A 72,089-nucleotide genomic window follows, 5' to 3' on the forward strand; every position below is an offset into this window, starting at 1 on the left:
GTGAGAGAAATCTCTGGCAGGAATAGCAGAGAGAAGAAAACATAACTGGTAAATGGAAGAAAGTGCACGACAGTTAAAGAGAGATTTCCTCTGTTTGACAGTGAGAGATATGAAGGGATATTTATAGATAACAGTATTATAGTTGCTTCACTGGTTACAGATAGGCTGGAGGAGAGGAGTGGACATGAGAGGAGGAGGTGAAGAAGAGGACGACGAGGAGGAGGAAATCAGCCATGAAGACATGAGGAATAGAGAAGAAGGTAAGATTAAAGAAGAAGATAAAAGAGATGGAGATGAGCGGAGGAGGGAGAGAGGGTTAAAGAGGAGGAGAGGAAAGGAGAGAAAGGTGATGAGGAGGAGGATAGTAAGGAAAGATATACAAGGAGAGGAAGAATGAAAAAGAGGTTGGCAAAAGGAAAGAGAAAAGGAAACAAAGTTGAGGAGAGCGGGTGAAGGGGAAGAAAACAAAGACACAAAACCAGACTGCAGGAAGGAGAGAGAATCAGTTTGCAGTCCTGAGTGACTGTTTGATATCTGTAGAGATGATATCATGATGTTGGCATTTGAAAATATCATGATAGGTCAGTTTACTTCTAACTGAGGGGAAAATGTAATGTTGATGTTGCATATGTCACTGCAGACCCTGATCTACAATCATTCATCATTGTTTTCTTTGTCCGTAAAATGTCGAAAAACATTACTCAAATCTTCAAGAGCTCTCGGTCCAATTAACATACAAAAAACATAATATTTCATATAAAATGGCATTCACAGAAAACAGCTTTTGCACATCTTAAGATCAGAAGGGGGTGCGGGGGAGAAGACCGAAGACTTCCACACACCGTCCACTTCACATGCAATAAAGTTTAATGACAACGTTTCAGTATTTAGACCTGACCCTAGATAACCTGATGATGGTCTCAGTACTGAAACGCTGTTGTCATTAAACTTAACTGCATATGAAGTGGACAGCGTGCAGGAATCTTTTTCCTGATTTAAAATGGTATAAAATGAAGTCAGAGAAGCAGAAACCTGTGTGTGTTGTGTTGGTCGAGGCAGGGTCGTCTCAGTCATGAAGTGAAATCACACACTCATGTGTTCATCTCCCAGCAGACACACGCAACAGAAACAGTATGTAATGATGTAATGCACACACACACACACACACACACACACACACTCAGTATCTCTCTGTGGATGCAAGGCCACAGGGTGTGAATACAATACTTCAACACTGAAATATTCAGACACACACACACACGCACACACACACACACAGTTGGTTGGTCACAAACTTCTTCTATATACTCGACCTACTTTCACTCTGTAATTTGTAATTCATTTATCTCACTCACACACACACACACACACACACTTGTTTGCTGCTTGTGTGTGTTTGAAGGTGTGTGCACGTGTCACTGGGACAGATTAAAAGTAAAGAAATGTGTGAGTGTGTGTGGGTGTTGCAGGAAGGTGTGGCTCGTCCCAATGAGTGGGTGGTTCCTCAACCATATGGTCACTGGGCTACACACACACACACACACACACACACACACACACACACACACGCACACACGCACACATGATGTCAGCTCTCAAGAAGCTGGGATTTTGGCCTTGAGTATCTTCAGTATCAGCACTCCTCACTTTCCTGTTCAGGTTCTCTGTGTGTTTGTCTGTTGTCGGGATTTCAGACATAAAACTTCTGTAAAATGTTAAGACCATGATAACTACTGGATCACTTATTCTAAAGATTTTATTCTCATGATTCAGTTCGATACCCAGCCCTGCTTGCAGAGCTATGACTTTGAATTTGACTTTGTTTGAATGATGGTCCACGAGCAGCGATGTCAGATTGTGCTCTAGGTTACAAAGCAGCCCTCTGTGTTCATATGGAGAGCAAGACGGCACAATACAACACATGCTATTAGTTTTATACCACTTGAAATATATCATACACTGATGGCAGTGACTACCATGCAGGGGGCCGCCCTCAGGAGTGATACAGCGCTTCTCTGCTCAGGCCTTCACACACACTCACACACTGATGGAACAGCCACCAGAAGAGATTTTGGGTTCAGTATCTTACACAAGGGCACTTTGACCCTCCGTTTAGTAGACAACCTGATCTACCTGCTGAGCCACAACCACCCCAAAAAAACAAGCTGGTGACTGTCTGCAGGTCGAGCGAGTCTGCAGAGCTTCTGACTGCAGAGAGCAAATTCAGACAGATCAGTGCTGACAGAAAACAGATTAAATTACACCGATGTTATCCCTGAATGGAGCCCCACCTGTTAAAGCTTCTTCCTCTCCTGTCCTCTAAACAGACAGAGCTCTGACTCCTAAATGAAACTGAGCTGAAGCCAGAGGAAGATTTCAGTATGCTCTGCAGGTTTGATCATAATTACACCAACAGTAATGGGACTATCTGTGTTATCCTGAACCACACTATTACCAGCTTAGAGATGCCTCATCTCCCATTCTTTCATCTGCCTTCACTTCAAAGAAGTGGATAAAATACCTAAAGAAGAAAAGAAATCAATGCAGGATCACAGCTTTCCTGTGGATCCAGCCAGTCAGCCTGTTTCATGGAGAAACGAGGAGAGTGCATGTAGTTTTGTGCAGTCTAGACGCCGTGCTCAGCAGCTCCAGGAGCCTTCAGGCAGACAGACTATCCATTATTCAGCTACTGGCAGGCTTCTGCCTGCTCAACAGCCAATATTACTATTTCTGTTGGTACTGTGTGTGAGCGGGTGTCAAAACTGCAAAGAAAAAATATCCATCCTCATCAGTTATTTAGTTTTTAGTTTAATAATTTGAAATTAAGAAGGCAGTGAAACCTCATCTTTCATCTCATCACGGGGATTCCTGAGGTGCTCTCAGCTCTGCTCTTCATCACAACAGTCACAGTCATCGGAGAACGCAACCCAACATCGCTGACCACACAATAATCAGCCGGTTTAAGTTTGACATTTTGGGAAATAAACTTTTTACTCTCTTGCCAAAAGTAAGAGTAAAAGATGTACCACTATGCAATGATTAATTTAGAAAATAAAGTCAAAGATCTCATTCCAGCAAATCAACTGTGAATCTTTCTTTCCTTTTTCACTATATTCTAACAATCTTATATACCAAACAACTAATGAAATATTTGAGAAAATATATAATAATAAATTAAAATAATCTGCAGTTGCAGTCTTTGAAACGCTCCCAGTGGGATATGAAGCCGTGTGGCAGACTGAACATAACAGCGTCGCACACACCAGGTAACAGAGATGTCAGGTTAGCGGTTTTTCCCTTTATTCATCTTCTCAGCATATTTTCTTAATGCTCTGCAAGAGAACAAACAAACCTTTATCCCCGATTTATCAAACTGTTCCTTTACTTTGCACTCACACTTGGCCCAGTTGCTCAGTACCATGCCAAGGTACGATGCCCTTCTCCCCGGTCGCCCGCTGGCCTGCACTCCCACTGGTCTGGCTGCAACCCGGCCTGAGCACAGCGACCTCTTGTACAAACGTCATCATGTCGTAGCGCGGTCGCGGCACAATGGAGAACAATACAGAGGACATGACTGGTCCCAGACGGCCCTCACATTCCTGGATTTCTTGACTGTGCAAGAGGCGTAACACGCGGGATTATGATTGCAACTCACTCACAACCCAAGAGAGCGTGTTCCTCATCTTCTGCCAGGTCAGATGGCCTCAGGCTTTAACATGCTAAAAGCCTGATTAATCAGCCAGGTAAAGAATCCTGTGGACACCAAACTGGACACACCATTCACGTTCTGCTTGCATTGTGATCTGTTTGATAACAGCATCTACCCCACATATGTAATCATCTCCTCCCTAAACTCCCTCTACCACAGCAAGAGGCTGTTTTCAGTGAAAGTGCTCTAAAAACTCACTGTAACTACCTGCCTGGCATTAAACAGACACGGCTGGAGACTAGCTGGTGAACATAGAGGAGCATTCAGAAGTTAAGGAGCCAGGTACGTCCCCCAGGAGCGCATAAAGACTAACAAACAAGAAGAGTAAATATTGAACCTACATTCACCATCGAAATGAATGATGGTTCTGGGCTGGATGTGTAAATAAACAACTGATTGGCAACCTGATTCTGCATTTTGTTTTTCTTTTCTGGACACTTGCATATGCAAAATACTGCAATGGAAATAACTAATTTTATAACTTTCAAAAAACTAAAATACGTGGAAATGAAGTGCACTGTACATTTCTCTGTGAGTGCGTGGTTGTCTCTGGCGGTAAGCAGCTCACACTGTAAGTCAGCAGGTCTTATTCACTTAGAGCCCAAACAAACTGTCTCAGGGTTAAAAATAACTTCAACGACAGGTGAGACAGAGCCCAAAGACAAGCCAACACACACACACACACACACACACACACACACACACACACTCACACACACACACTGTCCTCTTTCTCCTGAAGTAGCCGAGCCCAAAGCCGCAGGAGCCGAATGGGTCATTAACTCCTCCCAGCCTTCCTCTCTCTTCACCCTGCTGTCGAGGTGTCAACGCGACAACTGGGTGGCCTCATGCTCCACACGGGGTCATAAAACACTCCTTTAGCCACGCCCAGGTCTCCATAGCAACAGCTGTGCCGCCACTGCCTTTAAAACCATAACGCAATCCATGGGTTCAACTCAACTCACGCTGCACAGACTCATGCTACAGGATGGTTTTGTACTGAGAGTCTGTGGTTGGTGGGACGGACTGGATGCAGCTCTGGACACAATCAGATCTAATTCTGTTTGATTTACTGCACATGTTCTGATGCGGCTGCTTTTGAAACATCCTCACCCATCTCAGACCCTCCAGTGCACAAACGCTCTTATATCCAACACATACTGTTTATGTAGTCGTGAAAAATTGGGTCCTGTGTTTGAAAATGACACCACATGTAACTTATTAAAGCAGAATGGAAGCAAGAAAATAAATATAAACATTAAATCATTCTGTGTATGCAGAATAGGGCCAGACAATATACTGATATTGTATCGTTACTTACTAAAGTGTTCTCGGTTCATGGTTTTAAAAGCTGCATTACAGCAAAGTGATGTCATTTTCTGAACTAAACAGACTCTTATACTTAAGACTTAGTCATTAGTCATTATCTCCACCTTACTAATGATTCCTGATCAGAAATGTCATTGTATTCATGTTTGGTGAGAAAACCAATCGAGAGCTGAAGTCACCTCCCCACAGAAACACCATTCACCCCAATACAAGTTGCGCTGCACAATAATCGCACAATCAAAATATTGTTCTGATGACATTTTGTTTTGCTGCAGAATTCTCTGGTCTACAAAGTTTTTTCTCCACATGTAATAAAACATAGTTGTTAGGCAGAGAACAGAGAAATGCCACATCATCATAATTTTACTAGTTTCTCAATTAATGTGAATTAGATCATCCATAATAATCATGACTTGTGTAAAAACATGTCAAACTAATCACAATATCACTTTTTGACCATTTTGTGCTACCTTTATAAGACCACACCGTACTATCAACATGATTCTGTGGCTGGTATTGTAAGTAGGGACGCAACTAATAATAATAATTTCCATTATTGATTTATCTGATTATGATGTGATGTGCACAAAATTGGAAATATTCCTTTGATCTGACTCTTTATTCAGATCCACACCAAAAGTTAATTGACACAATGAAATGTTTTATCAAAAGAAAATCAGTAATGTGAATATAATGAGTGAGTATCTACCTTTTAAACCAGGAACCAGGAAAAGACAATGAAAAGACGATATAATATTGATATACTGCCCAGCCTTGTACAAGACCAACTTAGAAAATAAATCTACAGAACCCATCAAAGATTGAATACAATTGATAAATACAATATTGTACTCCACACTCATTTAACCTTTTTCTAGTTGGGGTCCTAGTTTGAACATTAACTCATCACCTCTATTACTTTAACAAGGCTCCATTCAAAATCAAAGGTTTTCAACCTGAGCTCTAAAGAAGACAGGCCAATAAAAATCACTGTCATTCAACCGAGTGGAAATAATCCCCTCTCTCCACTCTCAGCTCCCCTGACACAGGTGTGAAGCTCAGGAGTAAAACAACATCGATGGTGAAAAGGATATCACAGGGAGTCCGTCAATAACTGCCTGCGTGTTTCATTCAGGAGCAAACCACCAACACTTTTAATCAGCTTCACACACTTAATCCAGGAAACTGCTCGCTCAGATGACAAGGAAACTTTTTATAACGGGGAGCAAAGGGCAGCGTCAGCCCAGCTCAGCCGGAGAGAGGCTGTACTTCATGCACAGAGAGACGAAGACGCAAGTTTATCTAGAAGGGAATTGACTCTAAATACTGATAGAAATGCCAAATGAGAGTTAGAGAGCGCGCTTATCTGTCCATCTGTAATCAATAACAAGCAGCAGATATACACTGTCAGACTCGCTTAAGACGTTCAAATGCCTCCAGAAATCTACTGGCACATAAATACCACTGAAGGATGGAGAAGAGTGCACTGATTTCTGCTGAGCCGTGTGGAAACAAGTGCTTTTCAGACAGATTACTGTGCACGTATCACAGAAAACTACAAGTTTATAGCAATTAATGACACAGCAGGTGATGTGAATAGACAGACAGGTGATAGTGACATTAAAGGAACAGCATGCAAATCATTTACAAAATATGTGTGTAAACTTTAAACGTATTACACCAGATTAGAGCTAAAAAATAAGCTTAAAATCTGAATAATTTCAGGATTTGAAGGAGTGAGAGGAGAGCAGAGGATCATGGGCACCACATGGACTTTCTGATGAATCATGTCAGAGGTATCCTTTGAGGCAGATTTCTGAAAAACTGGCAGGATTTTTTTCTTCCAGTCATTCATTCATTCATTCATTCATTCGTGATACTCGCCCTGACGTTCACCAGCAAAAACTCCCATGTTATCCCAGCCTGCTGCTAAACTGGGAGGAAACCGGTGTAATAAAAAAATAATCACACCATCCACCTCCGGCTGTTATACCCTCGTCGTGGCTGACTTCAGGTCCACTGTATGCGGGCTAACGGGCCTGCGTGGTCCGGGGTGTTAATACATGGATGAAGATGAAGAATAAGAGAATAATAGTGTGATCCCAGCCTACAGTAACCATTAACCCCTTCCTATTCTCAAGCAAATGAGCCCCTAATTCACAACGCACCATGCCGGGCTCAGAATGGAGATGTCTGGCTAAATGTGAGGTGTAGAATTAAAGTCGAAAGGCTCACTCACCACCTGTCTGGTTGCAAATGTAAATCCCAGAGTGTTGGGTGATAATTTCCGACACCGGGACACACCGTCTCATGTATTCGGCAAACTCTGCTCTGCTCTCGGCTCAGCTCTGCGCCGCTCTGTCGCCCTGCTGGTCGGTTTTTTAACAGTAAACTTGCCGAACCCAGGCTATTGTTAGCTAGGCGCAGAGAAGCCTGCTGCACAGAAGCACCCGCCCCCTAACACGCAGCCTCGGACGTCTCATTGGTTAATTCCAGCATCGCCTGCCGCGGATTGGTTGGTGCAGATGTCCTTTCAAAGTCTGGGGCGGGTCGCAGCCCGTCAGTAGAAAGCGAACGTTGGTGCGTTCATGGACGACGGTGAAAAAGTCCGACATTCCAACTCCCTCCCAGCCTCGGCTAAGGGCGATGCTTTCATGTATGAGGTTGCCATGAGATCATTAACAAGAAATAAGTAGGAATTTAAAAAGATTATAATTGATCAAGCGTACCTCACACATAACATTTGATGCCTTCATGATATAGGAAGCACTTTGGAATATCTGGTTTTGAAAAAGAGCTATGTGAGTACATTTTACATTCTAACTTTACTGTATCAAAACAAAAAACGAACAATCAATAAAATACACAGGATAATAATTGTTTTGTTGTCACAATAATTAAAATGATTACATCAAAAATACAAGATTAATCAATATTGTTTTTTCATGTGACATGCAAATAATTACAAAAAAAATGCTTCTTTCTTTTTCAACCTGAATCAAATGTGAGAAAAATGGAACATCCTGCAGCTTTGGCTCACTGTGTTCCAGCATACTAAATATACAATTTCTGACAAGGACAAAACCACAAATCTCCATGATATGACTATCCAAACAGTGCTATCTTAACTTATAATTGCACCATTGATGGAGATTCCCACTTTGTTATTCTGTTTAGCGTCCTCGATATTCTAACATAAAGAGCAAAACATTTAATTGTTTAAACAAATGTTAAAAACTTCAATGTCATTGTGAAGATGGTGTTGATTGTATTATTAAGCAATGACTTACTTTGAACATTTTTTGGTCTTCTCCAGCATCACCCATTGTGAACAATGAAACAAAACATCAAACCTGGATACAAACAAACAATTTCCCTGGTGTGGAAAACCAAATTAAGTTCAATCATCTTGATTAAATTTTTGGAAAAAATATGCAAGGTTTTCCTCAAAGCACGCTATTAGAAAAAAACAGGGCAAAAAACATCTTATTTCAGCATAATATTAAACGCACTGTATTTAATGATAACAAGACAGCGACATCTTGTGGTGAGAGTGAAAAACTGCAAAAACTCTTTATTGTAGGCTGAGCTGCTCACTGGAAAACAAAGCTGAGAAAACTCATAAAACATAACCTTTCAGCTCTGCTTTCCTCAGTTCAGCTTCAGAGATGACATCTTTTTTAGTCCAACAGCAATGCATGTTCAATCACAAATAATCAACAGGTGCACTAAGTGACTACCTATAGTAAGATAAGAGTATTTAGGGGGGTCTTACTTATGATAGCAAGTCCATATGCAATACATACAGTTACTGAGTTTCATGAAGTTTGGTTGAGACATTAGGAGCATATCTATGTCACTGTTGTCCTATGTTCCCACATTCTTGTGGTCTTAAGTTCCCATGATCCTCTGTTCCCACACACTTCATGGCCCTATGTTCCCAGAGTCCGATTGAGGTGTCTGGACAGCGACACATTCTGAGCTATGATTTAACAATGACCAGTTGTTTCTCCTTTTGTGAATTACGGAATGTGGACAGTGTTGGGTTTACAGATCCAGGTGTCCCCTGGAGTCATTATTTCAGCTCTCTGTGTGCATTAGAGGTTAGCTAGAGGGTTAAAGGTTAGCTAGAAGGTGAAGCCCCGACAGGGTACTAAAACTGAGTTTGGCCCTCATGCCAGATCGTTGGAGATGTCTAAACATTTACATTTCCATGGAGGGACAAAGAGACAATCCGGTCAACTTTAGAGGGCGAGGAGTGACAGCAGCAGAGTTAGGTGATTTACAGATGATGAGCAGGGAGGCAGACTAACTCTTCTTTCACCTATTGGATAGATGGACCCTCAATCCACCAAAGTGACCAATAAGAAGAAGTAGGTAGGTGCAGGCGAAGGGACTATAAAAAGGACCACACAGGCATAGTTGGATGGTTACTTGTAGATTTCCTCGATCGAAGGCTCTAGAGGATTTCTGGTAGAGCAGAGGTCAAAGTCTTTGCCATAGATTAGGGACACTGGGTGTGGCCACACTGGTTCAGATGCAGGCTTGAGATCTGTTTCAATAAAGATTGCTTTATCATTCCACCCAGCCTTGCCTCCGCCGAATTATTATATCACCAAACTACACGCCAACACGTTTGATGAAGACAGCCCAAAAACAACACCATGTTGCTAAGGTTTAATGTTCCCACATTCTCATGATCTCATGTTCCCATCATTCTGTGTTTCCAGGGTCCTATGTTCCCTACCTAAATATCCTGTTAAAACATTTTAACTCTCCTATTGGGTTCGGGTCAAAGCCCTGACGCTTATCCTGGGACATGACATACTATCCTGGGAAATAGGGGCCCTGTGAGAGCACATACATAGAACTAGGGAACATAGATACCTTTGTATTGTACACAAATATTTACCGTGAAAAATTGGAGAACACTTCCCACTTGTACAATGTAGTGTAACGTATGACGCTTTTACAGACTGTGTGTCCTTTTGCTTATGCTGTTTGATGGATTGCCACCGACATTTGGTTCAGATTAGTTTTTCTGAGAATGACCTGATGCCTCACCATTTCACTTGGTAACATCATCAGATAAAATTATAAATGTGTAAGTTTTAAAGCTGATGAAGCTCAACTAACAGTTGTCACATGTCTGATTACATGTCTGATTACATGTCACTGATTACATTACGTTATGCAAAATTATTGCATGTAACTTGTTTGGAGACTTGTGTTTAGATGAATCTTTTGAGGTCGGTATAAATGATCAATACATGTTGATACCCAGTTTTTACTGTGTTGATTGTTACTTCTGACTGTAATTATTATAAGTAACCCATCTCTCAGTGTGCAAAATATATCTTAAAGTCAGATTAACTCCAACGTTCACATGATAGTTTTTATCAGTGCCTGTAGTGTTTCGTACGGCAGCATGTTGCCGCCACGCAACAAAAAGAAAAACAGTTGAGTATCATGTTATGTGAAAAGTTTATTGTTATGATAAAAATGTTCATGTTTTAACATAATAATAGAAAATATCTTTTATGACATGAAAATATCTTATTATCATGTAAAAACATCTTGATATAGCATCAAAGTTTTCACGTTAAGATACTGAACTGTTTTTTTTTCATTTTGTGGCGTGTCAGCAACTCGTTTCTGTAGCTCTGAATTTTGTCTTTTGTATTTAAACTCTTTAAAAGTGTTCAGAAATAGAATGGAAACTTCCGTCTGAAATATTCTATAATAACCATCAATGATAAATGAACTTTTATTAATGATCATTTCACTGTGAACAAATAATGATCTGCTTTATGGGCAAATGATTTACAAATTGCTTCTTGTAGAGTTGCAACTGATGTTTAAAAAACTGTAAATGATTAATAGATACTGTAAAAGCAAAGCAAACTAACACGTGTCACACATGTCTGATTACATGTTACAAGAAATAATGTAAATAATGAAGATTCTCAGGAGCCATGGTGTAACAGCATGTCACCAGTTTGTGGACTTCTGTTTAGATGAATCTTGCGGTAAACTCAAGTTAACATCTTTAATGTGTCTATCAGAATCAGAATCAGAATCAGAAATCCTTTTATGTCCCGCAGGCAGGGAAATTTGTTTGTCACAGCAGCGACAGAATATTACAAAAACAGAAACATATTATAAGAACAGAAACAATAGTAAAAATAAGCAATTAAATTAAAAAGGGAAGAAATAAATAAACATATATACATATTTACATGATATAGTGCAAAATTAACAGCATTTTTTGTTTTGTTTCATTTTTGTAAATGGAGATTTTAAATACAGATAATAAATATGGTTGTTAAGGAAATTGACCAGATAGTGCAAAAACAGAAGTGACCTTTGTGCAGACATACTGCACAAAAAAAGTCATTTCACAACATGTGTCTGATCTTTTGAGGTCAGATTCCTTGGAACAGAGCCGACTGCGTCAAAGTTTCCTGTGATGATGAGATAAAGAAGTCACGTCCCTCCAGCCACTAATGACAAGCTGCTGATGAGGGTTAATATAGAGATAATCAGGTGAGAGGTGTCAGTGTTTGCTCGTCCTCAGAGCAGAATGGCTGCAGTCGCAGAGCTCTCCTTCCTGCTGTTTGCTCTCATCAACAACATTCATGCAGAAGAACGTATCGGCATCGTAGAGGAATCGGACTCTTTCACCTTCAGTCTCCCCAAGGAGGCCGACTCCTGCCTGATCTCCAGATTTGTTGGTGAGGAGAAGCTCGTCCTGTGGAATACCTCTGCCCTCTGGTCCCAGAACTCCGCAGTACCTGAAGACTTGAAACGACGACTGTCAGTTTTCAGCAGAGACAATATTTCTTTTTACATGATCCGGGACCTGATCCACTCTGACTCCGGCCAGTACCAAGAGGAGTGTTGGGGCAACGTGACGTATCAGAAAAACATCACTGTTATTGTTTGTAGTACGAGAAATGAATACAAAGTTATTGAAGTCAGAGTTGGAGAAACAGTGGACCTGCCATGTGAGGGAGCGGCTGACAATCTGGACATCCAGTGGCTCAAGACTGATTCTGGAAATAGGAACAGCATTTGGACAAGAGTTTTTGGGGACAGTGTAACATCGGTGATGGACAATGTTGAAGGAAGATCCCAAGTGGTGAAAACCTCATCAGGACTTCGTATTTACAACATCAAGTTAAGACATATCAAATATTACACCTGTCTGGTGATGAACCAACAGCAGTGTGTCAGCTTTAAAACTGTAGAGTTAAACCTACCATTTGACTGGATCCTCCACACAGTGGGAGAGACAGCTGTGTTACAGTGCCCTGCTGCTGAGTTCACTGACGACCAGCCTCCACTTTGGAAAAAGTATGAGATCTACTACAACTCTGTCTCAGTGTTGGGCAACAACTACTCACTGGTGTTTTCTTCACTTCAGTTAAATCACTCAGGTTTATACTCTTGTGAAATCTACAAACATGTTCAACGGTATTACCTGGTGGTGTGCCCCAAATCTGGCCCACCTGCTGTCGAGCTCTTCTCAGAAGGAGACAATGTCACTTTCAGATGCAGAGGTTGGGAAGAGGGTAAGGGGCACGCATTGCTCATCAAGTCAAACCAAACAGGAGGCAGATTCTTGAATGAATATTATTTAGCATCTGATTCTGATCTGAAGAGCAGACTGACCAGATTTACAGATGATGGCTTGTTGATTCTCTCTAATGTCTCACTGGAAGACACAGGAGAGTACTGGTGTGTTGTTTATGGCCCAGATGACCAGTGTGTGTCATCGTCCAGAACTGTTCTGAAGTCCAGATATAATATAATATAATATAATATAATATAATGTATATTACATTATATTATATTATATTATATTATATTATATTGTATTATAATTGTTGATGGTGGCCAATTCATGCAAATTGAACATGTTTAAACTTCAGAGTAAGATTGAGACAGATTATTGTTATTATTACTATTAATAGTAGTTGTAGTATTAATATCTGATTATAAGATGTTTTGATGTTGTTGTTGAGAGGTGAGGAAAATTTAAAAAAAAAAAAAAAAAGAGGGGTAACACTTCATAACAGCATCTTTAAAAAATGATTCAATTTATACTAAATTAAATCTTAGTTAACAGTTATTTCCCTGCTAACAAAACATGCTTTATTAACAAATGTAAATGTTGATAAACATCATGTGCAACTTTTTAATATTCATCCAAATAATGTTTACAGATGAACTACACAGTATTTATTAACATTTACAAAGTATTATCAGAGACGTTCTACTATTATCAACATCAGTTGCCACGTCACAATAAACAAGTGCTTAATAAAGAGTTTGTAAAACATCCGATCGTTTGTCAACAGTGGAATAACTATTAACTTAACTTTAATTAACTATACATTTACCATTTATTAATCACGTTCAGTAGAAAGTGTTTCCAAAAGAGGTCGTCACAATAAAGAAAACTAAATGTGATAATGTTATTGATATTGATAGCATGGGAATAAATAGCTGACAGTTATAATATTAATAATGATAATAACAGAAATATTAATAATAGTTTTAAGGTTGTCCCCTCAGTTTCTGTACTAGTTTGTGTATAGTGATGTATTATAATAATATGTATAATACCATTATGTTTTTAAGCCGCTTTAAACATGTATGCAAGTAATCTTTGAACATTTCACTGAATGTATATTTTCTAATCATTTTCCTTAAAATTAAATCTTGTTCTGATGATGATGTGATTTTGTTTTTTCAACTGTATGTGAAGGAATCTGAGTTGCTTTTATGCATTTATATATATAATAACTGTATCTTGTAGTGTTGTTAGTGCTATATAACTGTTATTATACTTTGGTCTGTATCAGTCATCTGTATAAATGATCAATACATGTTGATACCCAGTTTTTACTGTTGATTGTTACTTCTGACTGTAATTATTATAAGTAACCCATCCATCAGTGTGCAAAATATATCTTAAAGTCAGATTAACTCCAACGTTCACATTATAGTTTTTATCAGTGCCTGTAGTGTTTCGTACGGCAGCGTGTTGCCGCCACGCCACAAAAAGAAAAACAGTTCAGTATCATGTTATAATGTGAAAAGTTTATTGTTATAATAAAAATGTTCATGTTTTAACATGATAATGTAAAATATCTTTAATAGCATGAAAATATCTTATTATTATGTAAAAACATCTTGTTATATCATCAAAGTTTTCACGTTGTAACAAGATACTGAACTATTTTTCTTTTTGTGTTGTGTCAGCAACACGTTTCTGAAGCTCTGAATTTTGTCTTTTGTATTTTAACTCTTTAAAAGTGTCAGAAATAGAATGGACATATGCATCTGTAATATTTTATAATATCATCATTAATAAATAAACTTTCCTTCGTAATTGTTTCACTGTGAACAAATCATGATCTGCTTTATGAACAATTTATTGACAAATTGTTTCTTGTAGAGTTGCAACTTGTATTTATAAAACTGTAAATGATTAATAAATACTGTGTAGTTCATCTGTCAACATTATTTAGATTATATTATAAAGTTGCCTGATGAACTTGATGAATGATGCATGAAGCATCTCAGTGTTTATCAGCAGTGAAATAATAATTAGCTAAAGTTTAATTGATTATACAGTTACCATTTATTAATGATGGTTATTACAAAGTGTTACCTTATATTGATGAAACAATCACTTATATGGAAAAAGAGCTTTTTCATTTTAAATATACTTGGAACATTTAACTGTTTTGATTGATTTATTATTTAATATATTATATTTTTATATATTTATATTTGTAAAAAACACTATTTTGTTGCATTTGCTTACTCAGTTTTTTTTTTTTTTTCTTTTTCATTTTAGTGTCTACAAGAAATACAGTTGTCTAATTGCACATTATTTTGCCAGCACAGAAGCACCCGCCCCCTAACACGCAGCCTCGGACGTCTCATTGGTTAATTCCAGCATCGCCTGCCGCGGATTGGTTGGTGCAGATGTCCTTTCAAAGTCTGGGGCGGGTCGCAGCCCGTCAGTAGAAAGCGAACGTTGGTGCGTTCATGGACGACGGTGAAAAAGTCCGACATTCCAGCTCCCTCCCAGCCTCGGCTAAGGGCGGTGCTTTCACGTATGAGGTTGCCATGAGATCATTAACAAGAAATAAGTAGGAATTTAAAAAGATTATAATTCATCAAGCGTACCTCGCACATAACATTTGATGCGTTCATGATATAGGAAGCACTTTGGAATATCTGGCTTTGAAAAAGAGCTATGTGAGTACATTTTACTTACTAACATTACTGTATCAAAACACAAACAATCAATAAAATACACAGGATAGTAATTGTTTTGTTGTCACAATAATTAAAATGATTAGGCCTACATCAAAAATACACGATTAATCAATATTGTTTTTTCATGTGACATGCAAATAATTACAAAAAAAATGCTTCTTTCTTTTTCAACCCGAATCAAATGTGAGAAAAATGGAACATCCTGCAGCTTTGTCTCACTGTGTTCCAGCATACTAAATATACAAATTCCGACAAGGACAAAACCACAAATCTCCATGATATGACTATCCAAACAGTGCTATCTTAACTTATGATTGCACCATCAACATAAACATGTTGATGGAGATTCCCACTTTGTTATTCTGTTTAGCGTCCTCGATATTCTAACATAAAGAGCAAAACATTTAATTGTTTAAACAAATGTTAAAAACTTCAATGTCATTGTGAAGATGGTGTTGATTGTATTATTAAGCAATGACTTACTTTGAACATTTTTTGGTCTTCTCCAGCATCACCCATTGTGAACAATGAAACAAAACATCAAACCTGGATACAAACAAACAATTTCCCTGGTGTGGAAAACCAAATTCAGTTCGATCATCTTGATTAAATTCTTGGAAAAAATATGCAATGTTTTCCTCAAAGCACACTATTCAAAAAAAACAGGGCAAAAAACATCTTATTTCAGCATAATTTTAAACGCACTGTATTTAATGATAACAAGACAGCGACATCTTGTGGTGAGAGTGAAAAACTGCAAAAACTCTTTATTGTAGGCTGAGCTGCTCACTGGAAAACAAAGCTGAGAAAACTCTTAAAACATAACCTTTCAGCTCTGCTTTCCTCAGTTCAGCTTCAGAGATTACATCTTTTTTAGTCCAACAACAATGCATGTTCAATCACAAATGATCAACAGGTGCACTAAGTGACTACCTATAGTAACATAAGAGTATTTAGGGGGGTCTTACTTATGATAGCAAGTCCATATGCAATACATACAGTTACTGAGTTTCATGAAGTTTGGTTGAGACATTAGGAGCATATCTATGTCACTGTTGTCCTATGTTCCCACATTCTTGTGGGCTTAAGTTCCCATGATCCTCTGTTCCCACACACTTCATGGCCCTATGTTCCCAGAGTCCGATTGAGATGTCTGGACAGCGACACATTCTGAGCTATGATTTAACAATGACCAGTTGTTTCTCCTTTTGTGAATTACGGAATGTGGACAGTGTTGGGTTTACAGGTCCAGGTGTCCCCAGAGTCGTTATTTCAGCTCTCTGTGTGCATTAGAGGTTAGCTAGAGGGTTAAAGGTTAGCTAGAAGGTGAAGCCCCGACAGGGTACTAAAACTGAGTTTGGCCCTCATGCCAGATCGTTGGAGATGTCTAAACGTTTACATTTCCATGGATGGCCAGAGGGACAATCCGGTCAACTTCAGAGGGCGAGGAGTGACAGCAGCAGAGTTAGGTGATTTACAGATGATGAGCAGGGAGGCAGACTAACTCTTCTTTCACCTATTGGATAGATGGACCCTCAATCCACCAAAGTGACCAATTAGAAGAAGTAGGTAGGTGCAGGCGAAGGGACTAAAAAAAGGACCACACAGGCACAGTTGGGTGGTTACTTGTAGATTTCCTCGATCGAAGGCTCTAGAGGATTTCTGGTAGAGCAGAGGTCAAAGTCTTTGCCATAGATTAGGGACACTGGGTGTGGCCACACTGGTTCGGATGCAGGCTTGAGATCTGTTTCAGTAAAGATTGCTCTATCATCACACCCAGCCTTGCCTCCGCCGAATTATTATATCACCAAACTACACACCAACACGTTTGATAAAGACAGGCCAGAAACAACACTTTGTTGCTAAGGTTTAATGTTCCCACATTCTCATGGTCTCAGTGTTCCCATCGTTCTGTGTTTCCAGGGTCCTATGTTCCCTACCTAAATATCCTGTTAAAACATTTTAACTCTCCTATTGGGTTTGGGTCAAAGCCCTGACGCTAATCCTGGGACATAACATACTACCCTGGGAAATAGGGGCCCTGTCAAGCACATACATAGAACTAGGGAACATAGATAATTTTGTATTGTACTCAAATATTTCCCATGTAAAATTGGAGAACACTTCCCACTTGTACAATATAGTGTAACATGTGTCGCTTTCACAGACTGCGCGTCCTTTTGCTTTTGCTGTTGGATGGATTGCCACTGACATTTGGTTCAGATTAGTTTTTCTGAGAATGAACCGTTGCCTCACACTTTCATTTCACTTGGTGACATCATCAGGTAAAATCATAAATGTGTATGTTTTACAGCTGATGAAGCTCAGTGTAAATAATCAAAACAAACAAACAGTCGTCACACATGTCTGATTACATGTTACTGATTACATTATGTTGTGCAAATAATGAAAATTATTGCATGTCACTAGTTTGTGGACTTCTGTTTAGATGAATCTTGTAGTAAACTCAAGTTAACATCTTTAATATGTCTAAAAGTCATTTCACAACATGTGTCTAATCTTTTGATTAGGTTCCTTGGTACAGAGCCGAATGCGTCAAAGTTTCCTGTGATGATGAGATAAAGAAGTCACGTTCCTCCAGCCACTAATAACAAGCTGCTGATGAGGGTTAATATAGAGATAATCAATTGAGAGGTGTCAGTGTTTGCTCGTCCTCAGAGCAGAATGGCTGCAGTCACAGAGCTCTCCTTCCTGCTGTTTGCTCTCATCAACAACATTCATTCAGAAGAACATATCATCATCGTAGAGGAATCGGACTCTTTCACCTTCAGCCTCCCCGAGGAGGCCGACTCCTGCCTGATCTCCAGATTTGTTGGTGAGGAGAAGCTCGTCCTGTGGAATACCTCTGCCCTCTGGTCCCAGAACTCCACAGTACCTGAAGAATTGAAACAACGACTGTTAGTTTTCAGCAGAGACAATATTTCTTTTTACATGATCTGGAACCTGACCCACTCAGACTCCGGCCAGTACCAAGAGAAGTGTTGGGGCAACGTGACATATGAGAACAACATCACTATCATTGTTTGTAGTACGATACATTTTCACAGAGGAGTTGATGTTACAGTTGGAGAAACAGTGGACCTGCCATGTGAGGGAGCGGCTGACAATCTGGACATCCAGTGGCTCAAGACTGATTCTGAATATTGGGACGACATTTGGACAAGAGTTTTTGGGGACAGTGTAACATCGGTGATGGATGATGTTGAAGGAAAATCCCAAGAGGTGAAAACCTCATCAGGACTTCGTATTTACAACTTCAAGTTAACACGGTTAAAATTTTACACCTGTCTGGTGATGAACCAACAGCAGTGTGTCAGCAGTCACTCTGTAAAGTTAGAACTACCATCAGAGTGGATCCTCCACACAGTGGGAGAGACAGCTGTGTTACAGTGCCCTGCTGTTGAGTTCACTGACGGCCAGCCACCACTTTGGAAAAAGTATAATGAGAACTCCTCCAGCTCAGAGGTGGAAAACAACTACTCACTGGTGTTTTCATCACTTCAGGTAAATCACTCAGGTTTTTACTCTTGTGAAATCTACAACCATGTTCAATGGTATTACCTGGCGGCATGCCCCAAATCTGACCCACCTGCTGTCGAGCTCTTCTCAGAAGGAGACAATGTCACTTTCAGATGCAAAGGTTGGGAAGAGGGTAAGGGGCACCTCTGGTTCATCAAGTCAAACCAAACAGAAGGCAGACGCTTGGTTCAATATGATTTAACATCTGATCTGAAGAGCAGGCTAAACATATCTGAAGATGACGGCTTGATGATTCTCTCTAATGTCTCACTGGAAGACACAGGAGAGTACTGGTGTGCCGTGATTGGCCCAGATGACCAGTGTGCGTCATCCTCCAGAACTGTTCTGAAGTCCAGAGAGCCCTCTGGGATGGACTTCACCCTCTACACGGTGAGGTCCTCACTGCTCCCTGGTCTGCTGGTGATCCTCTGTGTTGTTGTGGTCGCTGTGAACCAGAGGACCAGGAGAGGAGAGCAGCGTCCAGCTCAGACAGACAGTTAATAAACAAACTGTATGTTCATACTTACTCATCATCATGGTTCATCACCTGTTGTACATGTAAGTACTCATTTCATCTCTAATACAGGAGGTTCTATGTTATATAACATTATATTATATTATATTATATTATATAACATTATATATGTTGATGGTGGCCAATTCATGCCAATTGAACATGTTTAAACTTCAGAGAAAGATGGAGACAGATTATTGTTATTATTACTATTAATAGTAGTTGTAGTATTATTATCTGATTATAAGACGTTTTGATGTTGTTGTTGTTGAGAGGTGAGGAAAATTTAAAAAATAAATAAAAAGAGGGGTAACACTTCATAACAACATCTTTAAAAAATGATTCAATTTATACTAAATTAAATCTCAGTTAATAGTTATTTCACTGCTAACAAAACATGCTTTATTAACAAATTTAAATGTTGATCAACATCATGTGCAACTTTTTAATATTCATCCAAATAATGTTTACAGATGAACTACACAGTATTTATTAACATTTACAAAGTGTTATCAACATCAGTTGCCACGTCACAATAAACAAGTGCTTAATAAAGAGTTTGTAAAACATCTGATTGTTTGTCAACAGAAGAATAACTATTAACTTTAATTATCTCTACATTTACCATTTATTAATCACGTTCAGTAGAAAGTGTTTCCAAAAGAGGTCGTCACAATAAAGAAAACTAAATGTAATAATGTTATTGATATTTATAGCATGGGAATAAATAGCTGACAGTTATAATATTAATAATGATAATAACAGAAATACTAATTATAGTTTTAAGGTTGTCCCCTCAGTTTCTGTACTAGTTTGTGTATAGTGATGTATAATGATAATAATAATAATAATAATAATAATAATAATAATAATAATAATAATAATAATTATAATAATATGTATAATAACTTTATGTTTTTAAGTCGCTTTAAACATGTATGCAAGTAATCTTTGAACATTTCACTGAATGTATATTTTCTATCTTTTTCCTTGAAATTAAATCTTGTTCTGATGATTATGTGATTTTGTTTTTTCAACTGTATGTGAAGAAATCTGAGTTGTTTTTATGCATTTATATATATAATAACTGTATCTTGTAGTGTTGTTAGTGCTATATAACTGTTATTATAGTTTGATCTGTATCAGTCATCTGTATAAATGAACAATACATGTTGATACCCAGTTTTTACTGTGTTGATTGTTACTTCTGATTGTAATTATTATAAGTAACCCATCTCTCAGTGCAAAATATATCTTAAAGTCAGATTAACTCCAACGTTCACATTATAGTTTTTATCAGTGCCTGTAGTGTTTCGTACGGCAGCGTGTTGCCGCCACGCCACAAAAAGAAAAACAGTTCAGTATCATGTTATAATGTGAAAAGTTTATTGTTATAATAAAATGTTCATGTTTTAACATGATAATGTAAAATATCTTTAATAACATGAAAAGATCTTGTTATTATGTAAAAACATCTTGTTATAGCATCAAAGTTTTCACGTTGTAACAAGATACTGAACTATTTTTCTTTTTGTGTTGTGTCAGCAACACGTTTCTGAAGCTCTGAATATTGTCTTTTGTATCTAAACTCTAAAAGTGTTCAGAAATAGAATGGAAATATGCATCTGTAATATTTTATAATATCATCATTAATAAATAAACTTTCATTCGTAATTGTTTCACTGCGAACAAATCATGATCTGCTTCAGGAACAATTTATTGACAAATTGTTTCTTGTAGAGTTGCAACTTGAGTTCATAAAACTGTAAATGATTAATAAATACTGTGTAGTTGATCTGTAAATATTATTTAGATGATATTATAAAGTTGCCTGATGAACTTGATAAATGATGCATGAAGCATCTCATTGTTTATCAGCAGTGAAATAATTATTAGCTTAAGTTTAATTAATTATACCATTTAGTTATGATATATTATTATTATAAAGTGTTACCTATTGATCAAACAATGATTTATATGGAAAAACTGATTATAAATGAAAAATATAATCAGGTCAAAAAGAGCTTTTACCATTTTAAATATACTTGGAACATTTTACTGTTTTGATTGATTTTATTATTTCATAAATTATATTTCAAAATAAAAAACACTATTTTGCGGCCAGTGCCCCCGTAACTCTGAGTCTGGACCCCCCTGTGGCCCCCCTGACAGGGAGTCTGCATTAATAATACAATGACAGATTTCTTGCACTGATTTTGTTCTGAAGGGAAAGGCAGAAATAAAGTGTCTCAGCAGTTTACTACCCAATCAAAATTGCTGAAATTGTAAACACTGCTTTGTCTGAATGAGGGATTTGTCCTTTTTTCCAGGTTGTATGTGCCCCCTAACAAAAAAGCCAGCCCCAACCTGGCCCCCCTATTAAAACTGGTCTAGAACCGCCACTGGTCATTTCACAACATGTGTCTAATCTTTTGATTAGTTTCCTTGGTACAGAGCCGAATGCGTCAAAGTTTCCTGTGATGATGAGATAAAGAAGTCACGTTCCTCCAGCCACTAATGACAAGCTGCTGATGAGGGTTGATATAGAGATAATCAGGTGAGAGGTGTCAGTGTTTGCTCGTCCTCAGAGCAGAATGGCTGCAGTCGCAGAGCTCTCCTGCCTGCTGTTTGCCCGACAGTCTTGTTTGTACTTTTGTTAATCATTCAAGTCAGTAGGTGGCGCTGTGGCGAAGGAATGTACAGTGGCATTGTTTAATTTTTTCAGGACTTAAGTTTCGTTTCTGGCTCTTTCACAGTTGGGCTGGGTGGAGATAAACATGCCTTGCTGATCATTAACAGTCGGATGAGCTGTGAGTATAAAAGTTTATATGTTTATTGAGATATTTTATCAGAATGTGTTCTGGACGAAAACTTTGACGCCTTGTTGTCAGTGTTTTTATCACATGTCTTAATCAGCTGCTCCTTCAGCATGCAGAGGAAGAGTAGGAGTTATTATAGTCTGTTCCTTGTTGTTTGCCTGCTCGTTAGATAATAAAAAAACAAAGTGTAAATGGGAGGAATTATGTTGTACTATGCTGTACATTTCATGTTGCATTTTTTCACGTCATCGTTTGTGTCACTATCAGTGACGGACTGGGAACAAAAAGCGGCCCTGGCATTTTCACCCACCAGCGGCCCACGGAAGGGGGGTGCGCACGCGCAATTTGTAACGCACGTAAAGAACAGGCACTTTTGATAGCCCCGGTGATAGTAAACGTAAATACCCAAGCTATAAACAACTACACCCCAATACATAAAACACATTAATAAATCATCAGAGCCAGCCGCTCCATAATACAAACGTGTCTTACCGTCACGCAGTCATCCATGTCTACCTCTTCATCCTCCTCTTGCTCATATTCCTCACTGTCCTGTCTTTCTCCCAGGTGTGCTGGTGCTAACAGTATTAGCGCTAGTGTTAGCTGAAGCTGCACTTGATTTTAAAAACAAATCAGTCGGTTTGCAGCATTTTTCACCGTCAACCTACAGTGCTCTCTGAGATTTCTCTCTTTTTCTCCGCTCCCACCTTGTGTCGCTTGATACCTCGATTAATTTTTTTGCTAGCTTAAACTCAGTCAACTTCCAACTTCCAACCTCCAACTTCCAACAACTCAGACGGTCCACTCGATTCAGTCTTGAAATTCCCAGAAGGCATTGCTTCATTTTAACTTTTGCAAACAGCTATTCAAATAAAAAAATGCAGGTAGATTTGTTTTATTTCAAACCATGCACGTTTTTGAACATCTGAATAAGACATTTCGCTACAAAACAATGCAGAGTAATATAAAAGTTTGTGACTGTATAAGGTAACCATGACTGTGATATAGTGACTCGTATGTGGCATATAAATAGTGATTAGATCGTCCGCCAGTCAGTATATTGGATTAAGAGAAATTTGGTTTCCCTTTGGCTTCAAAACTTTATTGACGCTCGAAACAGCCGGGAGAAACGAGCTTGGGATCGCTCTGTGATTTGTCGGTCAGCCTGAATGGCCCATGAGGACCGCTGGCCATTTATTCATTTGCGGCCGCATTTTGACGCAGCCGCCCCGCTATATTCATTTATTTATTTATTTAGCCTATTTATTCATTTGCGGCCGCCTATTGATGCAGCCGCTCCGCTCTATATTTATTTATTCATTTATTTATTTATTTATTTGTGATGCGGCCGGCGGCCGCAGTGGCATTTGCTCACATTGCCCAATGGCCAGTCCGTCCCTGGTCACTATTGTGTATTTTTATTGTTGTTTTTTGCTGCTGGCTGCACCGCAAATTGCCCTCCGGGAACAATAAAGATCTCTTGACTTGACTTGACTTGACTTGAATTGACTTTTGTGATTAAGAGAAGCAGAATGGTGCTGAACATAATAAATGTGCAGTCAAAAATTAAGTAGGTATGTTGTTGTACAATTCCTGGTTTGTGAATATACAATAATACACACTATTTATTTATTTTTACCATAAAATCCTGATTAAAACTATATTTAAAAAGCCATCGAGGCAAAAAGCAGGAATGTTTCCTTCATTTATTATTGTTGTTAAATTGCACGTTTGCTGTGGAGTTTTGTTGTCAAACAAACCTTTAACAAAGTCATTGAATCGCCTGAAAATGTTGTAATATTCAACTTTTCCCATCAATCATCTCCCCTCAGGGTGTTTCCAGTATGCAGAGGGGTTTCCAGCTGGGCCTGCTGCTCCTGGTTGTCCAGCTGTTCCATGAGGGTCTGGGTAACATCCCAGCAGTCACCCTGTCTGTGCTGGGATTCAATGTGTATCTTTACATGTTCCCCGCTGCTCCACTGGTGGAGGTAATTCACCTGTGCAACACAGAGTGATGTAGGGATGACGTATTTTTGTAGGAAGTTAACATCCCATAGATCCTGAAAAATCTGTGGGATTATTGAATTGGATTTTGGATTATCGCTGAAAATAATCTCTGTGACAAACACTTCTGTTGTATAATTCTGACACATGTTGTCCATTAAAATAATCTCCACAGATGAACACCACTGTTGTGATTATTAAAGCGTAAATTAAATGTGTAGCAGTAAAAAGCTAATGTTAGGCTACAAACAGACAACATCACAGTCACATGACTTAAACGTCACCACCACTAAGAGTCTTACTGCACAATTACTTTATAGGTTTTCTATAAACTGATCAGTGTACAAGTTGTAAAGTCAGAACAGTTTGTAACTAAAGTCGGCCTGTTAAGATGGACTGGTGAGTAAATGATTCTCGCTGTGATGACGTTTAACTTCCCCGACAACCTCTGTAGTCTCATTTAGAAACTTGTAAGAGCTTTATAATTAAACTGCAGCACATTCAATGATGTATTTTATATCCTAAAACAAAACATGTAAATATCTTCAACCTCCAGTAACCACACACCTTATTTCAAGCTTTTAACTGAAAACCAATTTAAAAAAACCCACATAGACTTTTAGACGATGGAACCAAAGTGCAGAAATGAAAACTGATTTCCAGATTTTAGGATCACAAACTACATCACTCTATACTTAAAGTTCGTATATCGTACAGAAACATATCTTTAACTTAAAGTCTAGTGTGCATGTTTAAAAATGTATAATGTAATGTAAATTTTCTATGTCTGCTTCTTGACTTGCAGTATCCCCTTGTTCTTATTATTTACCGTTATGCACCAAAACACCAAAGATCATTCCTTGTTTGTCAAAACTTACCTGCCAATAAACCTGTTTGAGTGTGACTATTTCCTGTCTCCACTGGTTGCCCGGCAACTGGTCCTGGCCAAGAAACATAAGGTACATGTTAATTTATCGTTTATTATAAAACGCAGGATTGCATAAAGAAATGAAAGCTCATAAACTCCCCCATGCTCCAAATAACACAGAAGATATATACAGTTATCCATATAGAAATATTTTTGTAATTTAGTTTTAAATGCATGTATGTATGTAAATGTACTCCACCACTGATTGTTATTGCTTATATTAGATCACTGTGATTGTTGATCATTACTTTCCTTCCATCCAATCTTCAGGCCTGTGTGAGCCTCCATCATGTGTACAGGAATAAAGAGTGGCGTCGCCTCTTCCTGTCCCCCCTGCACCACGTGGATGACTGGCACCTCTACTTCAACATGGCGTCCTTCCTCTGGAAAGGCATCAGGCTGGAGCGACGTCTGGGTGGAGGCTGGTTCCTCTACATGCTGTCGGTCTTCTCTCTGCTCACCGATCTGGTGTATCTCCTGCTGCAGGCAGCGCTGACGCAACTCATCGACGACCCTGATCCGTTGGTGAGAATGTTTGCCGCTCAAAGCAACGAGTGTGCTGTCGGCTTCTCAGGTACAAACTACAAACGTGTTTGTTTTAAGCTTTAATTTCTAGCAGGGGTTGACCTTTAAAAGTATAAAGTATAATTTTGAGGTACTTCACTTGAGTATTTCTATTTTCTTCTGCTTTATTCTTCCTCTCTACCACATTTATTTGATACATTTAGTTAGTAGTTACTTTACAGATTCATATCATTTAGTGTTCATAGGCTGTTAATTTTGACGTGTTACCAATCAGATATTGGTGTGGGCAGGATGTTGTGTGAGAGGATGTTGCATCAGAGCCAATGTAACACATCTTTTAAATTTATTTAATTGATTAGCAATCTGACAGAAAAATCACTGATACAATTCTGCTCCTAGGTGTCCTGTTTGCTCTGAAGGTGGTCTGTAACCATTACAACCCCGGAGGTGTGACCTACGTGCTCCATTTTCGTGTGTCCAACCGATTCGCTAGCTGGGTGGAGCTGGTGCTGATCTACCTAATCAATCCTAGGTGAGATACGACACCAATTAATTATTTAAATGACCTGAAAACATACTAATTCTGTAATCTGGTCCCACTTGAAATGAAGCATATTAAATATGTTAAAGATGTCAATGTGCAGATTAAATTTACTGGAGAGGAGGTTTGTATGGAAGCCCTGAGGGGAAAGTGAGAATTTGTTCCTGGTGAAGTCCAATCAAACCCATTTTGTAAAAAAAAGGTCAGAGGAATTTTTCCACACACACACACAAAAAAAAAAAAATATTGCAATAAAAACAAATTAAAAATCGTGTAAATACAACACTTTCATGAGTTAAATTGTTTTCTGTTTTCCTATAAACAATGTATGTATATGTAAATAACATATTAGTTTTTTGTTTTTTCAGTAAAAAATTTGCAATAACCAAAAAAATCTTTTCATAGATGGAAAAAAAGGAAGGAACTTCTTTTGAATCATAATCACAGAAGAAAACACTTTAGATCAGACTCACTCATCAGTTCTCACTTGTCCCTCCGGGCTACCGTAGAGTGGTGATTAACACAGAAACTTTAAAGAAAACAAGCAAAGAAAGTAATAAATCACTGGAGAAACAGTCTGAAGCTTTCAAACGTTTGCAGTCACCTCTCTAAGTCACAGTGAATTGTGCTGATTATAATTCTGTAAAACGATGTAATTCTGTATTTTTTGTCCTGCTCTGCGCTCTTCTTCAGGTCCTCTTTGATTGGCCACCTGGCAGGTATCCTGGTGGGTCTGTTGTTCACTCTGGGCCCTCTGAAGACCATCATGCAGACATGTGCAGGTCTGAACGTGTGTGTATGTTGATTTCTTAAACATTTAACATGGAACATTTCTGCATTAAAATGTCGACTAACCCTTTGTTATATATTCAAACCACAGAAATGTACCAGATTAATTTACAGTGGTAGTTTTTTAACAATGAAGACAACAACTCCCATGATCCCACGCTACATGTCCTCTTTAGACGGAGGCAGGATCAGTGTTCTTCCTCCTATTACAAAACAGACCCATTCTTTGCCGTTCATTTCATACATTATAACTTCACTTTAAGCTGATTAATTCTAAATTAATTAATTCTCTTATTTTAAAGAGTAAATAAAAAGCTTTCCAACTGGCCCTGTCCTTGCGCTTTCCCTGTCACTTTTTACTGTGACATCAGTATTTACTCCTGAAGAACAGTTAAAGCAAGAAAGTTGTCCAGTGCCAGTTTAAATATTTGATTATAATCCCTTAAATTGTGTACGCCACTGATCCAGATCTGTATATATCTGAATGTAAACTGTGTCAAAGAGTCAGAGCGTGTTACCAAAACTTGTAATATTCACAAAAGGTCTCTTTTGTTTGCCCTCCACCAGAGATCGTGTCTTCAGATGGAAATAACCTGCGACCAGGTTCATACTTCAGCTATTCAGGTAACAGCATTTGAGAAAACATCCTTATAGTGGGATGTAAAATATAAGATACAGAGATTATAAATGATGACGGTTATTCAGTAACTTAAATCCACTGAAGGTAGCAGGACGTGCTAGGAGAAGTGCATAAATCCATCCTTTATTTCTTACTGTTGTGTTAATGTGTATTTAATCTAAATGTATTGTCTGTATGTGTGTAAATGTTTGTGCGCAGGCTACAGTGGGACAAGACGAGATTACTCAGAAGATCCACAGCATGAACAAACCAATATGACGTCTGATTACAGAGAATCTGACATCGCAGGACTGACTGAGGAAGAGCAGATAGAACTGGCGATCAGAAACAGCCTGAATATTCGAGGTATGAGAGACAAATAATGCAGTAAGTGGCTGATGTGTGCTTTAGCTTCAAGTCACTGTGAATAAGAGCTGAATAAATATTTGAAATATACAGATTTAGTAAGAATATCTAACTTTTTAGGAACACCCAGGCGGGAAGAAGCTGCACCTCACCGTTCTGGTTTCCAGCCCACTGAGGAGGAGTTGAGACTTGAGGAGATCCGGCGGAGTCGACTGAGGAGGTTTGACCCGGGAGTTTCCCAACAACGCAGCAGAAGGAGGCTGTAATGATGTCAGAATGATGAAACACTGAGCTCCAGTACATCCCAGCTGATATTTTCTTTATTGTGGTTATTTCTACGTTGTCGGGGCAGCTGCTGCTTTCTGTAAAGTTATTATCGTATTCTGGTCTGTTGATGCTTCTTCCAATTTTGAAGTGGCTGGGTTAGTTTCTGTAGTATTTACAACAGCGGGAAACTTTGCTCCATTTTGCCTCAGTTTTCTACCTTTTGAGCAAAAGGGAACACCATAACCCTTTTTCTCAGTTTTCTCAGGTCATGTCGCATCAATTTTAAAAATATTTGTGTATTTCTGCTGTAAAGACGGACCTGATTTATGAAGGAGACATTTTTTCAGCGGGGAAATACGTCTTTAAATTACCATTCAGATAAAGTCAAAATTATCAACAATACACTACAACATATCGTAGAGATAAGATTTTAATTATTTGATAAAATGTATTATTACACATGTTGTTTGCTGTGTTTTGTAAAACATCCACACACACAAGAAATTGTAAAAAAATCTAACAGCCAGTGGATTAAAGACAGCTGATCTTTGTTGATAAAACAGAAATAACATGATGTGTGATACTTGAATTTACTTAATACTTGAACATCAGAAGTTTCCCTCAATTTTGCAGTAAAGTTATTTAATTAATACACATTGATTCAACATGATAGAAAGCTCACAGTTTAGTGCAGCGACCAACAGCATCACTGAGGCCGCTCTTCCTCCATCCTCCTCTTCCTCAGTGGTGATCCTCACAGCCACTTCCTGCTTGGTGATGTCATCCTGAGTGGCCACAGGAGCGTTGTTGTGATCTTCCTCACAGATGAAAGAGGAAGAAGAAGCGGAGGAGTCTGTGTGGTCAACAGGTGTTGGCACAACGTTGAAGGAGATGAAGCCGATGAGGATGACCACCAGTGAGACCAGTAGAGTCCAAAGAACTGAGGAAAAGGATATATTTCATTATGTGAAGTGAGGTGATGCAGTCAGGGGGAGACACTTTGTTCAGTAAAACTTCAGGCCATGCGAACTCACTTGCAGCTGATGGATAGTAGAGGGAAAACCAGAGTACAAACCAGAGTAAATTTATTTATTTAGTGTGATTCTCAGATTCAGAACATGATGAAACATTTTGGTTGTTTAAAGGTCATTTAAAGAACTTCGGATTCACATGTTTTTTATTATAAACTGTTTATATACAGGATGCTGTATTAAAACACAAGCACATGAAATCAAACTCTAGCCCTCATTATTGTTCATTAACACTGCTACGTCACTGTAAAGTTAGCAGGTCACCGTAACCCAGAAACTGGGGCAGGATGAAGCAATATGAGCCTGTACATGTGTTCGAGAGGATGAGACTGATATTCTATATTTTAACATACTTTATGATTTATTTTATTTATTTGTGTGTGTGTGTGTGTGTGTGTGTGTGTGTGTGTGTCCACTCACATTGTACTGGAAAAGGGAAACCCCACAGAAGAGGCTGAAGAGGTCTGCAGGGCACTGGACCTGACCGAAATGATCACTTAATTAGTCTTACTTTGAAAGTACACCAGATGTAATTAGTTGTGATGTGCAGTTCTTCCCTGTGGCCACTAGAGGGCCGTGACAATACAGTAACAATGCAGTACAGAGCGCCACGCGCCCTCTAGTGGTCAGATTGAAGAACTGCAACACATGTAATTAGATTTCCGGTGAATACTTCAAAATAAAGGGAGAAAAACTGAATCCAAGAAATTACAGTTAAAGATATTAACTAATCTACAGTACTGATTTATATTTTGTCATTAATTAAAGGTGCACTATGTAGTTTTGGAGAGGAAATGTTAAACATTAATGTTGTTTATTTATTTTAATAGCTGATGAAGCTCAATGTTTCTTATGTTTTACTGATGCAGTAATTAAGCAAAGCAAACTAACACATGTCACATATGTCTGATTACATGTTACAAGAAATAATGCAAATAATGAAGATTCTCAGGAGCCATGGTTCAACAGCATGTCACTAGTTTGGGGACTTCTGTTTAGATAAATCTTGCAGTAAACTCAAGTTAACACCTTTAATGTGTCTAAAAGTAATTTCACAACATGTGTCTAATCTTTTGATTAGATTCCTTGGTACAGAGCCGAATACGTCAAAGTTTCCTGTGATGATGAGATAAAGAAGTCACGTTCCTCCAGCCACTAATGACAAGCTGCTGATGAGGGTTAATATAGAGATAATCGGGTGAGAGGTGTCAGTGTTTGCTTGTCCTCAGAGCAGAATGGCTGCAGTTGCAGAGCTCTCCTTCCTGCTGTTTGCTCTCATCAACAACATTCATGCAGAAGAACGTATCATCATCAAATGGGAATCGGACTCTTACACCTTCAGCCTCCCCGAGGAGGCTGACTCCTGCCTGATCTCCAGATTTGTTGGTGAGGAGAAGCTTGTCCTGTGGAATACCTCTGCCCTCTGGTCCGAGATGTCCCATTATACTTTTTGGAAAAAGTATAATGGGACATCTTTCAGCTCAGAGGTGGGAAAAAACTACTCACTGGTGCTTTCAACGCTTCAGTTAAATCACACAGGTTTATACTCTTGTAAAATCTACAAACATGTTCAATGGCTTAAATCCCTCCATCACTAACATCTCCTGTGATAAACATACAGGTCCTGATGAGGGAACACTTTGAAAACCAAAATATAACAGAATGTTATAGTTATTATATTATTTTCTAAGGGAACTGTCTGTCTGAGTGTGTTTATTTCTCCTCATTAATCCGGTGCATCTTGTTTGTGGATATGATGGAGACACATAAGAACACAACCGGATGAGCTGCATCTGTTATCACTCACCTCAACATATGAATATATAGTCAGTGTACTTAAAGGAGAACTTCGGTCGATTTAAACATGCAGCTTCATTGCTCAAGCTACCCTTGACTTGCCAGTACCGAAGACGCCAACAAATTTGGTCCAGCCATTACAGAGCTCCGTGATCGGAGACGTAGCATTGAACGCTAACAGCATGGGGTCAGAACTTTACACTGTGTTTTAAGCATCTTAACATGCTCCACATCTCACACCAAAAGTTATGCAACATCAGCAGACACCTTAGCACACAGCACTGTAGCGTGTATGACTCAAAATGAATAAAAAAGTAGTTAAAACAGTGTGTTTGTGCAAGCAGCCACACACCTGTTTGTTGACATCCGTGCCTTCCGGTAGCTAGACCAAACTAGCATATCCATCGAGTGTGCACTTAACAGGCTTAACAGGCTATTGTAAGGCTCATGGCTCATGACAGGCTGTAACATGGACATGTACATTATGAACAGAAACACGAAAATGCTGGAATACGTTTCCGTCTCCGCCAGTGAGGGAGTAAGTGCACGCTTGACGGATTGACTAGTTTGGTCTAGCTACCGGAAGACGCCGATGTCAACAAACAGGTAAGGAGCTGTTTGCACAAACACACTGTTTTAACTACTTTTTTATTCATTTTGAGTCATACACGCTACAGTGCTGTGTGCTAAGGTGTCTGCTGATGTTGCATAACTTTTGGTGTGAGATGTGGAGCATGTTAAGATGCTTAAAACACAGTGTAAAGTTCTGACCCCATGCTGTTAGCGTTCAATGCTAAGTCTTCGTTCACGGAGCTCTTTTAAAGGATGTGATCCCATGACAGCATCCACACACCAGTCAGTGAACTGGTTTCACCTTGGACCAGTCTGAACTAGTTTCACAGACTTATTTGCTGCCCAGAGCGATTCTGTTTTCTGGACCCCACATCCTCCGGGACAGAGCAGCAGCAGCAGCCAGGCACAGCCGAGGCTCTGATCCACCAGAGGAAGTGAGATTGGTCGGTACAGAGAGAGACAGAGGCCTGGAGGAGGCAGCAGCTGCTCGGGGGGCACAGTGATTCTAAGTTGGCGTTCCAGATGGCGCCTAGTCCTGTCCCAGCTCCTCAGTTGGAGGCCTGGCAGAGTTCTGTCCCTGCCCCTCGGTCAAAGGACCGGCCGAGTTCGGTGGCTGCTTGCGACTGTCCGTCGGCTCCCAGGCTGCCAGCCGCCACCGACTCTCCGTCAGCTCTCAGGCCATTACCTTCCATTGCACCTCCATCGGCTCCGAGGACAACACCTTCCAGTGTCTCTCAATCGGCTCCTAGGCCGACAGCCGACAGCCGCCAGCGACTCTCCGTCGGCTCTCAGGCCGACAACCGCCAGCGTCTCTCCCTCGGCTCCCAGGCGGACAGCTGCCACTGATCCTTTGTCGGCGCCCAGGCCGACACCTCCTTGTGGTACTCCGTCAGTTCCTGACTGACACCTCCTTGTGTTCCTCCGTTGGTTCCCAGGACGACACCTCCTTGTGTTCCTCCGTTGGTTCCCAGGACGACACCTCCCTGTAAATTTCTGTCAGCTCCCAGGCCGACACCTTCTAGTGGTCCTCCGTCGGCTCCCAGGCCGACACCTCCCTGGGAACCTCCGTCGGCTCCCAGGCTGACACCTCCCTGTGAACGTCCATCGGCTCCCAGGCCGACAGCCCCAAGTGATCCTCCTTCAGTGGCCCTGACAAGGTCCAGGAGGGTTTTCCAGTTAGTGGTTTGGCACTCAGAGGGTCTCAGCCTTCATCTCCACTGCCGGCTTCCAGGAGGTCCCAGTCTACACCCCCGGCCTCCAGAGGGCCTAGCCTTCACCGCCAGCTTCCAGAGGGTCCCAGCCTTCATCTTCGCGACTGGCCTCCTGAAGGTCTCAGCATTCGTCTTCACCGCCAGCTTCCTGAGGACCCTCGTCTTTGCCACTGGCCTCCAGAAGGCCTTCGCCTACGTCGTCGCCGCTGGCATCCAGAGGGCTTCCACCTTTGCCGCCAGCCTCCAAAGAGCTCCGGCCTTCGCCTACACCGCTGGCTTCCTGAGGATTTACGTCTTCGCCGCCGGCCTCCAGAGGGCTTTCGCCTTCGCCGGCGGATTCCAGAGGGTCTCAGCCTTCATCTTCGCCGCCAGCTTCCAGTGGGTCAAAGCCCATGCCCCCGGCCTCCAGAGGGCCTTCGCCTTCACTGCCAATCTCCAGAGGTCTTCTGACGTCACCGCACCCACCGGCTTCCAGTGGACTTCCACCTTCGCCACTGGCCTTTGCTGCCAGCCTGCAGAGGGTTTCAGCTTTCGTCTTCGCCGCCGGCTTCCAGTAGGTCCCAGCCTACGTCGACTCTTCTTTCGGTCTCCTAGGGGTCTCAGCCTTCAACCTCGCAGTCGGCCTCTGCCTCCGTCGGCTCCCAGGCCGACACCTCCCTGGGAACCTCTGTCAGCTCCCTGGCTGACACCTCCCTGTGAACCTCCATCGGCTCCCAGGCCGACAGCCCCCAGTGATCCTACTTCGGTGGCCCTGACGAGGTCCAGGAGGGTCTTCGCCGCCAGCTTCCTGAGGGCCCTCTTCTTCACCACTGGCCTTTAGAAGGCCTTCGCCTACGTTGTCGCCGCTACTATCCAGAGGGCTTCCACCTTTGTTGCCAACCCCCAGAGAGCTCCAGCCTTCACCTACGCTACTGGCTTCCTGAGGTTTACCTCTTTGCCGCCGGCCTCCAGAGGGCTTCCACCTTCGTCCACCGGGTCTCCGCCTTCATCTTTGCCACCGGCTTCCAGTGGGTCTTAGCCCACGCCCCCAGCCTCCAGAGGGCCTTGGCCGCCAGTCTTCAGAGGACTTCCGCCTTCGTCACCAGCCTCCATAGGGTTCCAGCTTTCATCTTTGCCGCCGGATTCCAGTGGGTCTCAGCCTACATTGACCCCGCCATCAGCCTCCAGAGGGTTTCAGCCTTCGACCCCACCGTCGGCCTCTGCCTCCCGAGGGTCTCAACCTTCACCCCTGCTGTCAGTTCCCCAGGGTCTCAGCCTTCGTCCCTGCCATCGGCCTCCCGATGGTTTCAGCTATCAACCCTGCCGTCGGCCTCCCAAGGGTCTCAGCCTTCGTCCCTGCCATCAGCCTCCTGAGTGTCTCAGCCTTCACCCCCACCGTCAGCCTCCTGAGGGTTTCAACCTTCGCCCTGCTGAGGGTCTCGGCCTTCGTGCCTGCCTTCGGCCTCCCGAGGGTCTCAGCCTTTATCCCTGCCGTTGGCCTCCTGAGGGGCTCAGCCTTCGTCCCTGCCGTCGGTCTCCTGATGGGCTCAGCCCTCGCCTCCACCCTCCCAGCTTCAGTTGGACTCTGCACCCCACTCTTCATCCACCGACCTTGACCACTCCTTTTCCCATTCTCTCCAAAATCTTCCACAAATTAAAATAAACTATCTTAATGTTAAATAATGGCACGGTCTTGTCAGTGAATGTATTTTTCTGTCACAGAACAAAACATGTAAATATCACCAACCTCCCGTAACCACTCACCTTTTATAGCCTACATAAAACATAAAACCTACACAAAAGACTTTCTGCGACACCCATCTGACACTCAATATACAAACTGGGTAGAAACAGTGTATGTGACGTGCATCAGTGTTGCAACATCCTCCTTCTCAGAACTCACTATCTGAAGACTTGTAACTGATGACAGAGGGTTTCCTGAAAACATAGCGTTGCTGTCCAATCATAACCACTGATCGCCAAAATGTGAACTTCTCATGACCTAAGAAAGTTTATCAGCTCCTAATCAAAAAACATCCTGCTCGCATTTCTTTCCTCACCCCTGGCCCTAATACTCCTCCGTATAAAGCAGCCATGTTTTCAGTTTTGTGGCGATGCATTTTTCAGGTGATTCAGTGAGTTTGTTAAAGGTTTGTTTGGCTTCAGAAATACAAGAACCGTCTCAGCTCATAACGGAGCACTCCCTCCTTCAGTTTGATCAAACAAATCAAAAACACCACGTTTGGAGATTACGTAGTTTTGACTGGACAGCGACGATATATTTCTTCTGACCTGTATTCAAACATAAACATCTACCTGTAACATTTGAGTATCTTCAAGCTGTGGTAAAATCTGAACAATCACAGCTCTGTGAACTGGTGTCAGAAGTCTGTCGTTAGTCATTTTTGGACAGTATGATAAATAAATAAATAGATGAGCTGTTCTGAATTTTGATGGATCAGCACTTAGAATTTATAAAACAGACCCAACAAGTGTCACAGCAACATTACGTTACCAACCAACTGCCAAAAACTACAGCAACCACGAACTGATTAGAAATGACAAATATAATTCAGTTATTTATCAGGATAAAAAGAGCTGTTATCATTTTGATTATTGTTTTTATGATATTTTATCAATTGTGATCCAAAATAAACACTATCACATTAATTTTGTCAAGTGATGGAGCTCAATGTTTCTTATTACTGATGCAGTAATTAAGCAAAGCAAACTAACACATGTCACACATGTCTGATTACATGTTACAAGAAATAATGCAAATAATTGCCATGGTGTAACAGCATGTCACTAGTTTGGGGACTTCTGTTTAGATGAATCTTGCAGTAAACTCAAGTTAACACCTTTAATGTGTCTAAAAGTCATTTCACAACATGTGTCTTATCTTTCGATTAGATTCCTTGGTACAGAGCCGAATGCGTCAAAGTTTCCTGTGATGATGAGATAAAGAAGACACATTCCTCCAATCACAAACAACAAGCTGCTGATGAGGGTTAATATAGAGATAATCAGGTGAGAGGTGTCAGTGTTTGCTCGTCCTCAGAGCAGAATGGCTGCAGTCGCAGAGCTCTCCTTCCTGCTGTTTGCTCTCATCAACAACATTCATGCAGAAGAACGAATCATCATCAAAAGGGAATTGGACTTTTACATCTTCCGGCTCCCCAAGAAGGCCGACTCCTGCTTGATCTCCAGATTTGTTGGTGAGAAGAAGCTCGTCCTGTGGAATACCTCTGCCCTCTGGTCCCAGAACTCCACAGTACCTGAAGACTTGAAACGACGACTGTCAGTTGTCAGCAGAGACAATATTTCTTCTTACATGATCCAGAACCTGACCCACTCTGACTCCGGCCAGTACCAAGAGAAGTGTTGGGGCAACGTGACATATGAGAACAACATCACTGTTATTGTTTGTAGTACGATACTTTTTCGCAGACGTGTTGATGTTACAGTTGGAGAAACAGTGGACCTGCCATGTGAGGGAGCGGCTGACAATCTGGACATCCAGTGGCTCAAGAGTGATTCTGGATATTGGAACAACATTTGGACGAGAGTTTTTGGGGACAGTGTAACATCAGTGATGGACGATGTTGAAGGAAGATCCCAAGTGGTGAAAGACTCATCAGGACTTCATATTTACAACCTCACATTAACACAGTTCAAATTTTACACCTGTCTCGTGATGAACCAACAGCAGTGTGTCAGCAGTCACCCTGTAGAGTTAGACCTGCCATGGGAGTCGATCCTCCACACAGTGGGAGAGACAGCTGTGTTACAGTGCCCTGCTGCTGAGTTCACTGACAACCAGACTCCACTTTGGAAAAAGTATGATGGGATCTACTACGACTCTGTCTCAGAGGTGGGAAAAAACTACTCACTGGTGCTTTCATCACTTCAGTTATATCACTCAGGTTTATACTCTTGTGAAATCTACAACCATGTTCAACAGTATCACCTGGTGGTGTGCCCCAAATCTGACCCACCTGCTGTCGAGCTCTTCTCAGAAGGAGACAATGTCACTTTCAGATGCAAAGGTTGGGAAAAGGGTAGCTGGCAATTCTGGTTCATCAAGCCAAACCAAACAGAAGGCAGAGCCTTGGATGTATATTATTTAACATCTGGTCTGAAGAGCAGACTGAACATATTTGAGGATGATGGCTTGGTGATTCTCTCTAATGTCTCACTGGAAGACACAGGAGAGTACTGGTGTGCAGTGACTAAAAGAGATCTACAGTGTGTGTCATCCTCCAGAACTGTTCTGAAGTCCAGAGAGCCCTCTGGGATGGACTTCACCCTCTACACGGTGAGGTCCTCACTGCTCCCTGGTCTGCTGGTGATCCTCTGTGTTGTTGTGGTCGCTGTGAACCAGAGGACCAGGAGAGGAGAGCAGCGTCCAGCTCAGACAGACAGTTAATAAACAAACTGTATGTTCATACTTACTCACCATCATGGTTTATCACCTGTTGTACATGTAAGTACTCATTTCATCTTTAATACAGGAGGTTCTACATTATATTATATCATACTATATCATATTATATTATATTATATTAAATTATATTAGTTAGTTATTTCACTGCCAACAGAACATCCTTTATTAACAACTGTAAATGTTGATAAACATCAGTTGCAACTTTATTATATTCATCCAAATAATGTTAACAGATGAACTACACAGTATTTAACATTTACAAAGTATTCTCAACATCAGTTGCCACATCACAATAAACAAGTGCTTAATAAAGAGTTTGTAAAACATCTGATTGTTTGTCAACAGAAGAATAACTATTAACTTTAATTATCTCTACATTTACCATTTATTAATCACGTTCAGTAGAGAGTGTTTCCAAAAGAGGTCATCACAATAAAGAAAACTAAATGTACTAATGTTATTGATATTGATAGCATGGGAATGAATGGCTGACAGTTATAATATTAATAATGATAATGACAGAAATACTAATAATAGTTTTAAGGATGTCCCTCAGTTTCTGTACTATTTTGTGTATAGTGATGTATAATAATAATAATAATAATAATAATAATAATATGTATAATAACATTATGTCTTTAAAGGAGAACTTCGGTCGATTTAAACATGCAGCTTCATTGCTCAAGCTACCCTTGACTTGCCAGTACTGAAGACGCGAAAACATTTGGTCCAACCATTACAGAGTTCCGTGAACGGAGACTTAGCATTGACAGCTAACAGCATGGGGTCAGAACTTTACACTGTGTTTTAAGCGTCTTAACATGCTCCACATCTCACACCAAAAGTTATGCAACATCAGCAGACACCTTACAACACAGCACTGTAGTATGTATGACTCAAACTGAATAAAAAAGTAGTCAAGACAGTGTGTTTGTGCAAGCAGCTACATACCTGTTTGTTGACATACGCATCTTCCAGTAGCTAGACCAAACTAGCATATCCACCAAGTGTGCACTTAACAGGCTTAACAGGCTATTGTAAGGCTCATGGCTCATGACAGGCTGTAACATGGACATGTAGCTTGAGCAATGAAGCTGCATGTTTAAGTCGACCGAAGTTCTCCTTTAAGTCATTTTTAACATGTATAATCTTTGAACATTTCACTGAAAATTAAATCTTGTTCTGATGATTATGTGATTTTTTTCCAACTGTATGTGAAGGAATCTGAGTTGCTTTTATGCATTTACATATATATATATATATATATATATATATATATATATATATATATATATATATATATATATATATATATATATAATAACTATCTTGTAGTGTTGTTAGTGCTATATAACTGTTATTATACTTTGGTCTGTATCAGTCATCTGTATAAATGATCAATACATGTTGATACCCAGTTTTACTGTGTTGATTGTTACTTCTGATTGTAATTATTATAAATAACCCATCTCTCTGTGTGCAAAATATATCTTAAAGTCAGATTAACTCCAATGTTCACATTATAGTTTATATCAGTTTTGTACAGTTTGTATCTCATTATATGAAAATGTCTGTTTATTATGTAAAGAGCTGTTATCATTTTAAATATACTCAGAACGTTTCACCGTTTTTCACATGTTTAATAAATTGCATTTCAAAATGAGTGAAAATCTATTTTGCAGCATTTTATCAGAATCAGAACTTCATTGTCCCCTGCAAAAAGCAGTGGAAATTCGTCTTTGACGTGTTCACAGATGTGCATAGAAAAAATAAACACAAGGTAAAAACACAGTTAACATAAAAACAGCAACACAATAAAATAAATACAGTGCAATATGTATAATACAGAATGAGGACATTAAAAAGGATTTTATAGTGCATTGTTGATGATGTTGATGGTGGATGGGATGAAGGATTTTTTCACTAAGTGGGACCCTGTAGCGACGGCCTGAAGGAAGGAGTTGGAATGAGTTGTGGAGTGGATGTGAAGGGTCATTTATGATGGAGGTGGCTTTGCGTCTGACTGCCTGTGTGTGGAGGTCTGAGAGGGAGGACTGTGTGGTGCCTGTTATTTTACTTGCGTGTTTGATGATGCGTGACAGTTGGATTTATCTCTGACGGAAAGAAAGGTGTACCAGGATGAGATGTACGTGAGGACTGACTCGATGAGTGATCTGTAAACAACTGTTAAAATGTCTTTGCTCACATTAAAACTCCTCAGCTTCCTTCAGCAAGAAGAGACGTTGTTGTGCCTTTCTGTAGGTGTGTTCAGTGTGGACAGAGAAGGACAGTGTTCTGTCCACCTCAATGCCCAGATACCTGAACGCCTCCACCTGCTCCACCTCTTGCCCATTGATCTTCAGTGGCTGCAGTAGTGGGTGGGCTGAGTCACCAGGTGTCACTCTCCTGCAGTGGCACAGCTCCTTGGTCTGAGAGATGCTAAGCTCTAAGAAGCTCTCCTCAATCAGAGGTGAGTCCACCTGTTGGTGATATGCTGTTAGGCTGTTAGAGTCCGTCAGGTGAGCCACCAAGGCCGTGTCATCGGCATATTTATTACTCAGCATCAGTCATTTTAATGTCTACAATAAATATTGATTTCTAAATGCACATATAAGGGTGACAGAAGTTGTGTGAACAGGCCTGATAGCAGCTTCAGTTGAGGAAAAAGCAGAAAATATCAGTAAACTGGAATATAGCTCCCAAACTTTTATTACAAGTGTCAACATTTAAACTTTAACATCCATCTCATCAGGACGGCTTTAATCCCTCCATCACTAACATCTCCTGTGATAAACATACAGGTTGTCATGCCGGGGAACAAGGGAAAACTATGGAAATGGGAGGTGGACCCAAATGCAGTTACTCAGACAAGGGGGCAAGATAGGGAGAAACAAAAAGCAAGCTTTATTTAAAGCTGAATACAAAAACCAGGGAGTCAGGTACAAAAAAAAAAGTCAAAGGGGACAAGAGGCAAAGAAGCAACAAAAAAAAAAAAAAACAGCAGGACAAAGTACAAAAAAAAACGCAAAGCTCAAATCAAACATGGAAAACTCAGAACCAAAACATACCATAAAGGGACTTGAAACAGGCAGAAACATGAGCAGGCACAGACATGGACTAGAGGCAATGAACGGACAAGGAGTGCAGGGAAGACACAGACTAAATACACAACCACTACTGACAAGACGAGGAACAGGTGAGGAGAGAGAGAGGGGAGGGAGGAGGCCAGGTGAGGTAACGAGGGGGACGAGCACAGTAGAGAGAACATGGAGGGAGCAAAACTACCGACAGAGGGAGACAGAGGGAAGAACAAAAGAGACTCTTAAAGGACACAGTGGGGCATGGAAAATCAAAACATAGACACACCAAGACATGATACAACACAAGACACAGAACTATGATAACAGAACATATCAAGAACATAAATCTACAGTCATGACACACGTCCTGATGAGGGAAACACTTTTATTTTTTAACCAAGTATTTATTGGCATTCATACGTATTTACACACATTTTTTGATTTACATCAGATATTTCTATGTTACATACTTATGAAAAGCCAGTTATTAAATAAAAAAAATAATACTAATAAATAACCGAAAAAAAAGTATAAATTAAACAGTTAAACCAATAACAGTTCGGCAAACAATTCAGACTCATTGGATCGTTTCTGATATTCCTCTGCTATATTTTTTTATAATATTTATGAGCAAGTCTTCTATAGGTGTGGGTTGTGTCTTAAGTAAACTCCATTCTTTGTGTGACATCAGGTAACTTCTCAGTTGCAAGTACCTATGAAAATCTTTACTTGTCAGACCAAATCTATCTTGCAATTGTCTAAAAGACCGCAGGACTTCCCCATCAAACATCTTATGTATCATTGTAAGCCCTTTTTCCTCCAATTCTTCAAACCCAACATCCAGCTTGTTTTGTTCAAAATTCAACAGCCAAGAAATGTTCATTGCCCTTGAAAGTCTCCAGGGGGGCTCCAATCTTTTTCCTAATCATGTTCAAAACTCTATGGGTGCACTTAATGGGTGCTCTAGCTCAAGCCAGTTTGTTTCTTCATTTTGCGAAGGAAACACATTGAAAATCAAAATATAACAGAATATTACAGTGGTTATTTTCTAAGGGAACTGTCTGTCTGAGTGTGTTTATTTCTCCTCATTAATCTGGTGCATCTTGTTTGTGGATAAGATGGAGACACATAAGAACACAACCAGATGAGCTGCATCTGTTATCACTCATCTAAACATATGAATATCAGTGTACTTAAAGGATGTGATCCCATGACAGCATCCACACACCAGTGACCTAGGTGAGATTACTCCCCCCACCTGGAACTCAGGTATGTTTTGATGAGCTTCAATTTGGAGAAGCTCCTCTCTGAAACAGCAGCTGTCACTGCAAGCAAATCAAACACACATGCAAATATAGATATTAATCCTACAGTAAGGTCACACAGTGATGCACAAAAAACAGCACATCAGCAAATAAACACATCTGAAGCATAAATTATGAATAACCATAGTATTGTTCAGTAATGTGACTGCAGCTGTAACATGCAATTACATAACTCACCTGCTTCAAGCTGACTCTCAGAGGTGGGTGATGTGGTTGACGTGGTAGCACTGCTGCTGCATGACGCCTGACTTGTAGCTGTATTCAAACATAGAGTACATCCATACTGTTAAGTTTGTTGTGTCAACATAGCAGTGCGTAAGAGACCACAGACAGTTGGCTTAACTTACATGCTTCAGAGAGTGGTGTGGATGTTGCATCAGAAGGCCCCTCTCCAGCAGCTGTTAGGGGCATCTTGAGATATTTTTTGAGCGCATCTAGACAGATATGGAGTAGATTCACTTATATACTGTACATATACATATACTGTAGTTACTTGCATAAGTGGTGTGTTCAACATACCATCTATAATTACCTTATAATAAAAGATTCACTACCATTTCACAATAAACAACACAGAGTACAACCTGCACTGGTGGTGCATCCAGACGGGTTGGCCTCTACTTTAATTCATGATTCATTTATCCTTCTTAGTAGCTATAAGTAAGCAAGATAATTTAATTGAAACGTCATACAAAACGGCATTTAAAAAAGGATGACATCATGTCACCTTTGGGACTTAAATGGTCTGCATTTTTAAAGCGCTTTTCCAGTCTAATGACAGCTCAAAGCGCTGTACAATACATGCCACATTCACCCATTCACACACACATTCATACACTGATGACGGAGGCCATGCTGCCATGCAAGGCGCCAACTGCTTATCAGGAGCAATTTGGGGTTCAGTATCTTGTTCAAGGACACTTCGATATGCAATAGGGGAAGCCGGGATTCAACTGTTGACCTTCCGATCGCTAGACGACCCGCTCTACCCACTGAGCCACAGCCGCCCCCGCTTGTTCTTCTCTTTTCTTCTCTTTCAGTACTGTGCACCCGAGGGCTTTGACTGCCAGTTCATCTTGCAAAATATCAAAACATAACCTGTCTCTCACTTGGCGTGACCTGACCTGTCTTCTGTGACACCTATCTGACCCTCTGAGGTGAGCAGCCAATGACCACATGTCATGTGACTCAGCACCACAAGTGAAAAGCATGTCATTGTTTATCTGTTTCTTTATTTTGTTAATATTTATTATTTTCAAGAGAGAACACAAAGGGAGGGCGCCAGTGGACATTGAAAATAAGTGTTGTTGGGGTTCTTTTTTTGTCCCTCCACTAACTGGTTTCACCTTGGACCAGTCTGAACTGGTTTCACAGACTTGTTTGCTGCTCAAAGTGATTCTGTTTTCTGGACCCCGCATCGTCCAGGACAGAGCAGCAGCCCCGCACAGCCGAGGCTCTGATCCACCGGAGGAAGTGAGATTGATCGGTACAGAGAGAGACAGAGGCCTGGAGGAGGCAGCAGCTGCTCGGGGCGCACAGCGGAGCCTCTCAGCGGCTGAAGGCGCAGACAGTCTCCGACAGAGAGCGCGGACCTGCCGCCAGCATGACTGCAGACGTGGCGGTGTCTCTTGTGCTGCTCGCGGCGACACGACCCGCAAGTTGCTGACCAGGTGCCCTCGCGGACACCGGGCTCTCCGTGTACGCGGTGGAGCTCGTGTCCACCTTCCAGCTGTGCTGCTGTACGCACGAGCTCACGGGCTCACCTTCAGCGGGGCCATCGGCAACCCCTCCGGTGCGCTCGAGCACGCGTACCACGCGAGGCTGTCGGGCCGCGCGAGCCGATGTGCCTGTGATCTGGGGTTTGGGTCTGTCGGGACTTCACGCGCGTCATAAGCTCCTCGGGTACCGGTGCATCAGCCCCAGTCACGCGCCGCTGCCCAAGGCCGCCGCGGTCGGGCTCGCGTGCGCCTATGCGGTTCAGACTGCTATCAATGGTGTACGCATGTATGACTGCTCTGTGATGACGTCATAATTGATCTAGTGACAGTAATAACCATCATTAATGTCATAAATGTTATTATAGAGTTAATTAAACGTCAGGAGGAGCTCTGTGTAGTTTTAGAGAAGAAATTAAAAATCAGAATCTTAATATTTACAATATTAATGAGGTAATAATACAAAGTCAGGAAAAGAAGGTCCCCAGAACACACAAACAAGGTAAAACAGTATCAGCTGTGTTGTCCTTTAAGGTCAGTTTGTTTATTCAGTCATGAAAAGAAAGAGTTTGATTATTTAGTTTGTTTAGTCAGAAAAAAAAAATCCGCCAATGACGATCTTTCTCTATTCATTAACATGCCTTCACTTAAACTACATAATGCTCCTTTAACAAAAAATGAAATGCTTTATAAAACATTTAATAAGCAACTGTTTATTGTAAAGTTGCAACTTAAAAGTGATCTGATATTGGACTGGGAGCCAGTGCAGGCGCTGAAGGGTGGGGGTGATGTGTTCCCAAGACTGAGTGTGAATGAAGACTCTGGCAGCTGAGTTTTGGACATACTGTAAGTCTGTGAGAGGGTAAACCGAGGAGAAGGCTATTGCAGTAATCCAATCTGGATGTAAGAAGGGCATGAATGAGTGTTTCAGTGACAGTGAGATAGAGAGTGGCAGAGTCTGGAGATGCTCTTAAAGTGATAGTTTGTGTTTTTTGAAGTGGGGTCATATAAAGTACATATCTATAGTCGATCTGTTTCCTACCGTAATCACCGATCAGCGCAGCCTCAGTTTGGAGAAGTAGAGAGCCGCTCCAGCCCAGACCAGAGTCCTGCACGGGTTCGGGTACCCGCGGGTACCCGACGGGTGACCCGCACAATTTGGATGAAACGGTTGAAAAATAATGTCCTGTGTGGGACACGGGTGCGGATCGGGTCGGACGCCTAGAGAGCGCGGGTCGGGTTTTGCGATTGTCATTTTCATGGCGTCAGGTGCAAAAAAAGAAAAAATCATTAGCGACACATCTACAAAAATATGCCTGCATTTCAAAATGATAAGCATGTACCGGTATATTTCATATGAGCTCATTCATGCGTGCTTGCGCCCTCCCAGAACTCCCATTCCCCACGCTGGCTTACTTTCATTTTTAAAGATTGCGTCAGTCTAACTTTGCTTCGGGTGCGGGTCGGGCGTCGGTATCAATTTATATCTTATTTTGCAAACCCGCACCCGCCCGTACCCGTTGTACTTAAAACCGCATCCGAACCGTTTCCCGACAGTAGCACAAATTACATTCTGCACCTGCTCATCTCCCATAAAAGGCTAAATCTGTTACTGTTCCTCCTTGGGTCTTGTACTGTAAAATAAACCTAAATGATCTCTCTATCCTTTTCTGGAGAGGTACACGTTTATATATCTTCCTCCATCTGACATAGGAGACAGGCTCCGTTTTAGTAGTGGCCTTGTCTCCTGCTAACCTTTGACCCACACACAGCTGAATGCTGCCTCCAAGGTCCCTTGGAGCTGTGAGCCCCGTATTGTCTACATTCCTTAACTTACACAAGGAGTAACAGGTTAAATTTAAACTGAGTTGAATTAAGGGCCAGAATGTGTTGCAGTCCAGATACCTCACAACACTGATGTACGTCACAAACACTGTTTCTACCCAGTTTGTATATTGAGTGTCAGATGGGTGTTGCAGAAAGTCATCTTACTGTCATTCCTCAGAGCAGCAGTGTCACACTCCATTTCTATAAATTAGCTGCAGTTTTTTCACGTAGTCTGCATCAAAAACAGAACACATCTGTCCGTTTGTTTTGTGTTTTTTTAATTTAGGCTATACGAACCTAAAGAAACTATATAGAGTGATGGGTTATGGTGATGGACTTCTTTGACAATAAAACCACTAACATCTACCAGCAGCGACACCATGTTGCAACATCCTCCTTCTCAGAACTCACTATCTGAAGACTTGTAACTGATGACAGAAGGTTTCCTGAAAACATAGTGTTGCTGTCCAATCAAAACCACTCATCTCCAAAATGTGAATGTTTCATAAGCTAAGAAAGTTTATCAGCGACTAATCAAAAAACATCCTGCTCTCATTTCTTTCCTCACCCCTGGCACTAATAATCCTCCGTATAAAGCAGCCATGTTTTCAGCTTTGTGGCGATGCATTTTTCAGGTGATTCAGGGAGTTTGTTAAAGGTTTGTTTGGCTTCAGAAATACGAGAACTGTCTCAGCTCATAACGGAGCACTTCCTCCTTCAGTTTGATCACACAAATCAAAAACACCACATTTGGAGATTACGTGGTTTTGACTGGACAGTGACGAAATATTTCTTCTGACCTGTATTCAAACATAAACATCCACCTGTAACATTTGAGTATCTTCAAGCTGTGGTACAATCTGACCAATCACAGCTCTATTAACTGGTGCCAGCTACCAGTGGCTCCACTTCCAGTGACCCGGCTCTCTGCACCTCTGCAGCCAACAGTCTTGCCCTGTGCTCACCTGAGCGCCACACGCCACGCTATCCACCAGCACCACCATGAGCTACCTCTCCTGCTCCTCCTCCCTCCTCTCAGACGGAGTCTCCAGCCTGAGTTTCTCCACCTTCACCTTCATTAACCTCGTGAAGTTAAATAAACCTGTTTGCACTCTACTCTCTGCCTCGTTGTCTTCTGGGTCCTGCCAAAAACTATGGCAACATCAAACTGATTAGAAATGACAAATATAATTCAGTTATTTATCAGGTTAAAAAGAGCTGTTATCATTTTAAATATTGTTTTTATTATATTTCATCAGTTGTAATTCAAATAAACGTTATTACACATTACTTTTGTCAGCTGATGAAGCTCAATGTTTTACTGATGCAGTAATTAAGCAAATCAAACTAACACGTGTCACACATGTCTGATTACATGTTACAAGAAATAATGCAGATAATGAAGATTCTCAGGAGCCATGGTGTAACAGCATGTCACTAGTTTGTGGACTTCTGTTTAGATGAATCTTGCAGTAAACTCAAGTTAACATCTTTAATGTGTCTAAAAGTCATTTCACAACATGTGTCTGATCTTCTGATTAGGTTCCTTGGTACAGAGACGAATGTGTCAAAGTTTCCTGTGATGATGAGATAAAGAAGTCACGTTCCTCCAGCCACTAATGACAAGCTGCTGATGAGGGTTGATATAGAGATAATCAGGTGAGAGGTGTCAGTGTTTGCTCGTCCTCAGAGCAGAATGGCTGCAGTCGCAGAGCTCTCCTTCCTGCTGTTTGCTCTCATCAACAACATTCATGCAGAAGAACGTATCGTCATCGTAGAGGAATCGGACTCTTTCACCTTCAGCCTCCCCGAGGAGGCCGACTCCTGCCTGATCTCCAGATTTGTTGGTCCAGATTTGCTCGTCCTGTGGAATACCTCTGCCCTCTGGTCCCAGAACTCCACAGTACCTGAAGACTTGAAACAACGACTGTCAGTTGTCAGCAGAGACAATATTTCTTCCTTACATGATCCAGAACCTGATCCACTCTGACTCCGGCCAGTACCAAGAGGAGTGTTGGGGCAACGTGACATATGAGAACAACATCACTGTTATTGTGTGTAGTACGATACTTTTTCGCAGACGTGTTGATGTTACAGTTGGAGAAACAGTGGACCTGCCATGTGAGGGAGCGGCTGACAATCTGGACATCCAGTGGCTCAAGAGTGATTCTGGATATTGGAACAACATTTGGACAAGAGTTTTTGGGGACAGTGTAACATCGGTGATGGACGATGTTGAAGGAAAATCTCAAGTGGTGAAAGACTCATCAGGACTTCGTATTTACAACCTCACGTTATCACGGTTCAAATATTACAACTGTCTGGTGATGAACCAACAGCAGTGTGTCAGCAGTCACCCTGTAGAGTTAAACCTGCCATCAGAGAGGATCCTCTACACAGTGGGAGAGACAGCTGTGTTACAGTGCCCTGCTGCTGAGTTCACTGATGGCCAACCTCCACTTTGGACAAAGTATAATGAGAACAACTACAACTTTGTCTCAGAGGTAGGAAAAAACTACTCACTGGTGCTTTCATCACTTCAGTTAAATCACTCAGGTTTATACTTTTGTAAAATCTACGACCATGTTCAACAGTATCACCTGTTGGTGTGCCCCAAATCTGGCCCACCTGCTGTCGAGCTCTTCTCAGAAGGAGACAATGTCACTTTCAGATGCAGAGGTTGGGAAGAGGGTAGCTGGCACCGCTGGTTCATCGAGCCAAACCAAACAGAAGGCAGACGCTTGTATTCATTTGATTTAGCATCTGATTCTGATCTGAAGAGCAGACTGAACAGATTTGAGGATGACGGCTTGTTAATTCTCTCTAATGTCTCACTGGAAGACACAGGAGAGTACTGGTGTGCAGTGACTAAAAGAGATCTACAGTGTGTGTCATCCTCCAGAACTGTTCTGAAGTCCAGAGAGCCCTCTGGGATGGACTTCACCCTCTACACGGTGAGGTCCTCACTGCTCCCTGGTCTGCTGGTGATCCTCTGTGTTGTTGTGGTCGCTGTGAACCAGAGGACCAGGAGAGGAGAGCAGCGTCCAGCTCAGACAGACAGTTAATAAACAAACTGTATGTTCATACTTACTCATCATCATGGTTTATCACCTGTTGTACATGTAAGTACTCATTTCATCTTTAATACAGGAGGTTCTACATTATATTATATTATACTATATTATATTATATTATATTAAATTATATTAGTTAATAGTTATTTCACTGCCAACAGAACATCCTTTATTAACAACTGTAAATGTTGATAAACATCAGTTGCAACTTTATGATATTCATCCAAATAATGTTTACAGATGAACTACACAGTATTATTAACATTTACAAAGTGTTATCAACATCAGTTGCCACGTCACAATAAACAAGTGCTTAATAAAGAGTTTGTAAAACATCTGATTGTTTGTCAACAGTGGAATAACTATTAACTTAACTTTATTCATTTTTACATTTACCATTTATTAATCACGTTCAGTAGAAAGTGTTTTCAAAAGAGGTCATCACAATAAAGAAAACTAAATGTAATAATGTTATTGATATTGATAGCATGAGAATAAATAGCTGAAAGTTATAATATTAATAATGATAATAACAGAAATACTAATAATAGTTTTAAGGATGTCCCTCAGTTTCTGTACTAGTTTATGTACAGTGATGTATAATAATAATAATATGTATAATAACTTTATGTCTTTAAGTCATTTTTAAAATGTGTGCAAGTAATCTTTGAACATTTCACTGAAGGTATATTTTTTAATCTTTTTACTTAAAATTAAATCTTGTTCTGATGATCATGTGATTTTTTTCCAACTGTATGTGAAGGAATCTGAGTTGCTTTTATGCATACACACACACACATATATACATGTATATATATATATATATATATATATATATATATATATATATATATATATTTAATAACTGTATCTTGTAGTGTTGTTAGTGCTATATAACTGTTATTATACTTTGGTCTGTATCAGTCAGCTGTATAAATGAACAATACATGTTGATACCCAGTTTTTACTGTGTTGATTGTTACTTCTGACCAGGGGTGGTTCTAGGGGGGGGCAACAGGGGCCAGTGCCCCGTAACTCTGAGTCTGGACCCCCCTGTGGCCCCCCTGACAGGGAGTCTGCATTAATAATACAATGACAGATTTCTTGTAATGATTTTGTTCTGAAGGGAAAGGCAGACAAAGTGTCTCAGCAGTTTACTACCCAATCAAAATTGCTGAAATTGTAAACACTGCTTTGTCTCAATGTGGGATTTGTCCTTTTTTCCGGGTTGTATGTGCCCCCTTACAAAAAAGCCGTCCCCAACCTGGCCCCCCTATTAAAACTGGTCTAGAACCGCCACTGCATCTGACTGTAATTATTATAAGTATATATCAGTTTTGTACAGTTTGTATCTCATTATATGAAAATGTCTGTTTATTATGTAAAGAGCTGTTATCATTTCAAATATACACAGAACATTTTACTGTTTTTATCATGTTAAATAAATTGCATTTCAAAATGAGTGAAAATGTATTTTGCAGCATTTTATTACTCAGTATCAGTCATTTAATGTCTACTACAAATATTGATTTCTAATTTCACATATAAGAGTGACGGAAGTTGTGTGAACAGGCCTGATAGCAGCTTCAGTCGAGGAAAAGGCAGAAAATATCAGTAAACTGGATTATAGCTCCCAAACTTTTAGTGTCAACATTTAAACTTTAACATCCATCTCATCAGGAGGGCTTAAATCCCTCCATCACTAACATCTCCTGTGATAAACATACAGGTTGTCACGCCGGGGAAAAAGGGAAAACTATGGAAATGGGAGGTGGACCCAAATGCAGTTACTCAGACAAGGGGGCAAGATAGGGAGAAACAAAAAGCGAGCTTTATTTAAAGCTGAATACAAAAACCAGGGAGTCAGGTACAAAAAAAAAAGTCAAAGGGGACAAAAGGCAAAGTAGCAACAAAAAAAACAGCAGGACAAAGTACAAAGAAAAAGGCAAAGCTCAAACCAAACATGGAAAACTCAAAACCGAAACATACCATGAAGGGACTTGAAACAGGCAGGAACATGAGCAGGAGCAGGAGCAGACATGGACGTGGACGTGGACAAGAGGCAGGCGCAGACTGGGGCGCCGAAAAGGGGGGGATAAGGGGAAGGATTCTAGGGGCCCATCATTGACAGGGGCCTAGAAAGGCCCCTAATAAAATTATAATACTGACAAAAATAATATGACACTAATTTGTTAGTTTATAATCATAAATATGCATCACTTAATGCACTGATAATAACACTAAGTTTATTTTGGAAACATTTCTCAAGGACCCCCCTTACGTAAAATGGTTCGGTCCTCCCATCAATCAACTGAACTGCTGCGCGGTGCGGTGTATTCAGTCAGTCAGTAAGGAGACCGAGAGAAGGCAAAATACCCCAGAAGTCGGGTAGCCAAAAAAGGAAAGACACGAAGATTAGGCAAGAGAGAGAAGCAAAGGGGAGTCAGTATGTCAACCAGTTTTTCCAGAAACAAGGTGGGTTTGGTTAGATCGACCATGGATCACTAAGGGATTACAGAATGCCTGTAAAAAAAGAAAAATACACTCTATAGAGAATTTATAAAAGAAAGAACTAAAGAGGCTGAAAATAAATACAAAAAATATAAAAACAAATTAATCAGTATTTTAAGGAAAAGTAAAAAGGAATACTACCATGAGATATTAAATAAAAATAAAAGAAATATTAAAGGAATATGGGATATACTAAACAGCATTATCAAAAATGGCTCTAGACAATGCTACCCTCAGTATTTCATAGATAATGATATCAGAAAGGAAAACATGGAGGATATAGTGAATAGCTTTAACCAGTTCTTTGTGAGTGTTGGACCAAACCTGGCTGAAAAAATTCCTGATCCCCCGTCATCACAGGATTGGAATGATAATCTTATAGATAGAAACACTAACTCAATGTTCCTCACAGCAGTGGAAGAGAAAGAAATAATTGATGTTGTAAATAAATGTAAAGATAAAACATCTGGCAATAACATTGATATGAAAATTGTGAAAAAGGTCATTGAGGGGATTTCAGAACCGCTAACTTTCATCTGTAATTTATCATTCCAAACTGGCAAATTTCCAAGCAAAATTAAAATGGCTAAAGTTGTACCGCTGTATAAATCTGGAGATAGACACCAATTCACAAATTACAGACCCGTCTCATTACTACCACAATTTTCAAAAATTCTAGAAAAAGCATTCAATAATCGATTAGACAAATTCAAAATTATATCACTCACTGACAATCAGTATGGATTCAGACCAAACAGTTCAACATCACTGGCATTAATGGAATCATTAGAAGTAATCACTAACGCCATAGAAAATAAACAATATGCAATTGGAATATTCATTGATCTTAAGAAAGCCTTTGACACAATCAATCATGACATATTAATCAATAAACTGGAACGGTACGGGATCAGGGGGATAGTTTTGCACTGGGTTGAGAGTTATTTAAAGGGCCGGAGTCAATTTGTGAAGTTGGGAGACTATAGCTCATCGTGCTTGGACATTGCCTGTGGCGTCCCCCAGGGGTCAGTGCTGGGTCCCAAACTGTTTATTCTATATATAAATGATATATGTTCCGTTCCGTTCCAAAGCAAACTGTCACGGAGCATCTCAGTACTAAGTAAGGCAAAACACTTTCTGGACCACAAATCACTCCACATTCTTTACAATTCACTGATATTACCGTATTTGAGTTACTGTGTAGAGATTTGGGGCAATACTTATAAATCTACACTACAACCACTGTCGATTCTGCAAAAAAGAGCAATCAGGATAATTCATAACACTGGTTACAGAGAACACACTAACCCCTTATTCTCAAAATCAAAAATACTGAAACTCACTGATCTGGTAAGCTTCCAAACAGCACAAATCATGTATAGAGCAACAAACAACATATTACCAGTAAATATTCAAGCATGTTTTTTTCCGAGAGAAGGGGGATATAATCTGAGGGGGGAACTGAATCTAAAACATCTGTATGCATGCTCAACTTTAAAAACCTTTTGAATTTCAATATGTGGAGTGAAACTGTGGAACAGACTAGCGGAGGAGCTCAGACAATGTCCAACCATGAGCAAATTCAAACAGCGGTACAAACAGATGGTATTTACAAGGTACAGGGCAGAAGAGGGGTATGACAAACACTAGGGTTCTCACATTTTGCCATACTTGTCATTTATTTTATTTTTACACAAGCGGTTATTGTGTTGTTTGTTGGTGATTGTTTTTGTTGAGAGTATTAAAAAAAATAAATAAATAACAGGATACACAGGAAGTAAGATAACCTATAGTACTAGGTACTAAGTGGAGAAGGGGTAGGAATTAATAAGCTAATGCTTCTTCCTACTTCTTTTCAAACATACAAAGAGTTTTAATGACTAGTGCTTCATGTGTAATATTTTTTTCACATGTTTGAAATAAAGCATTCATTCATTCATTCATTCATTCATGTGGTGGAAAGTTCTGGAACACATTAGTCTGTTGTTTATCGTAACCTTGTGGTTTTTAAGCTAGCTCACTTTTCTCCCCATATTAGCTCATCTTTTGGAAGAAAACTTTGGATTTTAAGATTCCACTGTTCACGTTTAGCAAGCTGCCCATATTTAATCAGTTGACCACCCCTCCTGTCAAAAATGATGCATGTTTGAACAGAACGTCAAGTGCAGCTGCAGCAGCCGCAGCTGTCTGTGAGACCTGTGAGCCCCCTACCCCTACCCCTGAACCAGCCCCAGTACCCCCACCTACCCCTGAACCAGCCCCAGTACCCCCACCTACCCCTGAACCAGCCCCAGGACCCCCACCTACCCCTGAACCAGCCCCAGTACCTCCACCTACCCCTGAACCAGCCCCAGGACCCCCACCTACACCTGAACCAGCCCCAGGACCCCCACCTACACCTGAACCAGCCCCAGTACCCCCACCTACCCCTGAACCAGCCCCAGTACCTCCACCTACCCCTGAACCAGCCCCAGGACCCCCACCTACACCTGAACCAGCCCCAGGACCCCCACCTACACCTGAACCAGCCCCAGTACCCCCACCTACCCCTGAACCAGCCCCAGTACCCCTACCTACACCTGAACCAGCCCCAGTACCCCTACCTACACCTGAACCAGCCCCAGTACCCCTACCTACCCCTGAACCAGCCCCAGGACCCCCACCTACCCCTGAACCAGCCCCAGTACCCCCACCTACCCCTGAACCAGCCCCAGGACCCCCACCTACCCCTGAACCAGCCCCAGGACCCCCACCTACCCCTGAACCAGCCCCAGGACCCCCACCTACCCCTGAACCAGCCCCAGTACCCCCACCTACCCCTGAACCAGCCCCAGGACCCCCACCTACCCCTGAACCAGCCCCAGTACCCCCACCTACCCCTGAACCAGCCCCAGGACCCCACCTACCCCTGAACCAGCCCCAGGACCCCCACCTACCCCTGAACCAGCCCCAGTAGGCCCACCCACAACTGAGGAAGGAGGTGAGCAGCTCTGTGTTGAATTAATCTATTATTATGGAAAAAAAGATAAATTGAAATTAATGAATATGATTATTCTGAAATAAAAACAAAAAGTGTATTTATTTCAGAATGATTTAAATGGTTTATAAAGCATATAGCCTGTAACTGTTTTGTTGAAATTTAGCTATCACTGAAACTGAACTATAAACTCACTGAAATACTGTTTGGTCAGTAGTTTGGGACTCTCACCCCTTTGCAGTAGGAAAAGGGGAGAAATGTTCTGGTGCTTGCAGACTAAGTGACTGCTCTCAATCCAATCAGAGAAACGTTAACAATATTAAATCGCAACGACCATAGAGCCTCATTTATGTATTTAATTCCACCACGTACAGTTTTGGAGATAATTTATTATTATTATTATTTTTAATAGATTTTTTTAAACAAAATATAAACATATATAACAAACTTAATAACAACAACAACAAAAACATAATGTAAGACAGCATACAGTTTTTACATTGAGTGCAGTGGCTGGTCTAAGTGTGTGTGTGGGGGGTGATGTGCATGTTTGAAAGAGAAATTGTGTGGTATTGCTATAATAGTAATTTTGGAGATAAATTAGACCTAAATGCAGGGCTACAAGAGGGAGAGAGTGAGCAGTGGGGTACTGGTTGTGAAAATCACATTTTCTTTTGTTATTTTTGATCAAATCACTGACAGTAAAACAGAAAGGTGGGAGGAAACCTGAATCTGGTGATGGTGATGCTATTTCAAATGGTATTACAGGAAATTCTATATAATTCATGTATGTCATGCATTTGTATTTTTCAGGCAATTTAATTTAAGAGAATTTTATATTTTAACCATTAAAGTTGCAGACTTGCAGACAATTAATCTAAATTCCATTGTATTCTGAGTGTTCAGTGCTTCCCCTACCAAGTAACTGTCATGTTGTTCTTTTCACACATACAGGAAATTATAGTCAAAAATATCATTAAAATGCACAGTTTTATGTAAACAGTATGACATACTATATAGCATACTAATACTATAACTATACAGGGGTCCAGTAATATTTCTTTTCATGGGGCCCAAAATCCCTGGCAGCGCCCCTGGCTCTGCGCGCGTTCATATAAAAGGGGGTGTTTGACGTCATATTATTCTACTTCCGTGCGAAAATGGATCGATCCCGGGCCACATATTTTACTCAAGTTGAGCAGATTCTTATTATGCAAGGCTATGAAGAATTCAAAGAAACCATCACAGCAAAAAGTAACACTGTCGCCGCCAATAGAGCGAGGGAGGGCTGCTGGCAGAAAATTGCTGACCGTGTAAATGCGTTAAGTTAACAATGATTAATATTATGATCAATATTATATTAAGCCCTTAGTGTTTTAATTTCTGAAAGCTCAACATTGTGCAACTTTTATATATTAACCCTTATCCATTTTAAAAAATAAATAAATGGAAGCAACAACTATCTTTTTTCATTTTTGAATGATGTCTATATTGTTTTCACATTTTACTGATCTCAGTTATAGAATGCGCGTGTGTGTTTTATTGAAAGCGAGGATGAGTGTGCGTAGGCTATAAATGTTCAGTGTTTTTTTTTGTATCACTGTGACGGGATGAACAAGCAAATGTAGCTACTGTCCCTGTACAATGACTATAAAGACATTTTTGACAGTGAAAATAGCTCAAGCCTGTAAGATTTGTGTTTGGGCGTACACTGCCCTACAACGGGTGAAACATTGATCAGTTCATCAGTTTATTCATGGCCACATCAAAGAAATAATTAACTTTACTCATTATCTGTGACAAATAAATACTCGGTTGGCCTAATTAATATTTCATATTGCATTTTATTAAGATGTGGAAGCAGCAGTCGGACATGGCAGCAAGTTAGAGCCAAATACAAAAACATCATTCAAAGTGGTATGTAGCCAAGCTGCCCCATCATTTTGTCAGTGTGTGTTCTTGCTCAGATTTTCTGCATCACCAACTGAATGTAAGTAGGTTGTTCCCCTCGCAGGGGCGGTTCTGCTTTGTCTGAATGAGGGGTTTATCTTTTTTTCAGGGTTGTATGTGCCCCCTAACAAAAAAGCCGGCCCCAATCTGGCCCCCCTCTTAAAACTAGTCTAGAACCGCCACTGTTCCCATGGCAAAAAAACGAAGGGCTAAACAAACAGTTTGCCCGACAGTGAGCGCACAGCTTCTTCGAGTGGCATTTCTGACACTCGGCTCAATAAGTGAGCAAATGTACCGTATTCCCTCGGCTGAAAATCTATATCGCTCATAGAGAATTTCATCAGGAAATGCCAGCGGATCAGCGCCATCTCAAAGAAGCCGCTCACGTCGTAGTGCTGCCCGAATTATTCTTGCTCCCAGGTCCACCGGGTTCTCAATGAATGGTGACGCCATCTCCGAATGAGTTACACAGTGAAACAGTGGCGCTTTCATAGCCGATTTTAAGCTGAAACTCTGAACATAACCTGGTCGGGACAAGGTTATGAGCTAAGCATAAGTTACCATGGTGATCTAGCCGGGTTAAAAGAGAGCCACCTTCGTAGTACAGGGAAGCCTGGCTTTAGACTCAACATACCTCGCTAACCCACTAAACTGGCTTCGCAGTACAGCCCTCAGGTGTGGCTAACATGAGGTAACAAAGAATGGATGGATGGATTTTTCTGCTCCAACTTCACAAAAACTTGACACAGACTGAACTGAATGCAATGATAGGTAGGTATGTTGTTGAGAACATGCTCCTGTTATTAACAGCTAAATCAGACTCCTTCAGAGCACTCACTGGTAAAATACCGGGGAGAACAGGAGCCGTTCCGCCATGCAGGAAGACATTTTCTAAAGATGCTGAGTAGCTAAAAATGATTGCCGAGCTCAAAAGGGGGAATAATTAAAAGTAACGTGTCATGGTCATGATTTGGGAACACGGGGCAACGCCCCTTCTTTGTCACTGCTGCGTGCCCAACTGATTGGAGTGTAACAGGTGTGGATAATTGCGATGCCAATTGATACTCACAGGCTGCTCAAAAAGGAAGAAACTGAAAGAGTGAGGTTTGGCTGCTATAAATATAGCTAATTCATGAGTTGCAGTGATTTTGAGAATTGCATGATTGCTCTTTTAGCGTTGTATTGCTGTGTTTTTTTTGCTGTGTTCATTGCTGTGTTGCTGTGCTTTTTTTCTTTATCTACTGTGGAGATACTGGCGGCTCTCTCTTTGTTCGTGTGAGTGTTAGGTTGGTGTGTGTGAGTGATTGACAGGTCGCCAGCTGCGTTGAAGTCACTGCCGGGCGCGAGACGGACTTGTGTTAGGGGAACCCATTGTGGACTGTGGACTATCCCGATCTAATGGACTCATTAATGTGTGTGCTTGAACAGGCCAGCTTTTAAGTTGAGTGTGTGAATGAGTGTGTGAATAAGTGTGTGAATGGTGTACACCTTTTTATTCAATTAGGTATTGTGATAAATATATTTTTATATTTAAACTGTTGTCTGGGTAAATCTGTTGTGTTGCTCCCACCAAACCAAAGAACTTGCAAACAGAAAAAAGTTGTTTATATATTGTAAGAGTCCCAGCTCTCCAATTGGGTGGCTTTGTTGGGCTATATTGTTTCCTTGCCACAAACGCAATACTTACCTTCCCTGGTAACTAGTTACTTTTATAGTGGAGTAATTCCGTTACTAACTCAGTTCCTTTTTGGAAGAAGTAACTAGTAACTATAACTAATTTATTTTTTAAAGTAATGTGCACACTGGTCACACATGTCTGATTACATGTTACAAGATATAATGCAAATAATGAAGATTCTCAGGAGCCATGGTGTAACAGCATGTCACTAGTTTGGGGACTTCTGTTTAGATGAATCTTGCAGTAAACTCAAGTTAACATCTTTAATGTGTCTAAAAGTCATTTCACAACATGTGTCTGATCTTTTGATTAGATTCCTTGGTACAGAGCCAAATGCGTCAAAGTTTCCTGTGATGATGCGATAAAGAAGTCACCTTCCTCCAGCCACTAACAACAAGCTGCTGATGAGGGTTGATATAGAGATAATCAGGTGAGAGGTGTCAGTGTTTGCTCGTCCTCAGAGCAGAATGGCTGCAGTCGCAGAGCTCTCCTTCCTGCTGTTTGCTCTCATCAACAACTTTCATGCAGAAGAACGTATCACCATCAGAAAGGAATCGGACTCTTTAATCTTCAGCCTCCCCGAGGAGGCCGACTCCTGCCTGATCTCCAGATTTGTTGGTGAGGAGAAGCTCGTCCTGTGGAATACCTCTGCCCTCTGGTCCCAGAACTCCACAGTACCTGAAGACTTGAAACAACGACTGTCAGTTGTCAGCAGAGACAATATTTCTTCTTACATGATCCAGAACCTGACCCACTCAGACTCCGGCCAGTACCAAGAGGAGTGTTTGGGCAATGTGACATTCAAGGAAAACATCACTATTATTGTTTGTAGTACGATAAATAGAAGGAAACATATTCAAGTCACAGTTGGAGAAACAGTGGACCTGCCATGTGAGGGAGCGGCTGACAATCTGGACATCCAGTGGCTCAAGACTGATTCTGAATATGAGGACGAGATTTGGACAAGAGTTTTTGAGGACAGTGTAACATCGGTGATGGACGATGTTGAAGGAAGATCCCAAGAGGTGAAAACCTCATCAGGACTTCGTATTTACAACCTCAAGTTAACATGGTTCAGATATTACACCTGTCTGGTGATGAACCAACAGCAGTGTGTCAGCAGTCAGACTGTAGTGTTATACCTACCATGGGAGGGGATCCTCCACACAGTGGGAGAGACAGCTGTGTTACAGTGCCGTACTGTTGAATTCACTGACAACCAGCCTCCACTTTGGACAAAGTATAATGAGAACTCCTCCAGCTCAGAGGTGGGCAACAACTACTCACTGGTGTTTTCATCACTTCAGTTAAATCACTCAGGTTTATACTCTTGTGAAATATACAAACATGTTCAATGGTATGACCTGGTGGTGTGCCCCAAATCTGACCCACCTGCTGTCGAGCTCTTCTCAGAAGGAGACAATGTCACTTTCAGATGCAGAGGTTGGGAAGAGGGTAAGGGGCACGCATTGTTCATCAAGTCAAACCAAACAGAAGGCAGACGCTTGTATTCATATGATTTAGCATCTGATTCTGATCTGTGGAGCAGACTGAACATATTTAGAGCAGCTGGCTTGTTGATTCTCTCTAATGTCTCACTGGAAGACACAGGAGAGTACTGGTGTGTCATTTTTGGCCCAGATGACCAGTGTGTGTCATCCTCCAGAACTGTTCTGAAGTCCAGAGAGCCCTCTGGGATGGACTTCACCCTCTACACGGTGAGGTCCTCACTGCTCCCTGGTCTGCTGGTGATCCTCTGTGTTGTTGTGGTCGCTGTGAACCAGAGGACCAGGAGAGGAGAGCAGCGTCCAGCTCAGACAGACAGTTAATAAACAAACTGTATGTTCATACTTACTCATCATCATGGTTTATCACCTGTTGTACATGTAAGTACTCATTTCATCTTTAATACAGGAGGTTCTACATTATGTTATATCATAAATGTTGATGGTGGCCAATTCATGCAAATTGAACATGTTTAAACTTGAGAGAAAGATGGAGACAGATTATTATTATTATTACTTATGATAGTAGTTGTAGTATTAGTATCTGATTAGTAGATGTTTTGTTGTTAAGAGGTGAAGTAAAATATTAAAATAAATAAAAAGGGGGGCAACACTTCATGGTAACATCGTTAAAAATTGATTACATTCATACTTAATTAAATCTTAGTTAATAGTTATTTCACTGCTAACAAAACATGCTTTATTAACAACTGTTAATGTTGATAAACATCAGTTCCAATCTGATAATATTCATCCAAATAATGTTTACAGATGAACTACACAGTATTTATGAACATTTACAAAGTACTATCAACATCAGTTGCCACATCACAATAAACAAGTGCTTAATAAAGAGTTTGTAAAACATCCGATCGTTTGTCAACAGTGGAATAACTATTAACTTAACTTTAATTATCTCTACATTTACCATTTATTTATCACGTTCAGTAGAAAGTGTTTCCAAAAGAGGTCGTCACAATAAAGAAAACTAAATTTAATAATGTTATTGATATTGATAGCATGAGAATAAATATCTGAGAGTTATAATATTAATAATGATAACAGAAATGCTAATAATAGTTTTAAGTATGTCCTAAGTTTCTGTACAGTGAATAATAATAATAATAATAATAATAATAATAGTAATAGTAATAGTTGTAGTAGTAATATGTATAATAACTTTGTGTTTTCAAATACTTTTGAACATTTCACTGAAGGTATATTTTTTAATCTTTTTACTTAAAATTAAATCTTGTACTGATGATTATGTGATTTTTTTCAGCTGTATGTGAAGGAATCTGAGTTGTTTTTATGCATTTATATATATAATAACTGTATCTTGTAGTGTTGTTAGTGCTATATAACTGTTATTATACTTTGGTCTGTATCAGTCATCTATATAAATGATCAATACATGTTGATACCCAGTTTTTACTGTGTTGATTGTTACTTCTGACTGTAATTATTATAAGTAACCCATCTCTCAGTGTGCAAAATATATCTTAAAGTCAGATTAACTCCAACATTCACATTATAGTTTTTATCAGTGCCTGTAGTGTTTCGTACGGCAGCGTGTTGCCGCCACGCCACAAAAAGAAAAACAGTTCAGTATCATGTTATAATGTGAAAAGTTTATTGTTATAATAAAAATGTTTATGTTTTAACATCATGATGTAAAATAATTTTATAACATGAAAATATCTTATTACATGAAATGTTTTATAACAATAAGTTGTCATATTATAATAAGAAGTGTTTGCTGTTATGATGTGATCCGTTTGTATCTCATGATATGAAAATGTCTGTTTATTATGTAAAGAGCTGTTATCATTTTGAATATACTGTTTTTATTATGTTTAATTAATTGTATTTCAAAATGAATGAAAATGTATTTTGCTGCATTTTATTACTCAGTATTCAATTTAATGTCTACAATAAATACTGATTTCTAAATGCTCATATAAGAGTGACAGAAGTTGTGTGAACAGGCCTGATAGCAGCTTCAGTCGAGGAAAAAGCAGAAAAGTATCAGTAAACTGGATTATAGCTCCCAAACTTTTATTTAAAGCGTCAACATTTAAACATTAACATCCATTTCAACAGTACGGCTTTAATCCCTCCATCACTGTAAACAATTGTCCTGTAGATTAACAATAAATACTGGCAGCAGGGTTTACCAATATTCTACTGTTAATTTTTCAGTCCGCCTACTGTTATCTACTTTACAGCATGTAGCTGTAATAAAACCATGTACTGAATTAAAGGACATTGCTCTATTTTCTTGATTTTTACATTAGACTAAAACACTGTTTAGTGCTGTATGAATTCGCAGTATACTTGTGCAGGGTAGTCACAATATTGTTTTTTTTTTTCCATTAACAATGGAATTTCACCATAATCCCAAATACAGTACCATGCAGTCTTTTTTGAAAATAGAGCATATTACTGGCTGAAAGTCAATAACTATGAATTAAGCGTTGTCTTAATATGTACTGAATGAGTTTCTTAATAAAAAGACAGCAATGAAAAAAGTATACAAGAAGAGACTTAGAAAATATAAATGATGTAACCTTTATTTAAACATTAGCACCAACAGCAATACGTAATTGGTTAACAAAATAGTAAAACAAATTCAACAGTTTTAGTGTAACTGGTTTGCTCAGTTTCGGAGACATCTGCCATAGAGATACAATGTACAATGGAGCAGAGCTAAACATAATAATAAAATAAAAATAAATAATGCCAAATTCTTCCATGGCAAGCTCCAGGAGACGCAGCACATTGAGATCTGTGAGAAGCTGAAAATGAGCATAGATGCACCTCTGATTAAAGAGGTAGGGCTGTTTGCTTCTAACATCCTCAATGGAAGGAGCTGGAATTGCATTCATATGGCGACGCAGTATGGGGCGCTGATTGTAAAGTTGTGCATGCTAAAATAAATATAAATCTAAATGTTAAATCTAAATCTAAATCTAAATCTTCAATATAAATATACATGTTAAAACTAAATGTCACGGGTTAAACTTAATATTTAGCTAATATGAAAATGTACACTGCCTGTCACCGGAAGTACCAAAATAAAAGCTACTGAGTGCTGTGGTGGCTCTACTGTGGTGGATGCTGTAGCTGTCGCTAGCCGTTTTCACAGAGTCCCCGCATTATCTCTGCCGTTGTTTTTTAACACAGAGCCAAGCAGCACTGGCGTGAAGACGAACCGCTGTGTTTCACACAGAAAGCCAGCGCAGAGTATTAATGAGGTAATAATGCAAACTCAGGAAAAGAAGGTCCCCAGAACACTGAAGCTAGAAAAATGGCATGGTCAGCCACATATAAACAAGGTAAAACAGTATCAGCTGTGTTGTCCTTTAAGGTCAGTTTGTTTATTCAGTTTATTCATGTAATGGTGCGGAATGTAATTCAAGGACCACAATGCAGATAACAGAGACAGGAATTGGTGAGCAAGTGATTTATTCAACAAATGGTGCTGGAGGGTAATGTGGATGGGATGACCGGGGTTGCAGGCAGGCAAATGGAGTTTACCGGAACCAGCACGGAGGAACTCAGGAGAGTAGGCAAGCAGGAAAGGAAGTCAGTTCAAGGAGAGACCAGGAGGTCAGGGTGAGGGGCAGTGGCTCATCAGGAGGCCAGCGGTGACGGCGGAAGTCCTCTGGGGGTTTGCCGCGAAGGTGGAAGCCCTCTAGGGACTGCAGGTGACGGCGGACCCCCCTAGAGGTCTAGTAGGTGGTCGTAGGTGAGAGCTGGAAGCCACTTGAGGCTGACGGCGAAGGTAAAGACTGGGACCCACTGGGGGCCGACAGTGATGGCAGGGAACCACTGGGGGGCGGGCGGCGAAGGCTTAGAACAACTGGGGACCGGGCGGCGAAGGCTTGGAACAACTGGGGACCGACAGCGATGGCAGGGAACCACTGGGGGACGACAGCGATGGCAGTGAACCACTGGGGGCTGGGCTGCAAAGGCTGGGAACCACTGGGGACTGACAGCGGTGGCAGGGAACCACTGGGGGCAGACAGTGATGGCAGGGAACCACTGGGGACCAGTGGCAACGGCAGGGACCCACTGGAAGCCAGCAGCGATGGCAGAGAACCACTGGGGGCCAGGCGGCAAAGGCTGGGAACCACTGGGGACCGGCGGCAAAAGCTGGGAAACACTAAGGACAAGCGGCGGAGGTAGAGACCCTTCAGATGAGCCAGAGGAGGGGAAACACTTGTAGGCATAAGCCAGACTACCGACAGATGAACACTGAGGCTGGTTGGCCTGGGAGCCAACGGAGGAACACTGGCAGCTGTCGGCCTGGGAGCCTATAGAGAACCAACGGCTGGAGAACCACGAGTGGTGACACACCTCGGCCGGGATTCCGACCGAGGGGCTGGGACAGACCTTCGATCCAGGCTTCTGATGGGTCGCTGACTGGGAGCCACCGGCAGGCATCTGCGGGTCGACGACTGGGAGCAACTGCAGGGTTTCCCCCAGAAAACTTGCTAAGCCCGGTGGTAGGTTGGAAGGGCGGCCCACCGGCGGCGAAGCATGTTTTTTTTTTGTGACGGGGGCCTGACATAGGCCAGCAACTGACTGATGGCAGTGCACTATAGGTAACAGATTCATGACGTAGTTGAGTTTAGAGTGGTTCCATACTGTCTTGCATTAAATCAGAGTTAAAAGTTAATTGGTGGGCAATTACGTGCTTTAGGAGCCAGTAAAGGCATTTAAAACCACCAATTATGGCTTCATGCTCCATATTAATCACTGGCTCAAATGCTGCAGCGATTGACAAGCCTACAACATGAAAACAGTGCAAGCTAACTATTGGATATTTGATAGATATTTCATTATATTTCATTATAATCAGTGACATATATTTACATTTGAAACAATGTGGCATTGTTTACATTTGCTTCTGCTTGCTGCCATATTGATGCTGGTGTGATGGTGAACCCAACATGAGCGTTTAGTACATCTGGCCTATAAGTAGTGCAAGGAGCATCAATAAAAGCTCTATGGCTTGTGTTCATGTCAGGAACCTGAGACAGTGCAACATGCTTTGATTTCCTGTAGAAACTATGACTGACAAAGACAAGATCTACTCAGAAATTGGCTTGGAAGAAGTATCTCTGAAAAGTATTTTAGAAGTAGGGTCAAGCAGGAGATGAAAACGCTGTTTTTTCAAATTCTTAAAAGACACTGGTCTATATAGCAGGATATAGTGCAGTAAAGTGCCAAGCCCACAGATGGCAGCAATGCAACTTTTGGATGCCAACTGTTGTGAAACCCAGAAGAAGAAGAAGAACCTAAACCTAAGAAGAACCACTAAACAACTGTGAAATTAGCACACTTAATATTGTTAATATTTTCACGTATTGCAAAACAAATAACATAAAACTTACCATAATTGGTCAGGTACAACCACCCACTGTACAAACTAATTTTGATTAAATCCGCTGGTTCTTACTTATGTTTACCACTGCGGCATGGGGAAGGCTGCTCTGCCACTGCAGGGGAGGATGAACTAACATCCATGCTACATCCATGCAAGCTGCCTCATCGACCCATGAGTCAGCCAACGTCACGCCACTGCACACCTGGTCAACAGGTGAACCAGCAGATTCAACGTCTCCGCCTATGTTCGTCCGATTTTGGAAGATTTTTGTTTTTTTCTTTGTCACATTCCATTATGTTCAATCACAAGTAGCCTAGTAAGCGTGGAGTGACAGTAGCAGTGGTTTGTGGGGCATTTGCCTGACCTCAGACCGGCCATGTCTTCACGTGTTGACCATAAGATGTCGCCATTTAAATAGATAAACGATGCTTAGCCTGGCCGTGGGAAACTTAAGCCTGGCAGATCGACTGACCCCCCCCTCCGCTTCGCCCAACACACTCGACCCCCCTCTCCTCTTCGTCCGTCACATAGCATCAGTCCGACACAAAGGACTCCACACCTCTCCACTTCATATGACAAAAGAACTTGACATCCCTCTCCACTTCGTCCAACGAACTTGAACCCCCTCTCCAGTCGCTCGTGCGACACACTGGAAACCCGCTCTGCTCGCTCGATGCACTCGATCCTCCAAAATTTTCTACCAATTTTTATAAACTACCTTAACGTTAAATTGTGGCATGGTCTTGTTGGTGAAATGGAGTTATTATAACTAAGGTTCAGTAACTTGATCACGCCACTCTGCCTCGCTGATCTGCCACCCAGGCTCAGCTAATCTAAGGGCCTCATCAACCTAGCCACCCCCATCTCATCAAAACACCCGTGCCTCATTAACTTCACCACCTGTTCGCCCTGATTCAAAATCTATATAGGCAAGCCTAACCAGTTCTCTCCCGCTCGTCTCAAGTTCTTATAACCCTCCCCCCCAGACCCTCTCCTTCTCTACTATCCTGTCACCAGCAGCCCAGCTTTTGACATCGACATCAAACAGCAAGAAGATCCTCGAGATCAGGAACCCAGGCCATTCAAGCACAGGACCCACTGGGGGATGATGAAACCACGCCGACCAAGACGTGCACCCATCAAGACGTACCCCCATTCTGAGTCTCAATCTCCCGGTTCCTAGACGGTCCAGCCAATGCGCACCCCACTCAAACCCCCTCTTCATTCACCAACGCCGACCCCCCTTTTCCCATCCTCTCCAAAATCTTCTACCAATTTAAATGAACAACCTTAACGTTAAATCAAGGCGTGGTCTTGTTAGTGACTGTATTTTTCTGTCACAGAACAAAACATGTAAATATCACCAACTTTTGGTAACCACACACCTTGTTTTAGACTTTCAAATGAAAACCAATTAAAAATAAACCACATACACTTTTAGACCAAGGTGCAGAAATGCAAATTAATTTCCAGGTTTTAGGACTACAGACTACATAACTCTATGGGGTTTCTTTAGGTTTGTATAGCCTACATAAAAAAACACAAAACAAATGGACAGATGTTTTCTGTTTGTGATGCAGACTACGTGAAATAACTGCAGCTAATTTATTGAAATGGAACGTGACACTGCTGCCCTGAGGAATGACAGTAAGATGACTTTCTGCAACACCCATCTGACACTCAATATACAAACTGGGTAGAAACAGTGTTTGTGATGTGCATCAGTGTTGCAACATCCTCCTTCTCAGAACTCACTATCTGAAGACTTTTAACTGATGACAGAAGGTTTCCTAGAAACAGTGTTGCTGTCCAATCAAAACCACTCATCTCCAAAATGTGAACGTTTCATAAGCTAAGAAAGTTTATCAGCGACTAATCAAAAAACATCCTGCTCTCATTTCTTTCCTCACCCCTGGCCCTGATACTCCTCCGTATAAAGCAGCCATGTTTTCAGCTTTGTGGTGATGCATTTTTCAGGTGATTCAATGAGTTTGTTAAAGGTTTGTTTGACTTCAGAAATACGAGAACCGTCTCAGCTCATAACGGAGCACTCCCTCCTTCAGTTTGATCAAACAGATCAAAAACATTATGTGGTTTTGACTGGACAGTGACAATATATTTCTTCTGACCTGTATTCAAACATAAACACCCACCTGTAACATTTGAGTATCTTCAAGCTGTGGTACAATCTGACCAATCACAGCTCTGTTAACTGGTGTCAGAGGTCTGCCGTTAGTCATTTTTGGACACGATGATAAAATAAATGAGCTGTTCTGAATGTTGATGGATCAGCACTGAGAATTTATAAAACAGACCCAGCAAGTGTTACAACAACATCTTTAGTTGGTGTTCTGTTACAAATATCAACCAACATTTAGTGTCGCAATTAGTCAGTGCAATAGTTTTGTTTATTTGTATAAATGTCCCACTAATTGTATTTTGTTTCCTTTGTCACACACACACACACACACACACACCTGCAGCAGGTTAGCAGTCAGCACCTGCTGTAAAGCCCTGGTCTTCACGCTACCTGCTGCCAGGTGATCTCGTCAGTTCCACGTGGTACATGGCTCCAGCTCGTCCCTTTAAAGAGCTACTTCTCAGTGTTATTTGTGCTTTCTCTCAGATCTGTCTTTGTGTTGCCAGCTACCAGTGGCTCCACTTCCAGTGACCCGGCTCTCTGCACCTCTGCAGCCAACAGTCTTGCCCTGTGCTCACCTGAGCACCACACGCCACGCTATCCACCAGCACCACCATGAGCTACCTCTCCTGCTCCTCCTCCCTCCTCTCAGACGGAGTCTCCAGCCTGAGTTTCTCCACCTTCACCTGCATTAACCTTGTCAAGTTAAAGAATCCTGTTTGCACTCTACTCCCTGCCTCATTGTCCGCTTCTGGGTCCTGCCAAAAACTACAGCAACAACAAACTGATTAGAAATGACAAATATAATTCAGTTATTTATCAGATTAAAAAGAGCTGTTATCACTTTAAATGTTGTTTTTATTATATTTCATCAATTGTAATTAAAGATAAACATTATTACACATTACTTTTGACAGCTGATGAAGCTCAATGTTTCTTATGTTTTTCTGATGCAGTAATTAAGCAAAGCAAACTAACACGTGTCACACACAGCGTAGGGAATAACAGCGTTACAATAAAAGGCGTTACAATAAACGGTGTTACTAACGGCGTTACTTTTTTTCAGTAACGGGTAATCTAACTAATTACTATTTCCATCGTTATAACGCCGTTACTGTTAAGGTTACTGTTACCGAGAATTAAATGTGGCGCTTTACAAACTGAAGCTGCTCATTGAAGCTGTTGTCATCCGACTTGGCTCTGAGCCACCGGAGCTGCAGAGCTGTTTTATTTTATAATTTTTTTTAGCTTGGCGAGGGAGGAGGGAGGGGTGGGACAGCTGTATAAGTGATGGTTATTGGCTCTCTAAAGTAGAGTGAGAGTTAGTAAGCCAATCAGAGGCAGTGTTCAGTTTACACACAAACACCACACGCACACAGCAGCCTCACACACATAAACTAGCAGAGGTGAGCTGCAGCAATGGCGAGTCTGGAGGGAAAGTTGGCGTTTTCAAAGTGGAAGTACAGACACTACTTTAATCTCTTTTGTCTACATCCGTTGAAAGCAACTCTAATCTAATGAATCATCTCTCAAAGGCACACGCTTCTACAAAACTAGTGGTCAAAAACTCAGTTGTTGACACTGTTGATGATGACAGCAGGCCAGGTGTGGCTAACATGAGGTAACAAAGAAGGACACGGAGCCGTCCGAGCAGCTACAGCTGGATTTTTCTGCTCCAGCTTCACAAAAACTTGACACAGACTGAACTGAATGCAATGATAGACAGGTATGTTGTTGAGAAAAGTAACGCAATAGTTACTTTTCCTGGTAACTAGTTACTTTGATAATGGAGTAGTTCCGTTACTAACTGTTAACTATAACTAATTACTTTTTTAAAGTAATGTGCACACTGGTCACACATGTCTGATTGCATGTTACAAGGTGTTACATTGTTAACACTTTTAACGTGTCTAAAAGTCATTTCACAACATGTGTCTAATCTTTTGATTAGGTTCCTTGGTACAGAGCCGAATGCGTCAAAGTTTCCTGTGATGATGAGATAAAGAAGTCACGTTCCTCCAACCACTAATGACAAGCTGCTGATGAGGGTTGATATAGAGATAATCAGGTGAGAGGTGTCAGTGTTTGCTCGTCCTCAGAGCAGAATGGCTGCAGTCGCAGAGCTCTCCTTCCTGCTGTTTGCTCTCATCAACAACATTCATGCAATGGAACGTATCGTCGTCAAAAAGGAATCAGACTTTTACATTTCCAGCTTCCCCAAGGAGGCCGACTCCTGCCTGGTCTCCAGATTTGTTGGTGAGGAGAAGCTCGTCCTGTGGAATACCTCTGCCCTCTGGTCCCAGAACTCAGTACCTGAAGACTTGAAACGACGACTGATGTTTGTCAGGATAAACAATACTTCTTCTTACATGATCCGGAACCTGACCCACTCTGACTCCGGCAAGTACCAAGAGAAGTGTTGGGGCAACGTGGCGTATGAGAACAACATCACTATTATTGTCTGTAGTACAAAAAATAAATACAATTATTTTGATGTCAGAGTTGGAGAAACAGTGGACCTGCCATGTGAGGGAGCAGCTGACAATCTGGACATCCAGTGGCTCAAGAGTGATTCTGAATATGAGGACGAGATTTGGACAAGAGTTTTTGGAGACAGTGTAACATCGGTGATGGACAATGTTGAAGGAAGATCCCAAGTGGTGAAAACCTCATCAGGACTTCGTATTTACAACCTCAAGTTAACACGGTTCAAATATTACACCTGTCTAGTGATGAACCAACAGCAGTGTGTCAGCAGTCACCCTGTAGAGTTAGACCTGCCATTGGAGAGGATCCTCTACACAGTGGGAGAGACAGCTGTGTTACAGTGCCCTGCTGTTGAGTTCACTGACGACCAGCTTCCACTTTGGAAAAAGGATCATGAGAACGACTACGACGAGGTGGGAAAAAACTACTCACTGGTGTTTTCATCACTTCAGTTAAACCACACAGGTTTATACTCTTGTGAAATCTACAACCATGTTCAAATGTATCACCTGGTGGTGTGCCCCAAATCTGACCCACCTGCTGTCGAGCTCTTCTCAGAAGGAGACAATGTCACTTTCAGATGCAGAGGTTGGGAAGAGGGTAGCTGGCACCGCTGGTTCATCAAGTCAAACCAGACAGAAGGCAGACGCTTGAATGTATACAAATTTGATCTGAAGAGCAGACTGAACGGATTTTACGATGATGGCTTGTTGATTCTCTCTAATGTCTCACTGGAAGACACAGGAGAGTTATGGTGTGCCGTGATGGACTCAGATGACCAGTGTGTGTCATCCTCCAGAACTGTTCTGAAGTCCAGAGAGCCCTCTGGGATGGACTTCACCCTCTACACGGTGAGGTCCTCACTGCTCCCTGGTCTGCTGGTGATCCTCTGTGTTGTTGTGGTCGCTGTGAACCAGAGGACCAGGAGAGGAGAGCAGCGTCCAGCTCAGACAGACAGTTAATAAACAAACTGGATGTTCATACTTACTCACCATCATGGTTTATCACCTGTTGTACATGTAAGTACTCATTTCATCTTTAATACAGGAGGTTCTACATTATGTTATATCATAAATGTTGATGGTGGCCAATTCATGCAAATTAAACATGTTTAAACTTGAGAGAAAGATGGAGACAGATTATTATTATTATTACTTATGATAGAAGTTGTAGTATTACTATCTGATTAGTAGATGTTTTGTTGTTAAGAGGTGAAGTAAAATATTAAAATAAATAAAAAGGGGGGCAACACTTCATGGTAACATTGTTAAAAATTGATTACATTCATACTTAATTAAATCTCAGTTAATAGTTATTTCACTGCTAACAAAACATGCTTTATTAACAACTGTAAATGTTGATAAACATCAGTTGCAACTTTATGATATTCATCCAAATAATGTTTACAGATGAACTACACAGTATTTATTAACATTTACAAAGTACTATCAACATCAGTTGCCACGTCACAATAAACAAGTGCTTAATAAAGAGTTTGTAAAACATCCGATCGTTTGTCAACAGTGGAATAACTATTAACTTGACTTTAATTATCTCTACATTTACCATTTATTAATCACGTTCAGTAGAAAGTGTTTCCAAAAGAGGTCGTCAAAATAAAGAAAACTAAATGTAATAATGTTATTGGTATTGATAGCATGGGAATAAATAGCTGACAGTTATAATATTAATAATGATAACAGAAATACTAATAATAGTTTTAAGTATGTCCTAAGTTTCTGTACAGTGAATAATAATAATAATAATAATAATAATAATAATAATAATAGTAAAAGTAATAGTTGTAGTAGTAACATTTATAATAACTTTGTGTTTTCAAATACTTTTTAACATGTATGAAAATAATCTCTGAACATTTCACTGAAGGTATATTTTTTAATCTTTTTACTTAAAATTAAATCTTGTTCTGATGATTATGTGATTTTTTCAACTGTATGTGAAGTCATCTGAGTTGCTTTTATGCATTTATATATATAATAACTGTATCTTGTAGTGTTGTTAGTGCTATATAACTGTTATTATACTTTGGTCTGTATCAGTCATCTGTATAAATGATCAACACATGTTGATACCCAGTTTTTACTGTGTTGATTGTTACTTCTGATTGTAATTATTATAAGTAACCCATCTCTCAGTGCAAAATATATCTTAAAGTCAGATTAACTCCAACGTTCACATTATAGTTTTTATCAGTGCCTGTAGTGTTTCGTACGGCAGCGTGTTGCCGCCACGCCACAAAAAGAAAAACAGTTCAGTATCATGTTATAATGTGAAAAGTTTATTGTTATAATAAAAATGTTCATGTTTTAACATCATGATGTAAAATATCTTATTACATGAAATGTTTTATAACAATAAGTTGTCACATTATAATAAGAAGTGTTTGCTGTTATAATGTGATCAGTTTGTATCTCATAATATGAAAATGCCTGTTTATTTTGTAAAGAGCTGTTATCATTTTAAATATAACTGGAACATTTTACTGTTTTGATTATGTTTGATAAATTGTATTTCAAAATGAATGAAAATGTGTCTTGCTGCATTTTATTCCTCAGTATCATTTTAATGTCTACAATAAATATTGATTTCTAAATGCTCATATAAGAGTGACAGAAGTTGTGTGAACAGGCCTGATAGCAGCTTCAGTCGAGGAAAAAGCAGAAAATATCAGTAAACTGGATTATAGCTCCCAAACTTTTATTACAAGCGTCAACATTTAAACTTTAACATCCATCAGGACGGCTTAAATCCCTCCATCACTAACATCTCCTGTGATAAACATACAGGTCCTGATGAGGGAAACACTTGGAAAAACAAAATATAACAGAATATTACAGTGATTATTTTCTAAGGGAACTGTCTGTCTGAGTGTGTTTATTTCTCCTCATTAATCTGGTGCATCTTGTTTGTGGATATGATGGAGACACATAAGAATACAACCAGATGAGCTGCATCTGTTATCACTCATCTAAACATATGAATATATACAGTCAGTGTACTTAAAGGATGTGATCCATGACAGCAGACACACAGCAGTCAGTGATCCACTAACTGGTTTCACCTTGGACCAGTCTGAACTGGTTTCACAGACTTATTTGCTGCTCAAAGCGATTCTGT

General features: G+C 40.6%; 3 protein-coding genes and 1 long non-coding RNA gene across 11 annotated transcripts in view; 2 read left to right on the forward strand and 2 right to left on the reverse strand.

Moving 5' to 3' along the window:
• The window catches only part of pak1 (p21 protein (Cdc42/Rac)-activated kinase 1), a 52,197-nt gene extending 44,735 nt beyond the window's left edge, over positions 1-7,462 (reverse strand). The window contains exon 1 of one of the 2 annotated variants that reach the window (XM_030398455.1): positions 7,278-7,462. The gene's annotated coding sequence lies outside the window, so the exon portion shown is untranslated. The remainder of the gene's footprint in view (positions 1-7,277) is intronic. The other variant, XM_030398476.1, reaches the window with a different exon arrangement.
• A 4,128-nt stretch (positions 7,463-11,590) lies between these two features.
• LOC115570143 (rhomboid-related protein 4-like) lies at positions 11,591-29,480 on the forward strand. Of its 6 annotated transcripts, none has more exons than XM_030398491.1 (9): positions 17,960-19,435; positions 22,148-22,201; positions 24,043-24,198; positions 25,413-25,716; positions 26,067-26,199; positions 26,902-26,990; positions 27,565-27,621; positions 27,836-27,982; positions 28,103-29,480. In XM_030398491.1, exons 3-9 carry the CDS (start codon positions 24,055-24,057, stop codon positions 28,246-28,248), a joined length of 1,020 nt encoding a protein of 339 aa, XP_030254351.1. In that variant the 5' UTR covers positions 17,960-19,435; positions 22,148-22,201; positions 24,043-24,054; the 3' UTR covers positions 28,249-29,480. The 6 variants fall into 6 exon arrangements, 4 of the variants coding, with proteins under 4 accessions (XP_030254351.1, XP_030254359.1, XP_030254378.1 ...); XM_030398499.1 differs by lacking the exon at positions 17,960-19,435 and adding an exon at positions 21,844-21,948; XM_030398509.1 differs by lacking the exon at positions 17,960-19,435 and adding an exon at positions 22,056-22,063.
• Positions 29,481-40,299: 10,819 nt separating this feature from the next.
• LOC115570170 (uncharacterized) lies at positions 40,300-43,436 on the reverse strand. Of its 2 annotated transcripts, XR_003981713.1 has the most exons (4): positions 42,225-43,436; positions 42,040-42,126; positions 41,870-41,947; positions 40,300-41,692 (listed from the first exon to the last, which is right to left on the reverse strand). It is a non-coding gene; the product is annotated as an uncharacterized LOC115570170 (long non-coding RNA). The 2 variants fall into 2 exon arrangements; XR_003981712.1 differs by having other exon boundaries at positions 42,040-43,436.
• Positions 43,437-71,988: 28,552 nt separating this feature from the next.
• Positions 71,989-72,089, forward strand: part of aqp11 (aquaporin 11) — an 8,327-nt gene continuing 8,226 nt past the window's right edge. Inside the window, exon 1 of the mRNA XM_030398535.1 lies at positions 71,989-72,089. This exon is cut by the window's right edge and continues 1,005 nt beyond it. The gene's annotated coding sequence lies outside the window, so the exon portion shown is untranslated.

This window comes from Sparus aurata, chromosome 2 (genome assembly GCF_900880675.1).
Source record: "Sparus aurata chromosome 2, fSpaAur1.1, whole genome shotgun sequence".
In the NCBI taxonomy this organism is placed as follows: domain Eukaryota; kingdom Metazoa; phylum Chordata; class Actinopteri; order Spariformes; family Sparidae; genus Sparus; species Sparus aurata.

Coding starts and splice junctions, on each gene's coding strand:
- LOC115570143 (XM_030398491.1), top strand. CDS start 24,055: ATGCAGAGGGGTTTCCAGCTGGGCCTGCTGCTCCTGGTTGTCCAGCTG. Junction 26,200..26,901: donor ATCTACCTAATCAATCCTAG/GTGAGATACGAC, acceptor GCTCTTCTTCAG/GTCCTCTTTGATTGGCCACC. Junction 26,991..27,564: donor CATCATGCAGACATGTGCAG/GTCTGAACGTGT, acceptor GCCCTCCACCAG/AGATCGTGTCTTCAGATGGA.